Source organism: Aythya ferina, assembly GCF_964211825.1.
Source record: "Aythya ferina genome assembly, chromosome: 32".
Lineage (NCBI taxonomy): Eukaryota > Metazoa > Chordata > Aves > Anseriformes > Anatidae > Aythya > Aythya ferina.
Window position 1 is genome coordinate 1,681,293 of NC_140329.1, and position 53,649 is coordinate 1,734,941.

The window sequence follows — 53,649 nt, forward strand, 5'->3', positions numbered from 1 at the left end:
GTCAATAACGACATTCAGCAGTGCTGCCCCAAGTGCTGATTGCTGAGGGATGATGCTAAGAACTGGCTGACAGCACTATGTGTCATGGATGATATCTGGGCCTGATTGTCCAGCAAACTGACACACCCACGGCCTCACCAATTTGTTATATACACATAGCACCATTCTGGCTATAAGAATTCTTTGAGACAAAGCCAAAGGCCTTGCTAAAGACAGGTAGGCACCTTCTCTTCCCTTTGCTTCCATTTCCTTCCCCCTCCCCTATAGGTTCAGCAATCCTATTTTTTTTCCTTCAAGTGCCTGGAGGTGGCTGTGGAAGAGCTTGCCCCATCACCTTCACAGGGACTGAGGTGAGGCTGCCCAGCCTTCATTCTCCCAACCCTCCACGGCATGAGGAATGGACAAAGGCTGAGGGCATTTGTGCTCACTCAGGTTTGCCTCAGCACATGTACACAATGTGCATGCTGAAGCCTCAACTGTACCAGGCACATCTGGACTTCTGACTTAGCCATTCTGTGTCCCGCTGCAGAGGAACAAACCACCTATCTGAGCTGGGTTGAGCGCCCTGGTCCTGGAGCTCCTCAGTCAGCTCCTGCTGCCGTCAAGCCCTGGCAGCCTGCTCCAAGCTGCAGAAGTACCCAGGGGTTTCTCTTTCCAGGGATCCCCTGCACACACACTGGGCCCCACTCTCTTTCCAGGACTTCCCACATCAACAGAGAGCCTTTCCCAGGAAGGAGCATGCCTGTGCTGGCCTGGCCAGCCATTTCTGCACCCTCTCCCCATGCTCCCTACTGCCCCAGCTGGTGGTACTGCTTTGCAGAGCAAGGGGGCTGTGGTGTCTGGGAGACAGGGGCACTCTTCAGGGCTGTGCTGGGCAGGCTGGGAGGCAAAGACAGCTCATAGGGCTCTTCCACTGACTGCCTCCCACACCAGCTCTTCTGTGGCTGTCAAGGGTGCCCAGAGGTAGTGTGCCTTCTTTCCAGTGCCACAAGAAGTGTTTGGGTGCTGCACCCTATGGCATTCCACTATTCACATTCCACATTCGCTCACCAGACTTCTTTCCCTGTTCCTGCTATGTTCCCTGGGTCACGGGGCTCTTCTTTTCCTGCTCACATCCAGATTTAACACTTTATCGCAGGGGGACTCCACCTGGAAGAGGCTCATGCTCTGTGGGCTCCATTCACTGCTGACCCCCTGGGACACACTGTCCCTGCAGCTCCCCTGGGCTCTCCTGATTCCTTCCAAAATCTGCTCACCTGCCACCAGCCCCAGCACATGTTGTAGTGCCACAGGCAGGTTAATTGGAGACTCCTCACCATCTGCCTGAGTGATGGACACCAACAAGCAACACCTGATCCAGCCCCCATACCCTCAAACAGCCAGCTGGGGCTCTGATCACTTCACCCTGAGCCCATGGAGAAACAGGCAAAGCCAGGTCCCTCTTTGGAGTCCATTTCTGGACTGCAATATTCTTGACAGCAACTGCGAAGGAAGACCTGAGCCGCCAGGCACTACCCTGAGCAGAATCACACTATGGGATAGAAATGCTGTTCTGGAGGCCAGCTGAGTCACAAAAATGCCCGTTGCCAGTCCCTGCCTGTGGTCACAGGATTGCCACACAGCAGTACCGTGACCAAGCTACAGGAACAATCAGGCTTATGCCAACAGAAAAGACTCAGAAGGAGATTGTGGAAGTGGGATGAAAGTAGCTCTGGACAGATGAAACCCTGCTGCTTCCTGGAAGTGCTGCTATGGTGGGTCTCTATATTCCTCTTCATTTCCACCCATGGGCATTACCCTGGAACCCCCAGCAAAATTCTCAGAAAAAGCATCTCAGACACACTCTTCACTGCAGGTTCCTTTATTTTGTTTAAATACGTGAGTAGGATCAATAATCACAATTTATATAGAAAACATTGTTGCCCCTTACACCCCTCATTAATAACAAACAAAACCCACCAAAGAGCAAAAGACAAGCTTGGCATATCATGAGTTACATTATGAGTTATATTATGAGTTATATTAAGAGTCATCGCGGAACCTCTCTCAATTATTTTTCAACGATCCTGGGAATTTGGAGAGGTCCCGGTAGACTGGAAGCTGGCAAATGTTGTGCCGATTTTCAAGAAGGGTCAGAAAGAAGACCCTAGCAATTACAGGCCTGTCAGTCTCACGTCAGTGCCTGGTAAAATCATGGAGAAGATGGTTCTCGAACTTATTGAGGCGCACCTGGGGGACAAAGCAGTCATTGGTCCCAGCCAATGGGTTTGTGAAGGGTAGGTCCTGCCTAACTAAACTGATTTCCTTTTATGATAAGATCACCCGTATGGTGGACCAAGGGAAACCAGCTGATGTGATTTTTTTGGACTTCAGCAAGGCTTTTGACACGGTTTCCCATAGGATCCTACTGGACAAAATGTCCACCATACAGCTAAATAAAAACATCATACGATGGGTGAGCAATTGGCTAACGGGCAGGGCCCAAAGGGTTATGGTAAATGGGGCTGCGTCAGGCTGGCGGGCGGTCACCAGTGGGGTCCCTCAAGGCTCCATTTTAGGGCCGGTACTTTTCAATATTTTTATAAACGATCTGGATGTAGAAATAGAAGGTATTTTGAGCAAGTTTGCTGATGACACCAAACTTGGAGGAGTTGTGGACTCGAATGAGGGTGGAAAGGCCTTGCAGAGGGATCTGGATAGGTTGGAGAGCTGGGCGATCACCAACCGCATGAAGTTCAATAAGAGCAAGTGCCGGGTCCTGCACCTGGGACGGGGAAACCCTGGCTGCACGTACAGACTGGGCGATGAGACGCTGGAGAGCAGCCTAGAAGAGAGGGATCTGGGGGTCGTGGTAGACAGCAAGTTGAATATGAGCCAGCAGTGTGCCCTGGCAGCCAGGAGGGCCAACCGTGTCCTGGGGTGCATCAAGCACGGCATCACTAGTAGGTCAAGGGAGGTGATTGTCCTGCTCTACTCTGCGCTGGTGCGGCCTCACCTCGAGTACTGTGTGCAGTTCTGGGCACCACAGTATAAAAAGGACATGAAACTGTTGGAGAGTGTCCAGAGGAGGGCTACGAAGATGGTGAAAGGCCTGGAGGGGAAGACGTACGAGGAACGGCTGAGGTCACTGGGCCTGTTCAGCCTGGAGAAGAGGAGGCTGAGGGGAGACCTCATCACAGTCTACAACTTCCTCGTAAGGGGGTGTCGAGAGGCAGGAGACCTTTTCTCCATTAACACCAGTGACAGGACCCGCGGGAATGGGGTTAAGCTGAGGCAGGGGAAATTTAGGCTTGACATCAGGAGGGGGTTCTTCACAGAGAAGGTGGTTGCACACTGGAACAGGCTCCCCAGGGAAGTGGTCACTGCACCGAGCCTGTCTGAATTTAAGAAGAGATTGGACTGTGCACTTAGTCACATGGTCTGAACTTTTGGGTAGACCTGTGCGGTGTCAAGAGTTGGACTTGATGATCCTTAAGGGTCCCTTCCAACTCAGGATATTCTATGATTCTATGAGTGCTTTGCAGAAGATAGGCAGTGCATTACTTCTAATGTACACCCACTCATGACTTTGCGCAGTGCATCCTTGAGCTCCTGGTTTCTCATGCTGTAGATGAGGGGGTTCACTGCTGGAGGAACCACCGAGTACAGAACTGCCACCACCAGATCCAGGGATGGAGAGGAGAGCGAGGGGGGCTTCAGGTAGGCAAAAAAGGCAGTGCTGAGAAAGAGGGAGACCACAGCCAGGTGAGGGAGGCACGTGGAAAAGGCTTTGTATCGCCCCTGCTTAGAGGGCATCCTCAGCACAGCCCTGAAGATCTGCACATAGGACAGTAAAATGAATACAAAACACCCCCAAAGCACAAAAACACTAAATGTGAGAAGCCCAATTTCCCTTAGGTAGGAGTCAGAGCAAGAGAGCTTGAGGATCTTGGGGATTTCACAGAAGAACTGGTCCACAGCATTGCCTTGGCAGAGGGGCAGGGAAAATGTATTGGCAGTGTGCAGCAGAGTGTAGAGAACCCCACTGCCCCAGGCAGCTGCTGCCATCTGGGCACAAGCTCTGCTGCCCAGGATTGTCCCGTAGTGCAGGGGCTTGCAGATGGCAACGTAGCAGTCGTACGACATGACCGTGAGAAGGGAATACTCTGCTGACATCAAGAAGATAAACAGAAAAACCTGTGCAGCACAGCCTTGATAGGAGATGGCCCTGGTGTCCCAGAGGGAATTGGCCATGGCTTTGGGGACAGTGGTGGAGATGCAGCCCAGGTCGAGGAGGGCAAGATTTAGGAGGAAGAAGTACATGGGGGTGTGGAGGTGGTGGTCACAGGCTATGGGGGTGAGGATGAGGCCATTGCCCAGGAGGGCAGCCAAGTAGATGCCCAGGAAGAGCGCGAAGTGCAGGAGCTGCAGCTCCCGTGTGTCTGCAAATGGCAGGAGGAGGAACTCGGTGATGGAGCTGCTGTTGGACATTTGCTACCTCTGGACATTGGGTTCTGTCCAAGGAAGGAATAACAAGTGAAAAGTCAAACATCTACAAAATCTATTGCATAGGTCGTTTAAGCTACTTCTCTCTCACCAGCACACAACAGACATGCACTGCCTTACTCCTTTCTGGAAGACCTCCGTGCAACTCCCTGGCCAGAGTTCTGGCTGGGTTCTGTTGTTGATGTTCCTTCTGTGAGCAGGAGAAACTGCCTTTTGGTACAGGGAGAGTCAGTTCTGCTCTGCAGCCAAAGGCATGGGAACTGGGTGCAACCTCAGATGCCTGCTGGCGAGGGGCATCTCCCTCTTTGCAGATCCTGAGGAGCAGGTCAGATAATCCCTCGAGAAACAATAAAATTGATGGTGGCACTGGCTATAGGCTGAGGTCTATGAAAGAACTTGTTGAGGTTCTTTAAAGACATGCAGACCTTTTCCAGAGCAATGCTCTAGGAGCCTCAATCTGTAATAAAAACACTATTCCTCCATTACTAACAGTCTGGCTTGCCTGTCGGGCAACAAATAGAGGATTGAGTGCCTCTACCCTGGAGGTAGACCATACCTGAACTTTCACTTGAGAAACCTATTTCAGGTTTGAATTTGTGTGAATTCTCACACCACCACCCCAGGAAATCCAAAGGAAACTCATGACCAAGTTCCCAAGACATTATGTCTGAAGGACTATATTGGATGAGAAGGGGGTTGCTCCAGGGAGCGTGTCTGCAGTGCACAGATGTCAGAGAGATGTCGAAATCTCCCCTGCCATGGTGTTTCTAGGAGCAGCTCCCTCTCATTCCCACAGCGAGCTTCTGTGCTGCCTGCAGCTGTCCCTGCCTGCAGCTGGTTCCCTGTCCCCACGCCTCCTGCCTGCAGCTCACAGCCCCCATCCCACCCGCTGGGTGCTCAGCTCTGCCCTGCAGACACCTCCTGGCAGCAGGGCTCTACCCAGGGGCAGCTCTCTGGGGGCACGTCCTAGAGCCCAAGTTACTCAGACCCTGCTGACCCTGCACATGTGGTGTTGGAGCTTTCTATGGGTTGAGGGGCAAGAATGGGACTTGATGGGGATCCTTGTAAGCTCCTTTTGATGGTGTAGAAATGATAGCCTTTTCTAGTAAATAACAGTGTCTATTTCTATTCCTACTCATCCAAAGAACAGAAAACTGAAAGAAAAGGCGCAGGAAAGCAGAGATCCAAGGAGCCAACTCCTGCCTTCTCTCCTCTCTTACAAGGTGGCTTGAATACGCCCTGGCTGTGCTATGGAACTGTGAGCAGGCTGCCCCAGGCAGCAGCCTCCCACCAGCAGCAGGATCCTGCCCTGCCAGGGGGGCTCCTTCCACCCGCAGCTTCTCCCCGCAGCGCCCTGGGCAGCTCCCCGGGCAGGCTGAGTGCTGAGCCTGGCAGGCGGCAGAGGCCCTGGCCCGGCACACAGCCCCTGGGGCACAGCAGGGACCCTGCTCTGCACCACAGCCCTGGACACCCCTGCCTGCACCCCTGGCTTCACAGCCTGCAGCCAGCCTGTGACAAGGGAGCCCTTGGGGCCTGGCCTCTCTACATTTTCCTTCTGCTAGAAACTTACCATATTATGTGCTTTAGTCATTAAATCTCCAATGATCTCTTACTTTACACTCAGTCCACTGAACCCATAACCTCTCTCTCCCTTCTCTCCTCTCCCAGTGCCACCTGCGGTCAGAGCCCCCAGCCTTGCTGTGCTGTGCACAGGAGCTGCTCCTGGGCAGAGCTGTCTCTTTGCCACACTGCCTGCTTGCCAGGAGCTTCCCTTGGGCCCAGAAGCCTGGCCCAGCTCAGCAGCACAGCATCTGACTATGGCATCGCTTGCTCTGTGCCATTGGGCTCCCTCCAGGTGTCCCCAAGGCCTCAGTGCTGACAGCTCCTGAAGGCAGCAGGGTTTCTGCTGGGGCGTGGTGTTTGAAGCAGACTGAAGTCATCACTGACTGCTCCTCTCTGAACACAGGAGAGATGCATTTTAGAAGTGAGATTAGTGCTATTAAAGTGTGTTTGTCAAACACGAGCACAAATGATTTCCTCATTTAACCCCTGTTGTGTTCTCGCCATGTGGCAGGTCACCTCAGGCATGACAGCCAGGGATCATTTAACCCTTCTGAACACCCTTTACCACGTCTTTTAGAAACTGAGAAAGAAACATCTTGCTCATTGGTGTCCTAACAAGATAGGGGGGACCAGAATGCTCTAAAATGGTTTCTATGAACGGAATGGGACACAAAGACATCGTTGGTTGAGTTTCCCCTGCTGTCCATATGGAAGGACCTCTACACATAGACAAGCATCTTCTTCCTCTCACTTGCACGAGCAGCACGGTGACTGGGATGTGGAACACCCTCGTCATTGTGCTGGTGCCTACAAGCAAACACTTGCAGATGCCTTTGGCTTTCTTCCTGGGGAAGATTTGTCCTCCTTGCAGACCTTGTACAGCTCCACCACCCTGTGCCAGATGCTGGCCAGCTTCCTGGCTGGAGACAGCACCTCTTTTGCTCACAGAGGTGGTAGCGCTATCAGCTGCACCTTCTGCATGAATTGAGTGCTTCCTGCTGAGGGCCATGCCCTATGGTCAGTCCTGGGCTGTATGCCATCCCTGTTCTCTGAAGAGTTGTGAAGTGGAAGGTCTGACTCCAGAAGGCAGCTGTTAGTAAACCAGGGGAATGTCTCTCATGTACAGGAATCATTTCTCCTCCTCCCAGCTACAGTTCTGTGGCCCCAGTGTTGTGGACCCGTTCTATGCTTTTGCCCCATTGCTGGAGCTCTACTGCAGTGACATGGTGATACTCATGGTCTTTGCTTTCAGAATCTCTAGTTTGGATTGAGTCTTCCTCTTTCCTCTCATGTAGTGTTCATGTGTGTTCATCCTGTGTTGGCAAGCCCAAGGCCTTATCCACGTGCTCTTCTGTCCTCAGGAACGTCACTGTTTTCTATGACACTATCATCACTGTCCATGTGAAGAGCAGAACAGCCCTCCTCACAGATCTCAATCAAGCCCTTTCCCAAGCCCTCATCATCCGCCTGGTCAGCCCTCAGGTTGCTTAGAAGAAGTGTGGGAATGGTGAAAGGGGTGTTGGTGGAGCTGCAGATGTCATCATAAGACTTATCTCAAAGACCTTGGAAAGGGCAGATTGACCAGAGACATTCCTCGGTACTTGGAAAAAGCAGACACCAAACCCATCTTCTACTAGAAGGGCAAGCAGAAAGATGATTAAGCCTAACCAAGGAGTATAATGCCAGCCTTAGCCCTCAACACAGACCTAAACTAAAAGCGTCAAATCTTACCCTTATCCCAAACCTTGAACAGACAGCTTGAGCAGAACATCAATCCCTCCCTTGATGCCCTTGCTGTTCTCTTAACCCAGGAGTGTGATCTGTAATTCCTAAATATTAACCTGAACACCTAACTCCCAAAGCCCTCCAGAATGCACACAGCACATCTCAGCTTTAACCCCACTCCTATCCCTAACTTAAGCCGTTTGGGGTAGGACAGGGTCTGTGAGGTCCTGGAGCAGTGCATGGCATTGGAAAAGGCATGGGTGACAAGTATCTGATCAGATCAAAGGCCACAAGGAGGAGCTGGCTTGGGATGCTCTGATGGGATCAGGTGTGCCTCAGGATCTGCTGGGCCTGCAGGAGGCACATGGCTGTGAAGGAGGCTGCGAGGTCACTTCTGTCTCTGGAGCTGACTGACCAGCAGGAGGAACATGGCACAGATAGGGACTGCAAAGGCCAGAAGCATGCACATGGCATTGAAGAGGATGGCGAGGCAACTTCTGTTCTGGTCAGGTAACAGACCACCAGAAGGCTGATGGGTTGGGAGTTGCGCTTGAGGTATAGTTTGTGAGACCATAGAACCACAGAATGGTTCATGTTGGAAGGGATCTTAAAGATCATCTAGTTCCAACCCACTGGCCATAAGCAGGGATGCCACCCGTGAGATCAGGTTGCCCAGGGCCTTGCTCAACCTGCTTTTGAACATCTCCAGGAATGGGGCATCTATAAGGTCTCTTGGCAACTTGTTCCAGTGCCTTGCCTGCCTCTGAGTGAAGAATTCCCTCCTAACCTCTACTCTAAATCTGCCCTCATTTAGCTTAAAACCATTCACCCTTGTTCTATCATTATCTGATTGAACAAAGAGTCACGGTCTGCCTTTTTCATAAGCCCCCTTTAAGTACTGAAAGGCTGTGATGAGGTCACCCAGGAGCCTTCTCTTCTTCAGGATAAACAGCCCCAGCTCTCTCAGCCTTTCTTCACAGGAGAGGTGCTCCAGCCCCTTGATCATCTTTGTGGCCCTCCTCTGGACCTGTTCTAACAGATCCACATCCTTCTTGTGCTGGGGGCCCCAGACCTGGACGCAGGACTCCAAGCAGGGCCTCAGGAGGGCAGGGAAGAGGGGGACAATCATCTACCTCCACCAGCTGGCATTCTTCTTTTGATGCAGCCCAGGATACAGTTGGCTTCCTGGGCTACAAGTGCACATTTCTGGCTCATGTTGAGCTTTTCGTCCAGCAAAAGCCCCAAGTCCTTCTCTGCAGGGCTGCTCTCAATGAGTTCTTCTCCCAGCCTATCCTCCTGCCTGGGATTTCCATGGCCTAGGTGCAGCACCTTGCACTTGAACCTCATGCAGCATCCCTTCATCTGTTGCATCAACCACAACACTCAGCTTGGTGTCATCTGCACACTTGCTGAGGGTACACTCGATCCCACTGTCTATGAAACTGATAAAGATATTAAACAATACTGGTCCGAGGACAGACCCCTGAGGTGTACCACTTGTCACCAGCTCCACTTCAACATAGAACCGTTGACCACCACTAACAGGATGTGACCTTCAAACCAACTCCTTATCCACTGAATGGTCCATCAAATGCCTATCTCTCCATTATGGAGACCAGGATGTCATGTGGGACTGTGTCAAAGGTCTTACAGAATTCCAAGTAGATGACATCAGTCGGTCTTCCCTGGTCATCTGATCTGGTCACTCCATTGTAGAAAGCCACCATATTCATCAGGCATGATCTACCCTTTGGTGAAGCCATGCTGGCTGTCTTCGATCACCTCTTTGTCTTGCATATGCCTTGACATGGATTCCAGGATGATCTTTTCCATGATCTTGCCAGGCACAGAGGTGAGGCTCACCATTCTGTAGTTCCCTGGGTCCTCCTTTCTACCCTTTTTAAAAATGGGAGTGATGTTTTCCTTTTTCCAGTCACTAGGGACTTCACCCAACTGCCAGGACTTTCCAAAGATGATGGAGAGAGGCTTGGCAACTATGTCAGCCAGTTCCCTCTGGACCCTGGTATGCAAGTCATCAGGCCCCATACACTTGTACATGTTTAGTGCTGCAGGGGATGCATGGAGCACTGGTGACTGTCAGAGCAGAGCAGGCTGAGGTGGGGAATGGGATGGGGCCAAGTGTGTTGCTCATGGCTCTGTGTGTGCTGCTGGTGATGTGGTGGCTGTGAAGGTGCTTTTCCCTGTTGGAGTTGGTCTGTGTCTGGTTGGTTGTGTCCATGCCTTGTGTGCATATGTGTGTGTGTGTGTGGATGAGATTGTGGCTTTGTGTGTTTGGGCATGCATATTTGTGTGTATTTGCCTGGGTGCACCAATGTTGAGACTTCTAGGGCAATTTCTCCAGGTTCCTGATGTAAGAAAATGCTAGGCTGTATCTTAGGACTGAGGGACATTTTTGAGGGCCCCATGGACATGGAGATGGTGAACAGGGCATCAGGATCTCTTATATAATCTCCCACCTCACATGGAGCATGCAGAGGCTTCCACCCATGCAGCAGTCCGAAGAGAGGGCTCATCCTTCCTGCGGTTATGGCTTCACTCCAGTCCTCCAGGTGGACCCAAACTGAGAACTTGCTGAGGACTTTTGGCCTCATGTTCAGCACACAGGTTGGGGGAGACTGTCTCACAGACATGTGCTGGACATGGATTCAGGAACATTAGCAATCTGACATGGGTCAAGCTTCCCTCACTGTGTACTGGATTTACATGGCAAGGGTTTGGTAGTAGGGGGACTGCAGGTTTGGGCTCTGTGAGAAGAGTCAGGAAGCTGCCCCATGTCAGATCAGAGACAGTTCCAGATGGCTCCAAAAGGGACTTGCTGCTGGCCAAGCCCATGAGTGATGTTGTTTGTGCCTCTGTGAGAGCAGATTTAAGGTGAAAAAAACCTTTCCCTTTCTTTCCCCATCAGCAGCGGGGAGAGAGGGGGGAGAGCTGGAGCAGCCTAACACAGAGCTGCTAGGGCAGAGCTGTGCTCTTGTGGAGGGCAGCCTGCAGCCCAGCAGAAGCCCCAAGTAAAGAGTCAAACGTCGTTAGATGTGATGTCCTGAACAGAGAGCCAGCTCTTTCCCAGCCACACAAACATTTCCCAGAGGCCCAAAAGTTTGGAAGAAACATCGATGCTTTTTCCATGGACATACCTGAGCGACAGGAACATCATCAGTGTTTGAGCTGCACCTGAATTCTCATCCCTAAAACTGCAGTGAGTACAAAGCAGCTAATAAAATTTCGATGACATTATGGCTGGAGATCTATGCTCGATGAGAAAGGAGACCAGGAGATTGCTAAGGGGAAGGTGTCTGCACTGCAAGGATGGCAGGGAAGTGCCCAATTCCCCCCTCCCATGTTGCTGCTGGGAGCAGCTCCCTTTCACTCTCTGCCCATGGCTGTGCTGATTGCAGCTGTCCCTGCCTGCAGCTGGGTCTCTGTCCCCACACCTCCTGCCTGCAGCTCACAGCCCTCATCCCACCCACTGGGTGCTCAGCTGTGCCCTGCAGACACCTCCTGGCAGCAGGGCTCTACCCAGGGGCAGCTCACTGGGGGCATGTCCTAGAGACCAGCTCACACAGACCCTGCTGACACTGCACCTGTGGTGGTGGAGCTTTCTATGGGCTGAGGGGCAGTAAAGGGACTTGCTGGGGGTCATTTCAACCTCACTAGGATGCCTTAGGACTGTCAGGCTTTTCTAGAAAATAACATTATATTTTGCTATTTCTACTGAGCCAAAAAGAGAAAACTGAAAGCAGAGGCTAAGGAAAGATGAGAGTGAAGTTCCCTTTGAAATTGCCTTGATTTGATGTGGAACTGTGAGCAGGCTGCCTCAGGCAGCATCATGGAATCTCAGCCTCTTCTTGGATTAACTATTTCTGTTTCTATTACCGCCAAGCCAAAGTAGAGATTGAATGTTCAGGAGGCTCAGGAAAGCTGAGACTGAAGTCTAAATGCCCTACCACATCCCAGCTCTTGCAAACTCCCCTTGGATATATCCTGGTTGTGATGTAGATCCGTGAGCAGGCTGCCCCAGGCAGCAGCCTCCCACCAGCAGCAAGACCCTGCCCTGCCAGTGGGGCTCCTTCCACCCGCAGCCTCTCCCCGCAGCGCCCTGGGCAGCTCCCCGGGCAGGCTGAGTGCTGAGCCTGGCAGGTGGCAGAGGCCCTGGCCCGGCACACAGCCCCTGAGGCACAGCAGGGACCCTGCTCTGCACCACAGCCCTGGACACCCCTGCCTGCACCCCTGCCTTCTCCTGTCTCCAGCCAGAAACCCACCGGGTTCAGGGCTGGGAAGTCTTCTCCGGCAGTGAGCTCTGGGCATCCTGCCACTTCTGCCTGCCTTTAAGCACTGTGTCTCTGCAGGCAGTGCCCCCAGCCCTGCTGCACTGTGCAGAGGAGCTGCTCCTGGGCAGAGCTGTCTCTCTGCAGCGCTGCCCGCTTGTCAGGAGCTCCCCTTGGGCCCAGGAGCCCGGCCCAGCTCAGCAGCAGAGGCCCAGCCCAAGGCCTCCCTTGCTCTGCCCCCCACCAGGCTCCCTGCACATGGCTCTGGGGCTGCAGGGGAACCTGCTGGCAAACAGCCTGAAGGGATCCCTGGGCTGCCCTCCCTCCCCTGGCACACACACTTCTTGACAGCAGGATCATTTCTCCTTGCACAGAAAACAATTATTTGTGACAATCACCTCGTCTCCTCCCAGTTGCTGGTGGGACACCCAGGCATGGTCATGGATGTAACTCCTTTAACTCCCTGCTTAAGGAACGGATTCAGCAGAGTCAGTTAACCCAACATCTCATGCTGGGTTTTTGTCCTGGGGCTGCAATGGGACTCAGATCCCTCCCATGCCTGCCACAAACCCACAGGACCTGGGATTCCTCTGCACTCAATTTAGGTGTGCATAACATGGGCTCCTGCAGGTGAGCTCCTTTTCTCAGCTCCAGCATCACCAATGGAGATGGAGGAAATCGGGGACTGCAAACACCTGGTGACATGTCAGGGGGCAGAGGTACATGCAGGTATCTGTGAGCTCTCATGGAGGAACCCTGAGGGAAAGAGCAGCACCTGGGGGCATCCCCTTGGAGGCTGGTGAGGAATGCCTTTGGCCAGCTGAAATGACAGCAAATGCACCCATTTAGGACAACTAAACCTGTCCCTCCTCGGTAGGCTCAGGGCAGCCTGTAGAGGCATCCAGCTGACCCAATGAAGAACTGTGCCAAAGGAGAGCTGAGTCTCTCTCTCCCTCTTCTCCATCTGGTTTTCCCTCCATCTCCAGGGACTGTAATGGCACTTTTCTCATGGACATCCCTACATTGCCTAATGAAATTTGGGGCAGCTTCTCCATTTAAAGGCAATTCCAGGCCTGCAGTGCTACCTGAGATGCCAGTGCTGCCCAGCACCACTGGAGCATGCAGCTGACACGGGCAGCACAGGACCCACAGGGCAGCTCTGGCCATTCACAGCTGGTACTTAACGGGCACCCCTGAGGGCATCTCTGACAGACCTGGTGCTTATGAGCAAGTGACCACTTACCAGGGCTGCAGTGAGCCAAGGTCTGTGCCTTCTATATCTGGCAGAGGTAGGCAGTGCATGGATATGAGGCATATCACAACGGGGTTTCCACTTGTGTCCTTTGGTTTGCACACTGCTGCTGCTTCTCATCCCCATCCCTTACTCAGTCAAGACACAGCCCAGTGATTTTTTTCTATGTCCCTGGATCACAGGATGCCCATAGCCAAAGACATTTTCCGCAGCTCATTCTCATGCCTGGAGAATGGGCACAGCTTCAACACTCAGGCCCTCAGGGCTGCACCAACACCACAAAGACCCTCTGCTGTCAGGGCAGCACAGCCCAGGCCTGTTTTCCTTCTGGCCTAAGGAACACCAGGGCTTGCCCTCCATGGGACCCCTTATTTCATCCTCCTCTGGCCATCTGGCATCCACGGCAGCTGTGATGGAAAGCCTGTGCATGCCCAGGCTCTTGGTACAAGGTCTGGAACATGTCTCAGTTTGGACCTTGTGCCACAGCTGAGGTGCTGCAGCCCAGATGTGCCTCAATGCCCTCAGCCTGGGGCACAGGCAGGAGGAGCTGGATCCCCGCCTGCTGTCACAGGGCTGGGACATTGATGGAAGAGCTGCTGAGGTGTGGGGGGACAGGTCCCTCAGCTTGGGGTGCTGTGCTGGATGGGGGCAGATTCTTCAGAAGAGACAAGCAGGGATGATAAACAGCAAATACGTTTGCCATTCCCACGTGTACCACCTCTGCCTCCTGGATGGCAGACCGGGGGATGGTGCTGAGGTCTTCTGAAATCTCAGAGCCCTGTGTGATATCTGGGAAGGAAGGCCCTGGCATGCGCTGCAATTCCTCCATATAAGACCTACTACTTCTCCAGGTGAGCGACATGCAGTGAAGAGGACTTCAGGTATACTGAGGGGCTGCTGCATCCCAGATGCCTTCATGCCTTCACTCCCATCGTTTGAAAAAAGCCCAGCCCCAGAAGAAGCCTCAAACCCCACCTTCCTGGGAGGACTCCCAGTAGCAGAGGCTTGTTAGTGCAAGAACACAGCAGGGACTTCTCCAGTGCTCCACTTCCTTTATTCCATGGGCTTTGTCACCATTTGGAGATGTCCCTTGTGGATTTGTCAGGAAATGTTGGAAAATAACAGGGTAGAAGGGAAGTATCTTTTTCTCAGGACAAGAAGGGAAACCTCTCATTTCTCTCCCAGCCTGTTCTGTCTCCTTGCTGCTGACCTTATAGGACTTCAAATGACACGTGCTGATGTCACAGCGGGGGCACTGCATCACCAGGATATCGTCACTGGAGCAGCAGCAGTGCCGGCACTTCCCTGCGAGGCCTGACCCCTGCTGGGCATTGCTTGGGTGCTCCCCACTGCTGTCCTTCTGTGGCCAGGAGTGGGGTCAGCAGGCAGCAAGCTTGCACTGGGCGACCCTCGCTGACAGGCAGAGGAGCAGGGGCACCTTGCAGAAGAGCTGTGGTTGAGGAGCCAGGGTGGGCATCCCTTGTCCTGATCTGAGGGCCAGCAGCAAGCGAGATGGAGGGGACTGGACAGTACTAGTGGCTTCTGCGAGAGCCCTTTCTGAGGGTCCCACTGGGCTCAGGGGACAATGGGGCAGCCAGGACCCCTGGTTCCTGATGATGGGTCCTGTCCTGAGCCCAAGGGCTCCTCTGGGCATGGCTCAGCCTCCTTGTGATTGGGACAATCCAGGACCAGGTTTCCCTGGGAGCTGCTGCCTCTTAGGGATCTGGATCTGGGAGGAAAGTCCTTTGGTGTCCCAGAGACTGGTGTGGTCTGCAGCTCCCACAGACCTCTCAGGAATGTGCCAGAAATGCCTGAGTTGGAAATCAAGCCTTCCCCTTGTACTGGACTCCTTCAGGGGAACCAGCCCCTCCTGTGCCACCAGGCTGGCAGAGCATGTCCTCGGTGCTAAGATGCCATCCCTGGATGGCCACAATCCTGGTGCTGCATCATTTCCACATGCCTAATGTGGTGGTTTTACCCAGCTACACAGGCAAACTCCACAGCAACTGCTCTTTCACTTCCCCACCTACAAGGAAAAGGGGGAGAAAATATGATGAAAAGAGCTCAAGGGTTGAGGTAAAACAGGTCACTCACCAAATATTGTCATGGGCACCAATTATCATCACAGGCATACAAGCATTTTGTCAGCTTCATAGTTGCTGACCACAGTCTTCATTTTGGTTTTATCTCAGTGTAGTAGTTGTGTTTGGCCTCAGCACTGTGTTGGATAGCATATTACATACTCTGTGTGTTCCCTGTTGTGCTGTTTATCCTTTGTGGGGGCTGGTTTATGGTTATTAGTTTACTCTACGGCCTAACACTGCCTTCTGTTGTGATAAAATTACTGGCCATGAGACAAATCTGGTAGTTGTACGCAGCATTGCTGTCACCTCCATACTTGAGGACCCTTCTCTCGGGAACTTTTCATAGTGGCAGGGAGTGTGGGAGAATATGGGCAGGCTCCTAGAACAGTGAGCACCTGAACAGTGAGGTCTCTGCTCAACAGCTCAGGCGATACCCACCCCCTACCAGCCCTGCCTTCCCAGGTGCCCTTATGCAATAAGTTTGAGGCCCTGGAGCTTGAGAGACCAGTAGCTGAGGAAGAGGTAGAAAGTCTACCCAGGAGGATGCCTAGGGCGAGGAAGTCGACTCAACACCTCAGGACTGCCTCCACCAAGACAGAAAGCAGGGTGATTGTGGTGGGTGACTCCCTTCTCAGGGGAGCAGAGGGCCCTATTTGTCGGCCTGACCCTACCCACAGGGAAGTCTGCTGTCTCCCTGGGGCCAGGGTCAGGGACATTGCCAGAAAGCTTCTCAACCTGGTTTGCCCCTCTGACTGTAATCCTCTTTTGATAGTCCAGGCTGGCAGTGATGACATTAAAGAGAGAAGCCTGAAGACTATCAAACGGGACTTTAGGGGACTGGGATGGTTAGTGGATGGAGCAGGAGTACAGGTGGTGTTTTCGTCTATCCCTACAGTGGCAGGGACGGGTACAGAGAAGACACGGAAAGTCCACCTGGTAAACACGTGGCTCAGAGGCTGGTGCCAACACAGAAATTTTGTGTTTTTGACAATGGGGCGCTTTACTCGGCACCCGGCCTGATGGCCACAGATGGGTCCCTATCTCTAAGGGGAAAATGGGTCCTAGGCCAGGAACAAGTGGGGCTCATTGAGAGGGCTTTAAACTAGGTAAGAAGGGGGACGGGGCTGAAACAAGGCTTGTTAGAGCTGTGCCAGGGGTAGCAATGGCAAGGCTGGGAGAGCAGGCAATGGCCCAACTGAAGTGCATCTACACTAATGCACTTAGCATGGCTAACAAACAGGAGCTGGAAGCCATCATGCGGCAGGCAGGTTATGACTTGGTTGCCATCACGGAAATGTGGTGGGACCACTCTCATGACTGGAGTGCTGCAATGTCTGGCTACAGGCTCTTCAGACAGGACAGGCAGCGCAGAAGAGGTGGTGGTGTGGCTCTCTATATCAGAGAGTGTTTTGATGTCGTAGAACCAGGATGAGGAGACTGATGAGGAATTCTATAGGCAGCTGACAGAAGTTGCGAAATCGTCAGCTCTTGTACTCGTGGGGGACTTCAACTTCCCTGACATATCCTGGAAGCACAACACAGCCCAGAGAAAGCAGTCTAGGAGGTTCCTGGAGAGCGTGGAAGATGGCTTCCTGACGCAGCTGGTTAGTGAGCCTACCAGGGGAGGTGCCCCGCTAGACCTTCTCTTCACAAACAGAGAAGGACTGGTGGGAGATGTGGTGGTTGTAAACTGTCTTGGGCAGACTGACCATGAAATGGTAGAGTTCTCCATTCTTGGAGAAGCCAGGAAGGGGACCAGTAAAACTGCTGTATTGGACTTCTGTAGGGCTGACTTTGAGCTGTTCAGGACACTAGTTGGCAGAGTCCCTTGGGAGGTGGTTCTGAAAGGAAGAGTACAGGAAGGCTGGGCACTCTTCAAGAAGGAAATCTTAATGGCCCAGGTGCGCTCTGTCCCCTTGTGCCCAAAGACGAGCTGAAGGGGAAGAAGACCAGCCTGGCTGAACAGAGAGTCGCAGCTTGAGCTTTGGAGAAAAAAAGAGGGATTTTAATCTTTGGAAAAGAGGGCAGGCCACTTGGGAGGAATATAAGGATGTCAGAGGAGCTGGCCAAGCCACTTTCTATCATTTATCAACAGTCTTGGCTATCAGGAGAGGTCCCAGTAGACTGGAGGCTAGCAAATGTGACGCCCATTTACACGAAGGGCTGGAGGGTAGACACGGGGAACTACAGGACTGTCAGTTTGACCTCAGTGCCAGGGAAGCTCATGGAGCAGATTATCTTGAGAGTCATCACGCGGCACTTACAGGGCAAGCAGGTGATCAGGCCCAGTCAGCATGGATTTATGAAAGGCAGGTCCTGCTTGACGAACCTGATCTCCTTCTATGACAAAGTGAAGCACTTGGTGGATGAGAGAAAGGCTGTGGATGTGGTCTACCTTGACTTCAGCAAGGCTTTTCACACCATTTCCCACAGCATTCTTCTCAGGAAACTGGCTGCTCGGGGCTTGGACTGGTGCACGCTTCGTTGTGTTAAAAACTGGCTGGATAGCCGGGCCCAAAGAGTTGTGATGAATGGAGTCAAATCCAGCTGGAGGCCGGTCACTAGTGGTGTTCCCCAGGGCTTGGTGCTGGGGCCAGTCCTCTTTAATATCTTTACTGATGATCTGGATGAGGGCATCGAGTGTACCCTCAGTAAGGTCGCAGATGACACCAAGTTAGGTGTGTGTGTCAATCTGCTCATGGGTAGGAAGGCTCTGCAGGAGGATCTGGATAGGCTGGACTGATGAGCTGAGGTCAACTGCATGAAGTTTAACAAGGCCAAGTGCCGGGTCCTGCACCTGGGGCGCAATAACCCCAAGCAGAGCTTCTGGCTGGGAGATGAGTGGCTGGAAAGTTTCGAGGTGGAGAAGGACCTGTGAGTATTGGTGGATCGTCGGCTGAATATGAGCCAGCAGTGTGCTCAGGTGGCCAAGAAGGCCAACAGCAGCCTGGCTTGTATAAGAAGCAGTGTGGCCAGCAGGTTTAGGGAAGTGATCGTCCCCCTGTACTCAGCTCTAGTGAGGCCGTACCTCGAATACTGTGTTCAGTTTTGGGCCCCTCACTACAAGAAGGACATCGAGGTGCTCAAGCGGGTCCAGAGAAGGACGACGAAGCTGGTGAGGAGTTTGGAGAAAAAGTCTTACAAGGAGCGGCTGAGGGAGCTGGGTTTGTTCAGCCTGGAGAAAAGGAGGCTCAGGGGCGACCTTATCACTCTTTATAAGTATCTTAAAGGAGGCTGTATTGAGGTGGGGATTGGTCTATTCTCCCATGTGCCTGGTCACAAGATGAGGGAGAACAGGCTAAAGTTGCGCCAGGGGTGTTTTAGGTTGGATATTTGGAAGAACTTTACTGAGAGGGTTGTTAGGCATTGGAATGGGTTGCCCAGGGAAGTGGTGAAGTCACTATCCCTGGAGGTCTTTAAAAGATGTTTAGATGTAGAGCTTAGTGATATGGTTTAGTGGAAGACTTGTTAGTGTTAGGTCAGAGGTTGGACTCGATGATCTTGAGGTTTCTTCCAACCTAGACAATTCTGTGATTCTGTGATTCTGTGATCCTTATGGGTTCCTTCCAACTTTGGATATTTAATGATTCCATGATTCTATGATAAAAGACAACAGAACATTTAAAAGAGAACAGAATATGTTTAGCTCTGCCTGAGACACGACTCCTTTTGCTCTGCTGACAGCCTCTGCAGGCTGCCCTGCACATAAGGAGTAGGGACAGGTTCAGTTGTCCTACATGTGGCATCTGCTGCCATTTCAGTTACCCAAAGGAATGCCTCCACCTGACTCACAGAGGATCAAGCACAAATTTCACCAGGTATTTCCATCTGAACAGCTCCTGCCTGTCCTCCATCTCTACTTAGGAGCTATTGTGGCTCAGTAATTCGCATTAATGTGCCAATGTTGCGGACACCTGAACTGAGGCCAGAGGAATCCCAGCTCCTGTTGGTCTGTGCCAGACATGGGAGGGATCTGAGCCCCCTTCCAGCCCCAGGAATAACAAGCAGCATGAGATGCCTTGACCAACTCTGCTGAATTCCTTCCTCAAGTGGGGATGAAGGAGATCAGTCCCTGGCCATGACTTCATGTCCAAAGTAATACTGGGAAAAAAAGATGTGATTGTTACAATTAATTGGTGTTCTGTAAGGAGAAATTACCCTGGTGTGAAGAAGTGTGTGTGCCAGGGGAGGAAGGGAACCCAAGGGATTCCTTCAGGCTGTTTGCCAGCAGGTTCCCCTGCAGCCCCAGGGCCATGTGCAGGGAGCCTGGTGCGGGGCAGAGCAAGGGAGGCCTTGGGCTGGGCCTCTGCTGCTGAGCTGGGCCGGGCTCCTGGGCCCAAGGGGAGCTCCTGACAAGCAGGCAGCGCTGCAGAGAGACAGCTCTGCCCAGGAGCAGCTTCTGTGCACAGCGCAGCAGGGCTGGGGGCACTGCCTGCAGCTGGCTCGGGGAGGGGGGAGAAGGGAAAGAGAGGTTACGGGCTGTGTGGGATATGAGAATACTGAGAGCTCAAAGGAGGAGAAATCTTCCTAGCATATAACACGGTAAGTCCCTTTCTGCAGTGTATTGCACAGGAATATCAGGGAAGGTTTCAGGACTGAGAACTTCCCATAGAAGATCAGGCCAAATGCACTTGGTATTTCTTTAGTGTGGAAAAACACAAGCTCCAGCGCAGGGGTTCCCTGCTGCAGGGTCAGTGTCCAGGCCCGGAGGGTTCCCTTGTCTCAGGCTGGCTGCAGGCTGTGAAGCCAGGGGTGCAGGCAGGGGTGTCCAGGGCTGTGGTGCAGAGCAGGGTCTCTGCTGTGCCCCAGGGGCTGTGTGCTGGGCCAGGGCCTCTGCCGCCTGCCAGGCTCAGCACTCAGCCTGCCCGGGGAGCTGCCCAGGGCGCTGCGGGGAGAAGCTGTGGGTGGAAGGAGCCCCCCCGGCAGGGCAGGGTCTTGCTGCTGGTGGGAGGCTGTTAACCTGGGGCAGCCAGCTCACAGCAACACAGCACATCTACAGGGTATTTCCCACAGGTTTTTCATTAGCATTGTCAAGGCAACAAATATTTTAAAGACATAGAGCTTTCTTGACTCTCTCTTTTCTGTTTCCATTTGCTGAGGAAGCTGGGAGGATACATTAATGGAAGAGAAAACGTTCAGTTTGGGCAAGAGGCTGACAGCTCTCTCCCAATTCAGACTGAAACCTGATAATGGCTTGTCACCATCTCTGTAGCCTAAGTCTGCACCACCATCTTGTTTCTGGCCACTGAATCTTTTCTTCTGATCTGCTTTTCTGGACTATCAATCTGTTTATTGTCCCATCACGTGCCATGCTGCTCAGAGGTTTCTGCAGGGCAGATCTGAGTGCTCAGAGATACTCAGATGGGAGTAGACTGAGAAACAGCTGCAGGAATAAACAGCTGCAGGCACTGAAGATAGGTCAGGGAAGGAGGGAGGTGCTGTACAGGGTAGATTTGGGCATCCTTCTCTCAGTTGCTGCAATGCAGATACTTTATTCTGTGTAAGTCCCCTCGTCTCCTCTCCCAGCCAAAACTACTGCCAAGAAGATCATAGAATGAATCCTATCATAGAATGGTTTGTGTAGGAAGTTACTTTAAAGATCATTGAGTTCCCAATCCCCTGCCATGGGCAAGGGCACCTTCCACTAGACCAGGCTGCTCAAAACCTGGCCTTGTAAACTTCCAGGGTTGGGGCACCCACAACTTCTCCTGGCAACCTGTTCCAGTGCCTCACCACACTCTGAGTGAAGAATTTCCTCCTAATCTCTAATCTGAATCTGCCCTCTTTTAGTTTAAAACCACTCCCCCTTGTCCTATCATTATCTACCCAAGTAAAGAGTCCTTCTCCGTCTTTTTTATACGTCCCCTTCAAATACTGGAAGGTGGCAATGAGGTCACTCCGAAGCCTTTTCTTCTTCAGGCCGAACGTCCCCAGCACTCTCAGCCTTTCTTCATAGAAGAGGTGCTCCAGCCCCTTGATCATCTTTGTGGCCCTCCTCTGGACCCACTCTAACAGCTTCACATCCTTCTTGTGCTGGGAGCTGCAGACCTGGAGACAGTACTCCAAGTTGGGCCTCACCTGGGCAGAGCAGAGGGGAACCATCACCTCCCTCGACATGTTGGCCACTCCTCTGTTGATGCAGCTCAGGATGGAGTTAGCCTTCTGGGCTGCAGGCAATCACTGCTGGATCATGTGGGGCTGATCATGGTGTCCAGGGCATGAGCTGCCATGTCTGCAACCAGAGCCCCAGAAGAGGAGAGGTGCCTCTCAGTGGGCATGCTCCCCTTTCCTATTGCATGACAGAGGGGTTGCCAGTGACTGCTCAGCATCCCTGGGGTCTGTTCACAACTGGGTGAGGCTTTCTGGGGGGGTTCTCTGCCTCTTTGTCTTCCACTGAGTGAGCACTGTGATATTTCCCCACATTTTCTCCACCCGTTCATGCTGCTCCTGCTATCGTGTTCAGGCTCTCTAGGGATGGGGGTTTCAGGTGCAGTTCCAAAAATGACCCTGAACATCCTGCCACAGATGTATCTGCATAGCAGTGAGGTGTTCCATCACCCATCTGACTTCTGGGACCACAGACAATGCAGTACAAGACGGTGGGTAATATGCCAACGATCCCTTCAGAAGACCGCATCTTTTACCATTTCCCTGTTTTCTAATCTGTGTCACCTGGGCAGTGCAGTTGACAGGGCATGGGAAATAAGCAGGCTCTCCACCTTAGAAAACTCATCAGCCTCCATGTAGTGTCAAGTCAAGCTATTCTCCACAAGGGCGCAACTTGGTCTGGCTGTCTGAGTGAGAAGCCATCTCCCATTAGTCACTGCACATCTGGGCTGAGAAGGAGAGAGAGAGGAGATTGGAGAGCTGCACTTTGGATCTGGACCCCCCCCTGCTATGTTGTGTTCCTTTTCAGAGAAACTTCTGAGTGTGGTCATCCTAGCACTTAGAGAGGAAGGATGGGGCAAAGGTAGGAAGAAGACCAATGGAGAGACCAGATCTTCTGATGCTGCACTAAGGCCCAGGGTACACTTCTGACTCTCAGGACTCGCTAGTGTTCAGGTTGAAAGAAATCAAAGTGCTTTGGATTTCCCCTCTGTCGTGGTTTCAGCTAGGATAGAGTTAATTTTCCTCCTAGTAGCTGGTAGGGTGCTGTGTTTGGGATTTAGGATGAGAATAATGTTGATATCACACTGAATTTTTAATTGTTGCAGAACAGTTCTTCCACTAAGCCAAGGACTTTTCAGCTTCTCATGCTGTCCTGCAAGCAGGCAGTCTGGGAGTGCAGCGGGAGCAGGGAGGGGACAAAATCAGGACAGCTGACCCAAACCGGCCACAGGGGTATTCCATACCATCTGACATCATGCTGAAGAATTAATATAGGGGGGATGGCTGGGTGGGGGGACCGGCTGCTTGGGGATAGGCTGGGCATCAGTCAGCAGGTGGTGAGTAATTGCATTGTTCATCACTTGTTTTGTAAACATTAACAGTAGTAGTACTAGTATCACTATAATTATTATTTTCCTTTCTTTTCTGTCCTAATAAACTGTCTTTATCTCAACTCACAGCCTTTCATTTCTTTCTAATTCTCTACCCCATCCCAGAGAGGGAAGGGGGAGGGTGAGCAAATGGCTGTGTGGCCAGCAGGGTTAAACCACAACACCCTCTTTTAATGAATGTGCGTCTGATGTGACAAGGAATGGAGACAGTGTATCACTAAGTTTCAGAGGTTTCTGCAACAAACTGAGTAGGTTTCACTCAAAGACGTCTGTCCAAAACTGTCACTGCATTTTCCTTCTTCAACAGGTCCCCATTCCCAGGGGAATCAAATGTCCAACAGTAGCTCCATCACCGAGTTCCTCCTCCTGGCATTCACAGACACGCGGGAGCTGCAGCTCCTGCACTTCGTGCTCTTCCTGGGCATCTACCTGGCTGCCCTCCTGGGCAACAGCCTCGTCCTTACAGCCATAGCCTGCAACCACCGCCTCCACACCCCCATGTACTTCTTCCTCCTCAACTTTGCCCTCCTCGACCTGGGCTGCATCTCCACCACTCTCCCCAAAGCCATGGCCAATTCCCTCTGGGACACCAGGGCCATTTCCTATGCAGGATGTGCTGCACAGGTCTTCCTGTTTGTCTTCTTGTTTTCAGCAGAATATTCTCTTCTTACTGTCATGGCCTATGACCGCTACATTGCCATCTGCAAGCCCCTGCACTACGGGACTCTCCTGGGCAGCAGAGCTTGTGCCCAGATGGCAGCAGCTGCCTGGGGCAGTGGGATTCTCAATGCTCTGCTGCAAACTGGTAACACATTTTCCCTGCCCCTCTGCCAAGGCAATGCTGTGGACCAGTTCTTCTGTGAAATTCCCCAGATCCTCAAGCTCTCCTGCTCACACTCCTACTTCAGGGAAGTTGGGCTTGTCATGGTTAGTGCATGCTTTGCTTCTGGATGTTTTGTGTTCATTGTGCTCTCCTATGTACAGATCATCAGGGCCGTGCTGAGGAGGCCCTCTGAGCAGGGACAGCACAAAGCCTTTTCCACGTGCCTTCCTCACCTGGCCGTGGTCTGCCTGTTTGTCAGCACTGGAGCTTTTTCTTACCTGAAGCCCCCCTCCATCTCCTTCCCATTCCTGGACCTGGTGGTGGCTGTTCTGTACTCGGTGGTGCCTCCAGTGCTGAACCCCCTCATCTACAGCTTGAGGAATGAGGAGCTCTTGAATTCTGTGAAGAAAGTGATTTCCTGGAGTTTTTTCAATAGTTATAAAATTATTGCCTCTTTCCATAAATGACTCCCAGCATATCCGATGTCAGACCTGTGTTTTGCTTGTTTTCATTTTTATAGGTAATTATTTTTTTTCTGTTCCTGCACACTTTGGGATTTCTCTCACTTCATATGAAGTGGGATGTATTAACTAACTCTAACACTGGAATACAGTGCTACGATCTGTTCAGAAAAGATAGCCATGGAAAGGGTAGGTGGGGTTGTTGCTCTCTATGGATTGATTGCTAAGAGAGACCTCTTAGAAACAGCCACAGACATGTTGAGAGCTTGTGGGTAAAAGCTAAGGACTGGACCAATAAAGGACACCTGGTGGTTGGGGTCTACTCAAAGCTGCCTGGTCAAGGGGAGCCTGTTGATGAGGCTTTCTTGCTTCAGCTATAAGGAGCATCATGCTTGCACACTCTCATGGTAATGGGGGACTTCGACCACCTGGATGTCTCCTGGAAAACCTACACAGCAGGCTGTAAGCAATGCAGGAGACTCCTAGAGTGCATAACTTTCTGGTCCAGGTATTAGACAAACCAACCAGAGAAGTGTTACTTGACCTAGTGCTCACCAACATGGTAGAGCTCTTTAAAGATGTCTCAGAATCACAGAATCATCTAGATTGGAAGAGACCTCCGAGATCACCTAGTCCAACCTCTGACCTAACACTAACAAATCCTCCACTAAACCATATCACTAAGCTCTACATCTAAACGTCTTTTAAAGACATCCAGGGATGGTGACTCAACCATTTCCCTGGACAGCCTATTCCAGTGCCTGGGAAGAGTACAGGGATGCAGTCTAGATGTGCAGGGATGGCATAAGGAAAGCCAAGGCACGGATGGAACTGAGCTTGGTAAGGGATGCAAAGAATAACAAGAAGAGACTCTATAGGTACTTTGCTCTGGAAAGAAAAGACAAGGAGAGAGTATCTCCTCTGATGGATGAGAATGGTGAACTGCTAATGACAGACATGGAGAAGGCTGAGGTACTCAACAATTTCTTTGCCTCAGTCTTCACTGCCAGTCAGGCTTTCAAAGTCTTTTGTTCCCTTAACCTCTAGATGGAGGCTGGGGGAGCAAAGTTGCACACACTGTAAGTGAAGAGGAGGTTTGAGACCACCTGATGTTACTAAACAAGTACAAATCTACAGGGCCTGATGACATGCATCTGAGGGTCCTGAGGGAATTGGCTGATGTAGTTGCCAAGCCACTCTCCATCATATTTGAAAAGTCGTGGCAGTAAGGCAAAGTCCCTGGTGACTGGGAAAAAGAAAGAGGGAAACATCACTCTTAATTAGGCTAGAAAGGAAGATTGGGGGAACTACAGAAGGGTAAGCCTCACCTGGCAAGATCATGCAATGGGTCCTCTTGGAGGCAATGTTAAGGCACATACATGACACGGAGGTGATCTGGGACAGCCAGCATGGCTTCACCAAGGGCAAATGGTGCCTGACCAATCTGGTGGCCTACAATGGAGTGACAGTATCAGTTGACAAGGGAATACTGACCAATGTCATCTACCTGGACCTCTTTAAGGCTCTTAAAACAGTTCTACATGACATCCTGATCTCCAAGTCGGAGACATATGGATTTGATGGCTGGACCATTCATTGGATAAGGTGTTGGCTTGAAGGTCGCACTGGCAGACTATTGATCAATGGCTCTGTGTCCAAGTGGAGGCTGGTGATGAGTGTTATCCCTTAGGGGTCTGTCCTGGGACTGGTATTGTTTAATATCAATAACATAGACAGTGGGATTGAGTGCACCCTCAGCAAGGTTGCTGATGACACTAAGCTGAGTGGTGTGGTTGATACAATAGCAGGAAGAGACACCATCCAAAGGGACCTGGACAGGCTTGAGAAGTAGGCCAACGTGAACCTAATGAGGTTCAACAAGTCCAAGAACAAGGTGCTGCACCTGGGCCAGGGAAATCCTGGATGTGAGTACAGACTAGGAGAAGAACTCACTGAGAGCAGGCCTGCAGAGAGGGACCTGGGGGTTTGGGTGTATGCAAGGCCCAACATGAGCCATCAGTGAGCACTTGTACCCCAGAAGGCCAACCGCATCCTGGGCTGCATCAACAGATGAGTGGCCAGCAGATCAAGGGAGGTGATGGTCTCCGCTCTGCTCTGCCCAGGTGAGGCCCAACTTGGTGTACTGTTGGTGTCCAGTTGGAGGCCAGTCACTAGTGGCGTCCCCCAGGGCTCGGTGCTGGGGCCGGTCCTCTTTAATATCTTCATCGATGATCTGGACGAGGGCATCGAGTGCACCCTCAGTAAGTTCGCAGATGACACCAAGTTAGGTGCGTGTGTCGATCTGCTTGAGGGTAGGAAAGCTCTGCAGGAGGATCTGGATAGGCTGGACCGATGGGCTGAGGTCAACTGCATGAAGTTTAACAAGGCCAAGTGCCGGGTCCTGCACCTGGGGCGCAATAACCCCAAGCAGAGCTACAGGCTGGGAGAGGAATGGTTGGAAAGCTGCCAGGCAGAGAAGGACCTGGGAGTGATGGTGGACAGTCGGCTGAATATGAGCCAGCAGTGTGCTCAGGTGGCCAAGAAGGCCAACGGCATCCTGGCTTGTATTAGGAACAGCGTGACCAGCAGGGCTAGGGAGGTGATCGTCCCCCTGTACTCAGCTCTGGTGAGGCCGCACCTCGAGTACTGTGTTCAGTTTTGGGCCCCTCGCTACAAGAAGGACATCGAGGTGCTTGAGCGGGTGCAGAGAAGGGCGACGAAGCTGGTGAGGGGCCTGGAGAACAAGTCCTACGAGGAGCGGCTGAGGGAGCTGGGCTTGTTCAGCCTGGAGAAGAGGAGGCTCAGGGGTGACCTTATTGCTCTTTACAGATACCTTAAAGGAGGCTGTAGAGAGGTGGGGGTTGGCCTGTTCTCCCACGTGCCTGGTGACAGGACGAGGGGGAATGGGCTTAAGTTGAGCCAGGGGAGTTTTAGGTTAGATGTTAGGAAGAACTTCTTTACAGAAAGGGTTGTGAGGCATTGGAACAGGCTGCCCAGGGAAGTGGTGGAGTCACCATCCCTGGAAGTCTTCAAAAGACGCTTAGATGTACAGCTTAGGGATATGGTTTAGTGGAGGGCTGTTAGCGTTAGGTTGGAGGTTGGACTCGATGACCTTGAGGTCTCTTCCAACCTAGAAAATTCTGTGATTCTGTGATTCTGTGATTCTGTTTCCAGGACTGCAGCTTCCAGAACAAGAAGGGTTTGGATCTGTTAGAATAGGTCCATTTGCTGTCCTAATGAACTATCTTTATCTCAACCCACATGCTTTCATTTCTTTCTGCTTCTCTCCCCCATCCCAGAGACAGAAGAGGGTGAGTGAGAGAATGGCTCTGTGGTGCTTAGCTGCCAGACGGGTCAAACCACAACACCTGCACTTAAAATGACTGTTGGGACCCTGAGAAACTCATGCTGGGTCATGTGTGACAAACTCAGACTGAAAGACTCTAGAGCAGGTGACTTTGAGTGGCTGTGGCAGATCCCAGCATCTTGCTCCAGTCTGGGAATATGTCCCCTTCCAACTAGGGAAATTAGAATGGATTAATATGAACAGACCCATCAGGTCAATATGCACAGTAAGGGGAAGTAATAGTTGTTGTGCTGTAGCTGCAGCAGGCAATAGGCCTTGGACTGAGCCTCAGAAGGCTCAAGCAGATCTAATCCAGTTTACCCATGAGCTAAGACAAACACTGTGAGCAGAGTGAAGGACACGGAGTGGTGCCCTCCCATGAAGGAGGATGCAGAGCACAGTTGTAAGAGGCGTCTTGCTTGTGCCACGGCCGACACAGGTTCAGTTGAAGTGAAAGCCCCAGCCCCGGACAATGGAGTGAAGGTCCTTCGGCACAACTGCAGAAAGACTTTGCAAGATGTCTGCCAGTGACAGCTTGAAACACCAAATGCAGCTTGGTGGTAGTAGGTCCTTTTGGCACATGGGCAGTTGTCCTCCCTGGCAAAACCACCACGGAGGCCACCACTGCAAAGCTGCTGTGTAACACCGACTTTTGTCCCCGGGGTCCAGACAGGGGAGAGGGGAGAGGCAGGCTGTGGGGAGGGGGCTGGAGTGAGGTCACTGCCACTGCAGCAGCCTGATTGGCCCTCAGAAGGGCTGGCCGGCAGGCACTGTGACATCATCCCGCGAATCAGAGAGCCCCCTGGGCAGCAATGCCGTCACTGCAGAGGGGAGGGCGAGGGGCTGGCAGAGCCCCATCGAGGGGCTGGCTGGGGGTCCCCTCTGCTACAGCCACCTGATGGAGCGGGGCAGGCAGGAGGGCAGGCAGGGCTCATGACCACCTTGCTCAGGACGATCCCTGGGTGAGCTGGGTGACAAAATCTGAGCTTTAGCTCCAGCAAAAGCTCTTCTCTTTGCTCTTGACTTTTCTCGATAACATCACTTCCAGGTGAGCTCTGCCCTTGCTAAATCCATATCTCTGTCTCCACCATAAATTTCTGTTTTTGGAGCCTGTCCTTGCTGTCACCCCCTGCCAGCTCCTTCGTGGCTCCTTTCAGTGCCCTGTCCCTGCATCGTCCCAGCCCCACTGCCCCACACATGGTCCCACAGCCATGATGCCAAGGCACTGCACATGGCAGTGCACAGTCAGGGCTTGGTCAAGGTCCCGCCGTTACAATCCTAAAGGCACCCTCAGGGTCCCTTCCTGCCATGGCCCTCCTGCCTTTGCAGCCTTCTCCAGCCCATGGCACCTGCCCTGACCCAGCCATGTCCCATGGGGGCCTCTGCAAACAGCCCTGCTCCAGGTCTGCACGGCTCTGGGCCAGGACAGAGGCCGACAGAGCTGGCTGTTCCCCCAACACAGACCTTGAGCTCTCCCACCTCCCTGATCTCTGCCCACCTCCTTGCCCTCATCCCAGCCCAGTGGCAGTGGTCCTCAGGGTAGTGCCCACCGCAGGCTGCTGCAGGGCTCTGGGCACTGCCATCACAGTCACAGCCCCTCTGAAGGGCACAGCAGCTCCTGGGGCATAGAGGGCTCAGCCACAGAGATGTTGACATCCATATCACCAGCGTACAGAGGTCAGTGTCCCCTGCAGTGTCCCCTGCCCTCCTCAGCAGCAGATCCCCAAGAGATCTGTAGCCCCTCGGTGCCATCCACGGGACTCCCCAGGCATTTCCTGCAGCCCCGGGGCCAGGGCAGCCTGCCCCAACCAGCTGCAGCCAGAAGGGGGTTTGCGGTTCCCATTAGTTCCTCATCAGCTGAGGGTGGGTCTCAAACAAAGAGATTTCAGTAAGTTCATTTATTTTGTTTATATACACAAAGAACCTGGTTCCTCATTTACATGAACATTCACGAAAGATGTGTTGGTACTTATGTAGAAAGGGATGAATAAAGACATTTGTAGAAAACAGTTCCACAAGAAGAAAAATTAACAAATCAAAACAAAGTGAAAACAAACAGTCACCTCTGAAGTAAAACGAGGCTTTGACTGACATGACATAAAATACACTAGATCTGTAGAAGAAGAAAAGAAGCAGTCCATAATTGCTGAAGGGTCAGTCAGTTTCCTCAGCACATCCTGAAAACCCTCCATGACATCACTTTCCTGATGGCACCCTTGAGTTCCTCGTTCCTCATACTGTAGATGAGGGGGTTCACTACTGGAGGCATCACTGAGTACAGAACTGCCATCACCAGGTCCTGAGATGGGAGGGAGATGGAGGGGGGCTGCAGGTACGCAAAAAAGACGGTGCTGATAAACAGGGAGACCACGGACAGGTGAGGGAGGCATGTGGAAAAGGCTTTGTGTCGGCCCCGCTCAGAGGGCATCCTCAGCACAGCCCTGAAGATCTGCAGGTAGGAGAAAAGAATGAAAACAAAACACCCCAAAAACAGAGAACTACTAAATGGAAGCCCAACTGCCATGATGTAGGAGTCAGAGCAAGAGAGCTTCAGGATCTGGGGGACTTCACAGAAGAACTAGTTCACAGCATTGCCTTGGCAGAGGGGCAGGGAAAATGTATTGGCAGTGTGAAGCAGAGCATAGAGAACCCCACTGCCCCAGGCAGCTGCTGCCATCTGGGCACAAGCTCTCCTGTCCAGGAGGCTCCTATAGTGAAGGGGCTTGCAGATGGCAATGTAGTGGTCATAGGACATGACAGTGAGAACATAAAACTCTGCTGACATTAAAAAGAAAAAAAAGACCTGTGCAGCACATCCTGTGTAGGAAATGGCCCTGGTGTCCCAGAGGGAATTGGCCATGGCTTTGGGGACAGTGGTGAAGATGCAGCCCAGGTTGAGGAGGGTGAGATTGAGGAGGAAGAAGTACATGGGGGTGTGGAGGCGGTGGTCAAAGGCTACGGCGTTGAGGATGAGGCCGTTGCCCAGGAGGGCAGCCAGGTAGATGCCCAGGAAGAGCACGAAGTACACGAGCTGCAGCTCCCGTGTGTCTGCAAATGCCAGCAGGAGGAATGCAGTGATGGAACTACTGTTGGACATGTGCTGCCATTGGCATGGAGACCTGTTAATGGAGAAGAAATATTTGGGGAGACCTCTATGAGCAAAACCTGTTCCTTACAGAAAGCTCCCAAATTGCTGTTTCTCTTTCAGGAACACTTTTCCTGGTCCCCTACTTCAGCTGAGGTCAGAGCTGGCTGAGGGTTACACTGGGAGCACAAGACTCTGCAGGAGATATTCCTTCCCTGCAGCAAGTAAATTGTATCTTGGTGATCTCAGGTCAACTACACTTGGTATATCAAGGTGTTTTTCAGAAAAGTTCCTAGAAAGACACCCAACTGCAGAGCAGGTCTTGGTGGATATTTTCTGTATTTTTTGAACTTCATCTTGTAAAGCTTTGTACAGAAGTAGCGTACTTGTTCTTGTAAAGAAGTTTTGTACTTCTTTTGTAAAGAAGTGCTCTAAGGCAGAAATCCATAGTATACTGCCCACCAAGAGAAATTCTGGGGCTACTCGAGGCAAAGGGACTGTCCAGCAGTGCAAAGTGTCGAAAGCTGGTGCATCTGTTAGTTCTGATTTCAGCTGCCCTTTATAGGCACCTCTGGAGGATGATCACACTCAGGTGTTCCCCTGAAAAGAACCTGGATGCTGCTGAGAGCAGAGGAATCCAGGCTCAAAGGGCAGATCTCCAAACTCCTCACCTCATCGTACCTGAGGAGGATCTCTGCTCTCTGCTCTTCTCCAGGGACAGAGAGGGATCACAGCAGCTGCCCACATTCAGGCATCCAGCAGCAATAGTATGGCCTTAGGACTGATGTGTCTTCTCCATGGGGCTGCTAGGTAACACAGAGCTGCTAGGGCAGAGCTGTGCCGTTGTGCATGGCAGCCTGCAGCCCAGCAGAAGTCCTGATGACACTATGGCTAGAGGTTGAAGGTGCAAGAGAAACGAAAGCAGGGGATAGCTCCAGGGAAGGTGTCTCCAGTGCAAGGATGGCAGGGAGATGCCCAAATCCCTTCTGCCATGGAGATACTGGGAGCAGCTCCCTCTCACTCCCTGCCCATGGCTCTGCTGCCTGCAGCTGTGCCTGCCTGCAGCTGGGTCTCTGTCCCCACGCCTCCTGCCTGCAGCTCACAGCCCCCATCCCACCCACTGGGTGCTCAGCTCTGCCCTGCAGACACCTCCTGGCAGCAGGGCTCTGCCCAGGGGCAGCTCACTGGGGGCACGTCCTAGAGACCAGGTCACACAGACCCTGCTGACACTGTGCAAGGGGTGGTGGAGCTTTCTATGGGCTGAGGGGCAGGAAAGGGACTTGATGGGGGTCATTGGAACCTCCTTAGGATGCCTTAGGACTGTCAGGCTTTTCTAGGAAATAATATTATATTTTGCTATTTCTACTGAGCCAAAAAGAAAACTAAAAGCAGAGGCTAAGGAAAGATGAGAGTGAAGTTCCCTTTGAAATTCCCTTGGTGTGCTGTGGAGCTGTGAGCAGGCTGCCCCAGGCAGCAGCCTCCCACCAGCGGCAGGACCCTGCCCTGACAGGGGGGCTCCTTCCACCCACAGCTTCTCTTTGCAGTGCCCTGGGCAGCTCCCCGGACAGGCTGAGTGCTGAGCCTGGCAGGCGGCAGAGGCCCTGGCCTGGCACACAGCCCCTGGGGCACAGCAGGGACCCTGCTCTGCACCACAGCCCTGGACACCCATGCCTGCACCCCTGCCTTCTCCTGTCTCCAGCCAGAAACTCACTGGGTGCAGGGCTGGGAATTCTCCCGCAGTGAGCTCTGGGCATCCTGCCACTTCTGCCTGCCTTTAAGCACTGTGTCTCTGCAGGCAGTGCCCCCAGCCCTGCTGCGCTGTGCAGAGGAGCTGCTTCTGGGCAGAGCTGTCTCTCTGCCCCCCACCAGGCTCCCTGCACATGGCCCTGGGGCTGCAGGGGAACCTGATGGGAAATGGCCTGAAGGAATCCCTGGAGTTTCTTCCCTCCCCTGGCACACACACTTTTTGACAGCATGCTAATTTCTCCTTATAGGCTAGGAATCAACTTTCTTTATCCTGTTTCTTGGTCCTCTTTACAAGCAGGACACATAACCCAGATGTGCCCCAATGCCCTCACCCTGGGGCACAGGCAGGAGGAGCTGGATCCCAATCTGTTGTCACAGGGCTGGGACATTGATAGAAGAGCTGCTGAGGTGTCAGGGGACATGTCCCTCAGCTTGGGGTGCTGTGCTGGATAGGGACATATGGATGGGGGGATGAACAACAGGATGTTGTCCTCCATTTGAAGGAGCCACTCCTCTATGGGATGGGCAGCAGGTTGGCAGAGCCCTTGGATGACAGTCAAAATGTCAGTTAGTCAGGGTGACAGCATGGCAGGAAAATCTCTGAATCTAAATCTCTTTAGTCAGGCTGAAGAATTGGGGAAAGTCTTATGGAAGCCATTAGAGTAAGTTGAGTGCAATGACCCTGTGTCATACTGGGGGCCTTTAATCACTGAGTGTCACAGGACAGTGACAGTGCTCTGTGCAAACATTCCAAATGTTTTCTATGGGTTCTTGGAGACAGCTTCTGTGCACAGGTGCCAGATGGGCCAGCCTAGCTGATGTTCACCAGGATCTGGGACTTGCAAACATGAAAAATTGTGTCTTGACACTCCTCTTGAAAAATGCATGTTGTAGTCCAGCTGCTTTTCAGCACATGGAAAGAGATGAGGTTTCATCAGGTACATCAGTGTGCAGTACGGTCAGGGGCTGTAGTCCTGCCTTCAGCATGCCACAGGTCTCCTGGAATGAGAGCGCTTAGATCCTAAATCAGGATGGGTTCCTCCTCCACTGTGGACACTGAGACACAAGTGGTCTCCTGCAGGCAGATCTGGCAGCCCAGCTGCAAGGGGCAGGCTGCCCCTCCACCTCAGCCCCTTCTGTGGTCTCCACCTCCTCCGAAGGCCAAAAGCTGTGGGCCATGGAGAGGCTGTGGCAGCCTACAGGAGAGCATGGCATCCGTCCTAGACCATTCTCACCACTTCCCTTTTTGTCTGCAGTACTGCCCTACTCTCTCTCATCATGACATGTTGAGGGTATGTCTGCCCTTCCCTTGTGTACCACCTCTGTCTCCTGCATGGCAGACTGGGGGATGATGCTGAGGCCCTGGCATGTACTCCAATTCACTCTGTAAAACCCATCCTTCTTTCAGAAGTGAGTTCCATGCAGTGAAGAGTTCGGTCACTCCGAGGGGCTGTTCCATCCCAGGTGCCTTCGCTCCCATCTTTTGAAAAATCCAAGCCCCAGGACAAGCCTGAAACCCAACCATCATGGGAGGGCTCCCAACAGCAAAAGCATGTTGTTAAAAGGGGGCAGTAGTGGTATCTCCAGGGCTCCACTTCCTTTATTCCATGGCCTTTGCCACCATTTAGAGATGTCCCTGATCTGTTCCTGATCCTGAAAAGAACTGGGCAGAAGGGAAGTTCATCTCTCATGTCTCTCCTGAGCTGTGCCATCTCCATGCTGCTGACTTCACAGGCCTTCAAATGACATGGGCTGATGCCACAGGGGGATGCCCTGCATCACCAGGATATCGTCACTGGAGCTGCGGCAGTGCCGGCACTTCCCTGCAAGGCCTGGTCCCTGCTGGGCACTGCTTGGGTGCTCCCCAGCGCAAGGTAGAGCGGGACAATCACCTCCCTCAACTGACTAGCAATGCCGTGCTTGATGCACCTCAGGATATGGTTGGCCCTCCTCACTGCCAGGGCACACTACTGGCTCATATTCAGCTTGCTATCAACCAAAACCCCCAGATCCCTCTCTGAAAGGCTGCTCTCCAGTGTCTCGTCACCCAAGGAACAGAGTTCCCCTGAAGGAGAGCAGTACAAGGGGAAGGGTTTCTGGCACACTCCTGAGAGGCCTGTGGGAGCTGCAGGCCACACCAGTCTCTGAGACACTAGACAACTTTCCACCAAGATGCAGATCCCAAAGAGGCACCAGCTGCCAGGAAATCCTGGCCCTGATTTGTCCCCCATCATGAGGAGACATTGAGCCATGGCCAGATGAGCCCTAGGGCTCAGGGTAGCCCTAGCATGAGGATCCACGAGTCCTGACTGCCGCATTGTTCCCTAAGTCCAGCTGGACTCTCAGGCTAGGATCCCACAGCAGCCACCAGCCCTGTCCAGCCTCCCCCACAGCCCACGACTTACACCTTTGGACAGTTGACAGCCCCTGTGTCACCCCTTGAGAAGGAGCTCCTGACATCCTTACCTTTCGAGGAGAGCTGCAGGAGCCCTGAGAACACGGCAGTAAGGGTGGAAGTAATGGTCACTCTCCAGGAGCCCTTCATGCTGCTGGCCCTCAGCTCAGGACAAGGGATGCCCACCCTGGCTCCTCAACCACAACTCCTCTGTAAGGTGCCCCTGCTCCTTTGCCCATCAGCGAGGGTTGGGTTTTGTGACATCAGGGCTCCATGCACAACAGAAAACTGTGATTTTATTGGTGTAAGCCTGAAGATTGTCTACATTTTTTTTTTAAGAATTTCAAAAATTTCATTTCAATCAGCACACTGCAATCAGCTGAAATGATTGAACACTTCTAATACAATATCTGAGGTGTCCCATGAAATCAAAATGATCATATTTAATGATGTCTATTACAGCAGGAGAAAAAATATTGATCTTCCCTTGGCATTGCCAGAACTCTGTCTCTTGTGCACCGCATTTTATCTTCCCCGTCAGAGAATCATAGAATCATAAGCCAAAGTTGGAAAATACCTCCAAAATCAGCTGGTCCAACTGTTGCCCTACTGCCAATGTCACCCACTAAACCATGCTCTTAAGCACCATGTCCAGCTTTTCCTTGAACACCCCCAGGGACAGTGACTCCACCACTTCCCTGGGCAACCCGTCCCAATGCCTGACTACTCTTTCTGAGAAGAAATATCTCCTAATTTCTAACCTAATACCCACCCCCGATACAATTTGAGGCCATTCCCTCGAGTTCTATCACTAGTTTCCTGTGAGAAGAGGCCACCACTCAGCTCCCCACCACTTTCTTTCAGGTAGCTGTAGAGAGCAACAAGGTCTCCCCTGAGCCTCCTCTTCACCAGACTAAACAACCCAAGTTCCCTCAGTTGCTCCTCATAGCACTTGTTTTCCAGGCCCTTCATGAGGTTTGTAGCCCTTCTCTGGACATGCTCCAGCACCTCGATACCCTTCTGGAAGTGAGGGGCCCAAAACTGAACACAGTACTCGAGGTGTGGCCTCACCAGCGCCACTTTGCCCCAAGCCTGTAGCATTGCATAGGGTTATTTTGAGCAAAGGGCAGAACCTGGCAATTAGCCATGATAAACCTCATCCCACTGGCTTCTGCCCATCGATCCAACCTGCCCAGGTCCCCCTGCAGGGCCTTCCTACACTCCAGCAGTTCAACATTTCCCCCCAACTTGGTGTCATCTGCAACTTACTGAGGGTGCACTCAATTCCCACATCCAAATCATCAATAAAGATATTAAAGAGGATGGGCCCCAACATCAACTGCTGGGGAACACCACTGGTGACTGCTCGCCAGCTGGATTTCATTCTGTTCACCACTACTCTCTGGGCCTATCCGTCCAGCCAGCTTTTAACCCAGCATAGAGTGTGCCTGTCCAAACCACGGGCTGCCAGCTTTTCCAGGAGAATACTGTGGGAGATTGTGTCAAAGGCCTTGCTGAAGTCTAGGTAGACTATGTCAACAGGCTTTCCCTCATCCCCCAGGCAGGTTACTGGTCATTGAAGGAGATGAGGTTGGTCAGGCAGGACTAGCCTTTCAGGTATTTCCAGCTGGCCTGATTAAACAGACCATATCAGACCTTTCCAGCAGACTATGTGGACACGTGCAGTTTCCATTATTCTGCAGAGTTTCCCTCCACTTGCTCTTTGGTCATTCAGATACTTCTCATGCATCGAGTTGCTTCTTGGGACTTCAGGGGAATTCCACTTGCCTGTATTTCAGTAGCCTCTCTCATCATCCATGTAAACAACTCTGTAGATGTATTTCTCATTTACCAATTCCCATCTATTTGAATCAAATGTTTTTTGTACGCTTATCCCCTGTGCATGGTGCAACTTGGATATGGCCCACTTTTGTGGACTTTTTTTTTTTACTATTTTTTTTAACTTGTGTTTCTTTACTGTATTTTTTTGTTAAGTATTAATAACAAAGACACACACATAAAAGACAAGAAAAAACTGTTTGCATCTACTTTTCTCTGGTAAGGAGGCAGCAGCTGGTGCAGAGAAGCTGTAACATCCACCTGCAGACTTCAGTGGAGAAGTCTGGTGTACTTAAAAGTGATGCAAGTCACGGTGGAAGATGTGAGAAGTGGTGGGGATGGAGAGCTGAGCACCAAGGTTGCCCATACAGTCTAGGACTTCAAGGGAATGCGTTTCCTATCCATTCAGACCTCCTTAGGAGACACTTTGGATCAATGTCAACTACTGAATGCTGCTAAATTAAATAAGCTTACATATGAAAATGTTGTTTTGTAAAGTGGTCATTGAAAACTTCCTCTTTAACTACACTTTTGAAAACTCACTAATTAACTGTACAAGTCTGGAAGACTGGATAAAAATGGCTGAATTGTAATGAGCCCCATGGTGCATTTGGTGCTGAGTCCATAAGCTTCAGGTAGTAAGAAGAGAATGATGTAACTTCAGGAGAAGTTCAAGTCAGAAGGAGACTTTGAAGTGTCTAGGAGTATTAATGGGCCCCAGTGAGGGTCATTACTGACTAAGCCTCCCCATGGACTTGTTAGAGCACACAATGTGAGGCCATGTTGCAGGTAGACAAAGGCACTGGGCAGGAGACTCTGATGCTGAGTAAAGGCCTTGTTTTTTTTAGTGAAGCAGAAAGGCCAAGCCCTGGCCCCCAGCCCCTGGGCAGGGAGGTCCTGTTCCTCACCCATGGCTCAGGGCTCTTCCTGGGGCAGTGGGGTGTGTGATGTTGTGTGAAGGACAATGCTATGACACCTGCTGGCCTCCTCACTGGGTTGCTGCTCTGCACTGTCCTATCCCTTCCCACTTTTCCCTGCAGGCACCCAACTTGCTTCTCCACATTGCTCTCACCCTGGCATTTCCTTACTTTCACTATCTGCCCACCCTCCATTCGCTGTCCTTTGAAACACAGTGGCATGGGCTGACCACAGACTCCTTCTTGGTGATGTCAGGCACCACAGCACTACCCTTTCAGTGACATTTCCTCCTCCTCATGCCCACTCTTCACCTTCCAAGCAGCACTTTGTAGCAGTTTTGACACTATTCTGCTGTTTCTCAGCACCAGAGAAAGCTTTATCATCAACAAACCACTTTTTTAGCAGATGTCCAGAGATGTCAGCCTTCTGGAGCCCTATGGCCTGACCAGACAGAAGAAACCTCGCCATGATCTTCCAAACCATATACCTGCTGCTGGCCTTCCAGTTTCCCAGGTAGATGTGACAAAGTTGCGTGCCTCTTGCTGTCCCACCATGTGCTTAGGCAGAAGGGATGTGAAAACCCACACCCAAGGCCTCTTCCTGCATGGGGCCTGTCAGGCTCTCAGACAGAGGGCATCTCACAATCAGTGTGCCAAGCAGGTGCCTTCTGCTGCCTTATCAGGGATGCTGGCAGGTGTAAGTTGAAAAGCACAGATGTCAGCCAGGAGGCAAGGGCTGACACAGCAGCTGCTTCAGGAAGAGGTCGCCTCATAGGCCCTGTCCCCAGCCCTGTTAATGCTGCTGGCCTGTCAGCTCCAGAGTCAGAGGTGACCAGACGGTTCCAATGGATTTGAAGTTTCTGAGGCACAACAGACCTCCAAATAATACACCCACATAGCACCCTGGTTGTGAGCCTGGACTGGACCTGATTAAAAGGAAAAAATTAAATGGAATTTATCAATATTTGTTCTACTATTGCTTCAAATATAGAAACCATCTTCAAATGAAATGCACTAATTTTCAGAATTTTTAGGCTTGTCTATGAAGTCTCATCCAAATTTGCACACATTCCTTCCTAAAACCTTGAATAGTGAAACTGTGTTCCTAGTGCAACTGTATTCCCAGGACATGCGTGTATTGGCACATTGCACATCTCCACCTCAGATCTAAAATGGAGCAGAGAGCAATGAAGCTTACAGGGGATGGATAGGTCCTGCCTTTAGCTCTTTGCTGTCCACCAATGGTCACACCTGCTAGGACTTCCCTTTCGTCCTTCCTCTTTATGAGCTGGCCAAATCTTTATGGGGTGTACAGTTGCATAGCACCATGGCTCTCCATGTGCCAGACTCCAAGCAATACCCAGAAACCCAGAGCACAGCCTTAGAAAGAGGCCCAGAGCACAACTGAGGAAGGCAAATGTGACTCCTATCTTGCACAAAGGCAAGACAGAGGTCCCAGGGAACTAGAGGCCAGACAGCCTTTCCTCAGATCCTGGGCAGGTGATGGAGCAGCTAATCCTGAAAAACATTTCCAAGCACATGGGGGATAACAAAGTGATCAGGAGTGGTCGGCCTGGATTCATCAAGTATTTATTGAGACTTAACTACTGGATAACCTTCTCCAATGAAAAGACTGCCTTGGTAAATGAGGGGAGAGGAGGAGATGCTGTCTGCCTTGTCTTTAGAAAGGCTTTTCACATGTTTCCCATAACATCCTGATAGAGAAGCTGATTAAGTCTGGTCAGAATGAGGAGGCAGTGAGGTGGACTAGAAAGTTCCCACATGGACAGGCTCATAGTCCTGTGGCATGTAGTCTAGTTGGAAGTCAGTCACAAGCAGGACACTGTGAGGGCAATAGTGGGTCCTATCCTATCCATTCATTCTCCAGCCATTCTTTAATGTCGTGATCCTGTGTGGATGATATGGACTGGAATTTTAATAAACATCTGGGTTCAGAGGGTGGTTACCAGATATACACACTCTGGCTGAAGGTCTTTCAGTACTGTGCAAACAGGGAGTCAATACTGGACCAATATTATTTAACAAGTTTATTCATGACTTGTAAAATGGGACAAGTTGGCAGATGATATGAATCTGAGAGCAGTGGCTGACACACAAGATGGTTTTGCCATCATTCTGAGGGACCTCGCAGCCAAAACTGGGCAAAGATGAATTGCGTGAAATTCAACAAAGTGAAATGCTCCTGCAGGAATAACGTTATGCACAAAGATATTGCCTGGGGCCAACCAAGCTAGAAATCAGCTTGGTAGAGAAGGACCTGGGTTTTCTGGTGGTCAACAAGATGAACAGGTGCCAGCCATGTGGAATTACATCAAAGAAGGCCACCAGCACCTTGGGCTTCATTATTACAAACCTTACCAGTACATTCAGGGCGTTGGTCCTTCCTCTCTACTGACCTCTGCTGAGACCAAACCCTATGTGCAGTGTCCAGTTCTGGGCTTCCCTGTGCATGAAAGACCTGGATGTAGTGCAGTAAGTCCAGTAAATGACACAAAGATCATTAAGAGACTGGAGAGTCTTCAGATGAGAAGACGCTGAGAGAGCTGGAGTGTTCAGCCTGGAGAAGAGAAGGCAAGGGGGAGGTTTTTATCAAAGGATCATAGAATGGCCGAGGTTGGAAGGGACCTCTGAAGATTGTTTAGTCTAATCTCCCTGCCAAGCAGGATCACCTAGAGCACATTGTGCAGGATGACATTCAGGTGGATTCTGAATATCTCCAGCAAAGGAGACTCCACATCCTCTCTGGGCAACCTGTTCCAGTGTTTTGTCACCCTCTCAGTTAAGAACTGCCCTCTCATATTCAGACAGAATTTCCTGTGTTTCAGTTAGTGCCACGTTGCCTGAAGGTCCTGTTGCTGGGCACAATTGAAAACATCTGGTTCCATCCTCTTGACACCCTCCCCTCAGATATTTATACACATTGATGAGGTCTCCCCTCAGTCTTCTCTTTTCCAGGCCAAACAGGCCCAGCACTGTCGACCTGTCCTCGTATGACAGGTGCTCCTCATCCTCTTTGTAGACCTCCTCTGGACTAGCTCCAGCAGTTCCATGTCCATGAATTGTGGCCACTGTGAGCCACTGTGAGCCACTGTGAGCTGTGGTGCCAAGCGCTGATGCTCAGCCCTGGCTTTGGTGTCTCCCAGCAGGTTCTGCCAGTGCCTGCAGCCACCAGAGTCCCCCAGCCCATGGGCGGCACTGGGTCCTGTCCTGACCTTTGGGAGATGCTCTGGCCACAGAGGGGCTGCCAGGAACGCTGGGGCTGGTGCTGCCTACCCACACATCCTGCTCCAGGTGTCTCTTGGTCCCTGCAGCCAAAACTGTGACTGAGGGGAGAGGACAGCCTGGCTGGGGCCTGGCAATAGTTTTGCAGTGGTGGTCGTGTGAGAACTTGCTGCAGTGCTGTGGCTCCTGTCCACATGTCTGACCCTGGGCTGGCCCAGCACCACTGCCCCACACACAGTCCCACGGCCCCTCAGTGTAGGCACTGCTTGGGGCAGAGGGCATCAGGGCTGGGAAATGTCCCCCAGCGTGGTCCCCATAACAGAGCTTGGTGCCTTGTCCCCCCACAGCCCTCCTGATCTGGCTGATTTCCCCCAGTGCCAGGCCCCTGACCAGCCCCAGCCATGTCTCACACAGGGGCTCATGGACAGCCTCACTCTAGGGTCTGCTGGGGTCTGGGCACGGGTGACACGGCTGGTCATTCCCCAGTGCAGGCAAAGATCCCAGCAGGAAGAAGGAGCCAGGCACATTTCCAGGACCAGCTCCCACCTGGGCAGTGGTGAATGCCCTCCCTGTGCTCTCTGCAGGCACGGAGATGACACTGCTGCTCTGCTGCGGTGCCCATGGGTTGACTGTGCATGGCTCTTCTGGTCCAGATCGGAAGCAGACCCTGTCAGCAGGGGGTCCCTGCTGTTAATCCCCTTCCCCAAGGCCTGTGGATGTGGCAGGAGACTGAAGGGATGATGGTGCACCTCTCCTATGCAGAAAGGTTGAGGGAACTGGGCTTGTTTAGCCTGGAGAAGACAAGGCTCCACAGAGTCCTCACTACAGCCTTCCTGTACTTGAAAGAATCATAGAATCATAGAATATCCTGAGTTGGAAGGGACTCTTAAGGATCATCAAGTCCAACTCTTGACATCGCACAGGTCTACCCAAAAGTTCAGACCATGTGACTAAGTGCACAGTCCAATCTCTTCTTAAATTCAGACAGGCACGGTGCAGTGACCACTTCCCTGGGGAGCCTGTTCCAGTGTGCAACCACCTTCTCTGTGAAGAACCCCCTCCTGATGTCAAGCCTAAATTTCCCCTGCCTCAGCTTAACCCTGTTCCCGCGGGTCCTGTCACTGGTGTTAATGGAGAAAAGGTCTCCTGCCTCTCGACACCCCCTTACGAGGAAGTTGTAGACTGTGATGAGGTCTCCCCTCAGCCTCCTCTTCTCCAGGCTGAACAGGCCCAGTGACCTCAGCTGTTCTTTGTACGTCTTCCCCTCCAGGCCTTTCACCATCTTCGTAGCCCTCCTCTGGACACTCTCCAACAGTTTCATGTCCTTTTTATACTGTGGTGCCCAGAACTGCACACAGTACTCGAGGTGAGGCCGCACCAGCGCAGAGTAGAGCGGGACAACCACCTCCCTTGACTTACTAGCGATGCCGTGCTTGATGCACCCCAGGACACGGTTGGCCCTCCTGGCTGCCAGGGCACACTGCTGGCTCATATTCAACTTGCTGTCTACCACGACCCCCAGATCCCTCTCTTCTAGGCTGCTCTCCAGCGTCTCATCGCCCAGTCTGTACGTGCAGCCAGGGTTTCCCCGTCCCAGGTGCAGGACCTGGCACTTGCTCTTATTGAACTTCATGTGGTTGGTGATCGCCCAGCTCTCCAACCTATCCAGATCCCTCTGCAAGGCCTTTCCACCCTCATTCGAGTCCACAACTCCTCCAAGTTTGGTGTCATCAGCAAACTTGCTCAAAATACCTTCTATTCCTACATCCAGATCGTTTATAAAAATATTGAAAAGTACCGGCCTTAAAATGGAGCCTTGAGGAACCCCACTGGTGACCGCCCGCCAGCCTGACGCAGCCCCATTTACCATAACCCTTTGGGCCCTGCCCGTTAGCCAATTGCTCACCCATCGTATGATGTTTTTATTTAGCTGTATGGTGGACATTTTGTCCAGTAGGATCCTATGGCAAACCGTGTCAAAAGCCTTGCTGAAGTCCAAAAAAATCACATCAGCTGGTTTCCCTTGGTCCACCATACGGGTGATCTTATCATAAAAGGAGCGTATAAACAGGAGGGGAATGCCTGTTTACAGGTATTGGTAGTGATCGGACAAGGGGGAATGGTTTTAGAGTAAAATGGGAGATTTAGGTTGGAAATTAGGAGAAAGTTTTACACTCAGAGGGTGGTGGGGCACTGGAACAGGTTGCCCAGAGAGGTTGTGGATGCCCCATCCCTGGAGGCATTCAAGGCCTTGCTAGATGTGGCTCTGGGCAGTCTGCTCTAGTGCTTGGCAACCCTGCCCAAAGCAGGGGGGTTGAAACTAGATGATCTTTAAGGTCCTTTTCAACCCAGGCCATTCTGTGATTCTGTGATTCTATGATTCTATGATTCAGTGTCTCTAGGTGTGGCCAGTTAGTACTTCACTAACAATGACATGAGTTACTGTCAGTCCTCCTTCCCTGTACCTGCTGGGTTCCCACTTTCTCCTCTGGGGTTGCATAGTCCTTGTTTACTTCTAAATACCTCAGATTAGAACTCACTTTATTCACAAAGATACCTGGATTTAGTACTCTCCCTTTGGTGACCCCACCTATTGTGACCTCTCAGTCTGTTGGGGCCCAGTCACTGCCCACCCCATGCACATGCTGTCCATAAAGATTCCCCTGGGCTCTTGAAACAAATTCAGATTCTTCTTCTGAAGAATATAATCTGGAAGTCACATGTGGCTATGTAATGCAGTGACCATTCACCATGTGAGATCTGTTCATCTGATTCGTGTCAGTATGGAACAGTGCTAGGGCTGCATGGTATGATGAATGAGACCTCCTGTCTTACATACCCTTGTATAACCACAAGTCTAAGAAAAACAGCATGGTAAATGTATATAATTCTTGTATCTTGCAAAGGAATGTTTTAGCAATTCGTGTCAATAGAGAGCTTGAAGGGAAATGTATTTGTAGGCTTTTCCTTGAAGTCTCTGATATCTGGGGGGTTTCAGAATAACTGCTAACTATTATGATTATTGCATGGGACACTATGCAAGTCTCTGATATCTGGCCAGAAGATTAAGGAGATGGGGAGAGCTGAAGAACAACTAAAAGACAAAGCTTGCAGGGAATGTTGTCCAAGTCTCTGACATACAGCCAAGTTGGACAAAGGAGAAGGACAAGAGGGAGGAAGACTATGAGCCTTCAGCACGAGAGACCCCCAGAGGGACCACCAGAGACTGATGCGCATACTCCAGTAGGAGGGTTTGGATTCTGGAAACTAATTATAATAACCCTGGTTTTTTTAGAAGTAGTAATGAATATGTATCAGCCTAGGAGCATAAAAATCAGCTGCTTGATGTAATCGGTGTGTGTCTTGGTGGAGCAGAGTGTCTCCCGGTGCACCCAGCACTGTTTGCTTACCTCTATTCCTTTAATAAATTGTAAACTTTGATTATAGTCCTATTTTGAAGACTGAGCCATTTATTACAACCATCTCTGCTGTCACTGCACATGATGGTCTTGTACCCAGGGCGAAACAGCAACTATTTAGGCCTATTGCTGGCACAATCTTTGGAGGAAGAGCCCAGTCTTCAGGCAAGATACTGAGGACATCCCATTTTATTACACAGCTGTTCTGGGAGAGTCCAGTTGGAGAAAGTCTTTAAGATAGACTTTGATACAGGCTTCAGGTGAGAGAATGCGAAGTCATTCCTCAGTATCAGCTGGAGGAAACCACGTATTTTTCTAGGAACAGCAAAAGAATAAATACTAAAATAAAGACTAAAACAATAAATAATATCAAATACACAATTATTATTAAGGAAGCAATACCACACAAACTTGGAACAGGATATATTGGGAGTCATTTGGGAAGAGAGACAAGAACTTCATGAATACTAAAAAACATTCATGAAAACATTTTCCAAATGACATCCTTGAGCTCTGCTGCCCAGGAGGCTCATGTAGTGCAGGGGCTTGCAGATGGAAATGTAGCAGTCATAGGACATGACAGTGAGAAGAGAATGCTCTGCTGATATCAAGAAAAGAAACAGAAAGACCTGTGCAGCACATCCTGTGTAGGAAATGGCCCTGTGTCCTGGTTTCAGTTAGAACAGAGTTAATTTTCTTCCTAGTAGCTGGTAGAATGCTATGTTTTGGTTTAGGATGAGAAGAGTGCTGATAACACCCCAATGTTTTAATTGCTGCAGAGCTGTGCTTATTCTAAGCCAAGGACGTCTCAGCTTCTTGCTCTGTCCTGCCAACAGGCAGGCTGTGGGTGCAGCAAGAGCTGGGAGGGGACAGACCCAGGACAGGTGACCCAAACTAGCTAAATGGGTATTCCATACCATCTGACGTCATGCTAAACAATATATAGGGGTGGCTAGCCGGGGGAGGGGGCCGGACTGCTCGGGGTTAGGCTGGGCATCGGTCAGCGGGTGGTGAGCAATTGCATTGTGCATCACTTGTTTGTACATATTATTAGTAGTAGTACTATTATCATCATTGTATTATTATTATTATTATTATCATTATCATTATCATTATCATTATCATTATCATTATCATTATTATCATTATTATTATTATTATTTTCCTATCTTATTAAACTGTCTTTATCTCAACTCATGGGCTTCACTTTCCATTTCTCTCCCCCGTCCCAGAGAGGGAGGGGGGAGGGTGAGCGAACGGCTGTGTGGTGTTTAGCTGCCGTCCGGGTTTAACCACAACACCCTGCTGGCTGTAGACCCTTGTCCATGTCATGTCACCCCAGATCTGAGCTGAGAAAGATGACTCAGATTTTCATGTTCCTTGTGAGGCAGCTCTGTTGGAAGCTGGCCTGATTCCTGGTGAGCTGGCAGCACTGCTCGTATGGCATCCCTCGTGGTGCCCAGGCCCTCTTCCTCGTGGGCATGGCTCACTCAGCAGGTTCCCAGTCTGCCCCAATGTGTGGGGTTATTCTTCTTCTGTTGCAGGACTAGGCTTTTCTCCTTCTAAATGTCAAGAGGTTTCTCTAGGCAAATTTCTGCTGTTTCTTTGGACAGATGCTCCAATGTGTCAGCTGTTAACGTCTGTAGGCAGATGGCTCGCCCTGATTGTGCTGTCTTTCACAAGATAGCAACATTGGCAGTTGCAGGAGAGTTTGGACAACACAGGAGTAACTAGTTGAATGGAATTGCAGCACAGATTCGCAGAAGGCTTCAGCATGGAAGGCTGCCAGATTCTACCTTTACTGTGCTTCCTTCTCATGCCTTCTGTCATTTTGTTTGGAGCTTTGTCCTAAATGTTGCAAAGCTTTGCAGGGACAAAAACAGAAGGGCCAAAGCCTAACTAGAGATCAGTCTGGCTGTTACCATCAAAGACAATAAAAATGTTTTAAGGAATACACAAGAAGGGGAGGATTAAGGAGAATCTTCATACTTTATTGGATGTGGAGGGAAACATTTTGACAATAGATGAGAAAAAGACTGAGGTATTTAATGCCTTCTTTGCCTCAGTCTTTAGCAGCAAGACCAGTTGTTCCCCTGGTACTCAGCCCCTGAGCTGGTAGATAGGAACAGGGAGCTGACAAAGGGGTGACACTTCTCTCAACTTCTTCACTCTCCCTTTCTCCTTCTCCTCCCCTTTCTCTTCCAGGCTAGGTACAATAGCTCTTAAAGCTTTCAGTATCCTGGGGATGGTCAAACCAGCCTGTTCCTATTGTGATCTCCTGAATGTGCTTCAGCTTTTGTTTAAAGTTAAACAAGTATTTGAGAGTGCCATCCAGAAGTCTGCCCCAAGGCAGGAGATTTAGTAGAGGCTAGGAGTATGGGAGGATACTAGCAGGCACCTAGAGCAGTGAGCACATGCAGTGCTTTGGAACTTCACCCCTGAGCAAGTGCAGAATCCTAAAAAAAAATGGTGAAATGCATGAAAAGGTGTTGTGAAAAGACATAAATTGCTGCAACATGCTGGGGCTTTTCCTATGTATAGAAGACACAGCCAATGCTACTCCAAGTCCAGTGACAGGCCCTCCCGCGACTCCACCCTGTGTGACGGTCCCTGCAGCCACTCCAATTCCTCCGAAAGGCCCTGCAGCCACAGCAACTCCTGCGATGGGCCCTGCAGACACTCCAACCCCTGTGACAGGCCCTGCAGCCACTCCAGCCCCTCTGATGGGCCCCATGGTTGGGCCAGAGAACCAACCCATGCCACTATTAGTTGCTCCTATATGCAAGAGAAAACAATGGATGTAAAAAGTGTTTATTTTCTTTTTCTTAGAAAGGAAAGAAACTCCTGTGCAGGCAAGAATGCAGGAAGAAGACAAGGAATGCTTCAACAAAGTTGGGCCATCAAGGAAGAAGGAGGGCAAAGAGGAAGAGATCAGAGCATCATCAGTAACCACAAGACCCCTATTCCAGGGCGAGCTATGGGATTTGTGAAAAAAAATCAGTCATCATTTAGGTGAGCACACTGTCACTTGGCTGCTCCAGTGCTGGGAGAACAGGGCCAATAGCCTGGAATTAGAGGGCAGAGAAGCCAAGCAGCTGGGATCCCCCTCTAGGGAAGGGGTGATTGACAAATCAATTGGCCCTACCATTTACCATGGACTGACCCAGACTGCCCTGCAATGGGGGAAGCTCCTGAACACCTGCAATACCTTGGTGACATCATCATGTGGGGCAACAGAGCAGAAGAAATATTTGAGAAAGTGAAGGAAATAATCCAAATCCTTCTGAAAGCTGGTTTTACCCTAAAACAAATGTCAAGGGACCACCACACTTGATTGCCATGCAGGCTGGCCAGGGTCAAGGGGACCACTGATCGAGGACAGTCTGGGCATCGGTCATTGGGTGGTGAACAATTGCATTGTGTATCACTTGCTTTGTACACCTAATTATTATTGTTGTTATTGTTATTATTATTATTAATCTCTACCTTATCTGTCCTTTTAAACTGTCTTCATCTCAACCCATGAGCTTTACAGTTGTGGAGCTGCAGGGGCAGTGAGCTAACAGCTGTGTGGTGCTGAGTTGCTGGCTGGGATAAACCACAACGTCATGTTTGACAACTGCACATCAATACCACAAATCACACTTCTAACATCAGTCTCTCCCATGTTCAGCGAGGAGCAGTTGCTGATGACTTCAGTCTGCTCCAAACACCACACCCCAGGAGAGACCCCGATGACTTCAGGAGCTGTCAGCCCTGAGGCCTTGGGGACACCTCGAGGGAGCCCAAAGGCACAGAGCAATCGATGTTATGGTTGGGTGCTGTGCTGCTGAGCTGGGCCAGGCTCCTGGGCCCAAGGGGAGCTCCTGGCAAGTGGGCAGAGCTGCAGAGAGACAGGACCAGCTCCTCTGCACAGCACTGCACTGTCTGCAGCTCGTGTGGGGAGAGAAGGAGACAGGGGCTGGAGGCAGTGAGGAAGGCAACAACAGAGAGCAGCATGTGACAGGACAGATCTACAGAGTCTTGACACCGTGAGTCTCTGGCAGCAGGGCAATGCAGATGGGGTTTCCAGACGGGTCTTCTACAGCTGACACATCTGATGGCTGATAGCTTCTCTCAGGATGGCTCTTTCTGTTTCTCCAGCACAGAGTAGATGTTTTAGAGAATGGCATTGATTTTTCAAGAGGAAGACCAAGGCAGGGTCTACCTGAAGGGTAAGAGTTTTTCTGCAGTCTGTGCTTGCAAATTCTTGCAGTGGAAGGCAGGCAGGCTTCATGGTAATGGGTTGTTGGGATTGTACAGGAGACCGAGACTCCTAGAGCATTGCACTGAGAGATCAATGTGTCAATGATGAACTTCATAAAGTCCCTTTCCACACCTCAGCCCACAGACTGCACCAACACCATCTTTGTGGCCCTCTCAGGTTTTATCCTAGCTGATCTTTAGGAGCTACAAACCCTCTGATGCCCAGTGCCCTGTCTTTGTATCTTCATGCCAGAACAGAACACACAGGATATGCAACAAGCATGAGCAGTCTCCTCTGCAGGCAGAGCTGCAGCAGAGGACAATCTGCTGAGTGTCCATCTGTCCCTCCCTGGCCTTGCCTCCCCTGGCAGCAGCACAGTGCCATTCCTTCTGGCTTCTCCACCTGGCCATGCTGCTGCTGTTCTGGTTTCCAGGCTGGCTGGGGATGGGGGTTTCACATGCCCATGGAGTGAGCCCTCGTTGTGCTTGGGCGAAGGGAAGTACAAGGACAGGGTGAGGTGTCTGGAAATGTGCACTTTGAGCCTGGATTACTCTGCTCTCAGCAGTGTTCAGGTCCTTCTCAGGTGAAACTCTGATTGCAATTGTCCTGCAGCTCAAAGAGATGTCAGCACAGGGCAGCTCAGACAGGCACTGATGGACAGACTGGCCATCCTCCCTGAAGGATACTCTGCACTAAAGGGACAGTCCCTTTGCCTCTGAGGATCTACAGGATTTCACTTGTAGTGCAGCAGAAATGCCCAAGATTACTGCCTTAGAAAAAGACCTTAAGTGCTGGGGGGGGAATTGAGAACAAAAAATAAAAAATAAAAAATAAATTTTAAAAAATCCCCGAAGATCTGCTCAGCAATTGGTTGAACTATGAGCAACAAAGGGGTAAGGTTCTTTGATATCATCACTACATTTTATCTGAGATATGTTCCTCTTTACCTCATGCTATAGGGCAGGACTAATTCCTCTGTTGCCTACAGCAGAGTCCACTTCTCCCAGTGATACCATCAGGCAGCATGAATCAGAACTCCTGAAAGTGACCTGCCAAATGTCTGCCTGGAAGGGTACAAGTATATTGGGGGGTTTAAGCTGAGAAATAGAATGAGTTTTTCTCACTAACTCTGCAATAGCTTCTCAGATAAGTCTGCTGTAACTTGGCAGTGCTTTCTCTTCCTTGGGCAGGACCAAAAGACCCAAACCAGCAAATGGCCAACAGCAGCTCTATCACCGAGTTCCTCCTGCTGCCATTCGCAGATATGCTGGAGCTGCAGCTCCTGCACTTCGTGCTCTTCCTTGGCATCTACCTGGCTGCCCTCCTGGGCAACGGCCTCATCCTCACAGCCATAGCCTGCGACCACCGCCTCCACACCCCCATGTACTTCTTCCTCCTCAACCTCGCTCTCCTCGACCTGGGCTGCATCTCCACCACTGTCCCCAAAGCCATGGCCAATTCCCTCTGGGACGACAGGGCCATCACTTATGACGGGTGTGTTGCACAGGTGTTTCTGTTTGTACTTTTTATGTCCGTGGAATATTCACTTCTCACCATCATGTCCTATGACCGCTACATTGCCATCTGCAAGCCCCTGCACTATGGGAGCCTCCTGGGCAGCAGAGCTTGTGCCCAGATGGCAGCAGCTGCCTGGGCCAGTGGCTTTCTCAATGCTGTCCTGCACACGGCCACTACATTTTTCCTGCCCCTCTGCCAAGGCAATGCTGTGGACCAGTTCTTCTGTGAAATCTCCCAGATCCTCAAGCTCTCATGTACAGACTCCTACCTCAGAGAAGTCAGAGCACTTGTGTTTAGCTTTTCTTTAGGCTTTGGTTGCTTTGTTTTCATTGTGGTGTCATATGTGCAGATCTTCTTGGCTGTGTCGAGGATGCCCTCTGAGCGTGGCCAGCACAAAGCCTTTTCCACATGCCTTCCTCACCTGGTTGTGGTCTCCCTGTTTGTCAGCACCATCATATTTGCCTACCTGAAGCCCCTGTCTATCTCTTCCCCATCCCTGGACTATGTGTTGGCAGTTCTGTACTCGGTGGTGCCTCCAGCATTGAACCCCTTCATCTATAGCATGAGGAATAAGGGACTGAAATATGCACTGTGGAATCTGATATCTTGATGTGTTTTAGAAGAAATTATTTTTCAATCATCTTCTGGAAATGACTCATAATGTCACTTATTATAGGAAGAACCAATATTCTCTTCTATATTCTCTTTGTTGTTGTTGTTGTTGTTTCGTGTCTTTGAGTATGTATTGTTAGCATTAGTATTTTTTAGTTTTAATTTAGCTGTTGCCCAATAAAATATCATTATTTTTCCCATTTCCAATTCAGTATGTACATGTATTTCTGAAGCAGCTGACAGGTCATCCCTTGACTCCTGGCTGGGATCTATGCCTTTAGGCTCACATCTGCCAGTGTCTGTGATAGGCCAGCAGATGCACCTGCTTTGCACATAGTTTGTGAGATCCTCTCTTCCTAAGTGCCTGGAAGGCCCCATAGAGGAAGACGTCTTGGATAGCTGTTGTCATGTCAGATGTTTCAGCTTTGCCTAATTCATCCTTCAGGGCTGCTTTCAGTTTTCTACACAGAGGGGGCCACTGCCTCCCAGATGCCCGGGGGAACATAAAGCCTGCATGAGAGCCTGGAAGAAGTTACCCTGGGTCCATAGAAACCATTCTGTAACCGAAACTTGTAAGCAGGAAGTGCACTTTTGTGGTGTTGCACAGCTGCTGGGCACATTGTGCAGAGTGCTCCTACAGACCTTGGTGTCTTTCTCCATGCTGGCTTAGGAGCTGGTTCTTTCTCAGGCATGGAGTAGTCAGCAGAGGTGAGACAGATACTCTAAATTCATGAAAGCCATCAGAAAACTGCCCCTAAGAAGAAGGCTGATATGGGCAAGTCAGGAAAGCCTGACCAGGAGAGATGAGAGATTTGATGGAGGGAAGAGGAGCTTGGATAGCAGAAGATAATGATTTTGAAGAGGTAAGAATGTTCAGGTAATGTTGATCCCACCATAACACTGACTTAAAGCAGTCGTGTGAGGCCCTTAACCTATTTTAATCTGTAACATTAATCCCTAAACCAAAATGCTACTAAACTCCCTGAGAAGAATACACTACTCTAATGTTTGACCACAGTATCCCTTAAAGCCAAACTTAGTCCATAGCCACTTTCCATTATGCTTCCACTGAATCTTGCTCGCCCTGATCCCTGCCTTTAACACTAGCATTAAAATGCTCTACTTAACCCTAGTCTTCTTGCAGACCTAAACTATTGAAGAATGGCTCAAAGAGCAAGGGCACGGTTCTGTTATATATCGAGTGGTAATTCGTGTCGAGAAAATGGTTGATATTAATAAAGAAGGGGGAGATTTGGGAATGTGGCCATGGGGGTTGGAAAACCCTGTGATTGAGATAACACCAGACTCTTAATGATGAGGCCAACTGGAATATAAAAGAGTTTAGAGGGAACAAAGAAGGGTGATTCAGGAGACTCCATGCAGTCTCCGGTTTCTTGTTCTCCAGCTGGTTTCTTGTTCTCCAGCCGTTAAGTCATGGATGTTTCTGGGTGTTTGCTGTTGTTGTTACATTCAAAGTTGTTTGACCAATGAAAAGTTGTTTTGAAAAGAACTACTGTGGAGAGAAGGGTATAAGAGGGGAGCCTGCCCTCAAGATAAAAAAGGCAACACGATGAAGTTACGTCATCAATAAAGAAGCAGGAAAAAGAAGTGAAGAGGAACAGGCTGGCAGAATGGAGACCAGGACGGGAACAGGCACTTTGATCACCTCATGAAGATAGGTTCAGCCAGACTCAGCAAACTGCTCAGAGAAGCTCGTACAGAAAGTCGCTGGAAACGGGCGCACTGGAGCTGGAGAGAAGCTTGAGCTGAGAGAAGCGGACCCGTGCACACAACTGCCTCTCGCTGGTAAGCAGTTGCGCATTATGGGGAATCATACGTCCTTAGGAACAAAGACTGTCCTGGTATCCTTACAGCGTATTCTCCTTCTTAACAATCAGACAGTTTATGAGCCTGAAATATGGGGCCAAATAGAGGTCAAGGTGTGGGAGTCTGCAACTAAAAACGACAAGGTTGCAGTGGGATTGCTCGGCACCTGGCGAGAAATCTCTGAGGCCTTAAAGAGCCATGTGGAGCCACAATCACAAACGTGTGGCTTGCCAGATAGTGAGGGAGCTGCAGGCTCCTTTACTGATCTGACTGCTACGCCATCGGCCCTTCTGCTGCTACAGCCATCGAAGGCTTTTGCTGTTACGCCCCCCAGGTGACCTGAACGTGCCTTTTGACCCAGGCCTATTGGCCTTGAAAAGTAGATGGATATGCTTTTCTTCGATCTGGGAAGAACGGGATACATAAGGCCTGAAGACCGAGTTGCTTGACAACTTAAAGCGAGACATATTGTTCAAAAGGAATGGAAAACGGACACTTATTAGTAATCAAGAAAAGGAATGTAAAATGGAAACTTAAGTCATGGAAATTAAAGGATTGTTTGTTACCTATCCTGATTGTACGTATGTATAGGCATACTCGGGTTAGTATGTAAAGCAAAGTTCGGTATATTTAGAATGTTTGATGTTCGTGTGTGTGTGTTGGTGGAGCGTAGACTCCCCGCACACCCAGCGCTGTTTACTTGCCTTTTATACCTTTTAGAAATATTTGTTTTATAAATATTACAAAATTCAGATGATTGAGTTGAGACCTCATTTATAACACTGCCTAGGACTGCTCATGCCACCCCTCACTACTGGAACAGAGAAAATCTGTGATGTGTCGACCTCTCTTGCCTGTTAGAGCAGGAAAAAAAAAAAAAAAAAAAAAAAAGTTAAAATTGTTCCCTGAAAAGCTCCATCTTTGAATGGCTAAATTTCCTCCAATCATACCTGTACTAACTGCCTTTCTAGGTGGGAATATTCACATCTATCTATCTGTATAGTGAAATATATTTGTATAGCTACAGCTGTAACTACAGCTATATGTGCAAGTAAATGGAAATGTATATGCAGAGTTACACATATACACATAGATAACTGGGAGAGAGACAGGCAAGTGGATGGGAATCATGGATTTTACATCACCTGAACTATCAGGAAACCAACCCAGCAGTGCTGGGAGCTGGGGAGAGGCGAGACTTGGAGGAAGGTCCCAGTGACACAGCTGGGAGTTTGGTTGTGATGCCATTCCTACCGCACTGACCTGACAGCCTGTTGG

At 50.8% G+C, this 53,649-nt stretch overlaps 4 protein-coding genes across 4 annotated transcripts in view; 2 read left to right on the plus strand and 2 right to left on the minus strand.

Moving 5' to 3' along the window:
- The window catches only part of LOC311425621 (ubiquitin-like modifier-activating enzyme 1), a gene marked incomplete at its 5' end in the record, with an annotated part of 21,041 nt that extends 13,984 nt beyond the window's left edge, over nucleotides 1-7,057 (minus strand). The window contains 2 exons of the mRNA XM_084501562.1: nucleotides 1,257-1,323; nucleotides 6,800-7,057. Coding sequence (XP_084357688.1) covers nucleotides 1,257-1,323; nucleotides 6,800-7,057 — 325 coding nt within the window. The remainder of the gene's footprint in view (nucleotides 1-1,256; nucleotides 1,324-6,799) is intronic.
- On the minus strand, nucleotides 789-4,470 carry LOC311425622 (olfactory receptor 14C36-like; the record flags this gene model as incomplete). Its single annotated transcript, XM_084501563.1, has 5 exons — nucleotides 789-879; nucleotides 1,051-1,105; nucleotides 1,257-1,323; nucleotides 1,370-1,482; nucleotides 3,561-4,470. 5 exons carry the CDS (start codon nucleotides 4,468-4,470, stop codon nucleotides 789-791), a joined length of 1,236 nt encoding a protein of 411 aa, XP_084357689.1.
- A 16,167-nt stretch (nucleotides 7,058-23,224) lies between the features above and the next one.
- Nucleotides 23,225-27,397, plus strand: LOC311425623 (olfactory receptor 14C36-like; the record flags this gene model as incomplete). The annotated part of the gene is made up of 2 exons (XM_084501564.1): nucleotides 23,225-24,127; nucleotides 27,353-27,397. 2 exons carry the CDS (start codon nucleotides 23,225-23,227, stop codon nucleotides 27,395-27,397), a joined length of 948 nt encoding a protein of 315 aa, XP_084357690.1.
- Nucleotides 27,398-49,627: 22,230 nt separating this feature from the next.
- LOC311425624 (olfactory receptor 14A16-like) lies at nucleotides 49,628-50,542 on the plus strand (the record flags this gene model as incomplete). The annotated part of the gene is made up of 1 exon (XM_084501565.1): nucleotides 49,628-50,542. The coding sequence occupies one exon, from the start codon at nucleotides 49,628-49,630 to the stop codon at nucleotides 50,540-50,542; it is 915 nt and encodes a 304-aa protein (XP_084357691.1).
- Nucleotides 50,543-53,649: the final 3,107 nt, after the last annotated feature.